Source organism: Epinephelus lanceolatus, chromosome 13 (genome assembly GCF_041903045.1).
Source record: "Epinephelus lanceolatus isolate andai-2023 chromosome 13, ASM4190304v1, whole genome shotgun sequence".
Taxonomy (NCBI): Eukaryota; Metazoa; Chordata; class Actinopteri; order Perciformes; family Serranidae; genus Epinephelus; species Epinephelus lanceolatus.
Window position 1 is genome coordinate 1019897 of NC_135746.1, and position 60948 is coordinate 1080844.

Sequence of the window (60948 nt, forward strand, 5' to 3'; positions counted from 1 at the left end):
CTCCAAGATGTACGAGGACCGGCGGAGCACGGCACTTTACTTCTGTGTCTATAACGGGAACCTCGAGGCTGCTGAGATGTTGCTGGAGGCTGGAGCTGACCCCAACCTGGACGTCTTCAACCCGCTGTTCATAGCCGTCCGGCTCTGCCGGATGGACATGGCAACGCTGCTGCTGAGCTACGGCGCCAACGTCAATGCTCAGATCGCCACCCAGCCATCCTCGTTCCCGGCGGCTATCCTGCTGAGAATGGAGTCTCTGTCCATGCTTAAACTGCTACTGGACAATGGCTGCGATGCTCAGTCCTGCTTTGACTGTCTGTATGGCCAAAAACCACATCCTGTCATGCCGTCACGCCGTCCCATTGAAGAAATGCAGGTCAGTAGAGAAGCACCGCACAGTGCTGCATGAAGCCGAATCAGAAATGTCCAGCACAAGAGTCTCTGTCTCTGTCCTGTTTCAGTTCTGCGAGGCCGTCTCCAGCCCGACTTTCTGCCATAGCGCTGGTCCCATCATCTCACTGATGCTGGACTACGTCAGCCACGTCCACCTGTGCTCTCAGCTGCAGGATGTCCTGAGGAGTTGCAGCGACTGGATGCCGATCATACTGAAAGCTCGTAAGCACAACAAAAACAATGCTGACAATTGACACGTTGGTAAGCCCCGCCCCTTTGTGATGCTCCATCAAGCTGGATTTTAGAGAGAAGAGCCTGCAGTTTGTGTTTGAAGGATAAATCAGGGAGTCAAATTGACTCATCAGCAGAAACAGGTCAGAAAGATAAAGACAGAAGCTAAAGGCTAACATTCAGATCACAGTGTGACAGTGAACCAACTCATCACTGATGATAGAGACAGAAGACGATGGATTTAAAGGGAAACGTTGGCATTTTTAACCAGCTGTGTGGCATCACAGTGTGTGCTGATGAACAATGTTTGGCTTCCCCTCATGCCGCCGCCAGCACCCTGCACGGAGCATGGAGCTCTGGGGGCATCTGCACACACTGTGATGTCACAGAGCTGGTTGAATATCTGTAAAGTTTCCCTGCTTCCCTTCACTGGTTCCTGTACAGCAGGTTGGTCTTCATTTAGCTAGCTAGCAAGCTAACTCTACACTTTAAGGGTGGTAGTGGTAGTAGGAGCAGGCTGACGGCTGAGCATGCCGAAATGCTCATCTTCTTAGAAAAGAATCTCCACATCATGTTTTTTCCAAGACGAGCAAGGTAAGGAGAAGGGACACTACAATATTAAGCTTATCAATATACCGTTGCCTCTCTGGTAGGCACAGCGTGTTAAAATAATCCTTTGCCATGTTATTATTAGCTAGCTATAGCTAATAATTATTAGCTAGCTAGCAATTCAGTCGTGGAGACTTGAAGACGCAGCTGCGGAGGCAGAATGACAGCAAACGAGCGAAGAAGCGGAGGGGAAAGTGGGCCTCGTTTCCCCTTTGGGGGCTTGGCTTTCAGATTATGATACGTTGCGCTCTTTCTCTATTAAAGATCACTGCCTCTGTCTGATTGGCTGGCTGAGCTGGGGGCGGGGTCTCTCACCTGTCCTCTGTGTTTCATGTCCAGGTCCTCCTCATCCTCTGATGCAGCTCTGCAGGTTGAAGATCAGACGTCAGGTTGGAGTCCGAAGACTCAAACTGCTCCACATGCTGCCACTTCCTGTCAGACTCATCCGCTTCCTGCACTATGACATCACCTGCTCATTCACCTGAACTCACCTGCTGTGGTGTGGTCGCACCACAAAGTGACGTGTAAATATGTTGATGATGTGGGAGCGCTCGCAGGGCTCGGTGGTGGACTGTTGTAGCTAACGAGCTAACCGCTAATGTTTTGTTAAGAGAGAAAATAAAGGTCTCCAGTTAGCTGGTCTGTTAGCATGTTAGCTTAGCTGAGTTTAACTGAATTTGAAAGACTTCTTGTGTTGGTGCTGACTTCACTGGTTGATCTGTTGTGTTGTTGCAGTTGAACTGGTCGCACTGGTTTTACACCACACTGAGCACTGCGTACACACAAAACAAGGCCTGAAAGAGGCGGACGCCGCTTCACACGCAGAAGGTGTGATCTTTAAAAACAGATTTGATGGAAGAAACTTTGGTGCATGCTAATGAAGCTTTTGGCGATGTGGACGGTGACGTCGAAGCCTGACTGTAGACACTGTTGAATATTTTTTGGCTTTTGTCCTTATGTATATTTTCAGTCTGGATCCTGTGCACTGTTTTATAAGTGAGACTGCCGGTGATTTTAGACTTGAAGGAGACAGAACTGAATGTTTGTCAGTGACCTTTGACCTCTGTTATATGATTTTTAAAACGTGTCATTAAAGGTCACACAGAAATAAAGCTGCACATCAGCAGACAGAGGTCTCACTCTGAAGCTTCTCTCGTACTTTTGTTCAGTGTGTGTGTGTGTGTGTGTGTGTTGTGAACCGGGGTGTAGACGCTCGCTGTGTGATCAGAAAGTTCACCTTCAGATTAACGACGTCGCTGTCAGCGCTCACTCTGTTTTATATGTTTTTATTTCATGCTGAGGCCTTGTGCAGCGCCGCTCCGACCCATCTGCTCAGTTTACAGCAGCTGAGTCTAAAAATAACACACACACACACAGTTAAGTTTAGGCCAAAAATAAAATGGGGTTTCAACTGGTGGGTGGCGGTCCAAAAGTGGGTCATGGGTTCATTCTGAATGGACCACAAGTGACTCATAAACACTGAGTTTGTAAAAAACACACTTTATTTTTAGACACAGTGAATTTCCTGCACAGAGCTTTTATTTTGAAGCGCTGTTTCCTGCTGTAGAGTGAGTGACTAACAGACAGCTCAACGACATGAATATATTAAAGTGTTTGGACCCTCAGCTCATGACTCAGTAGAAATGTGGACCAGTTGGGAACCAGTGCCAGGCTACAGATTTATCACAACATGAAACTTTAATATGTCTGGATGACATCATTCTCACCCTCTGGCTCCGGCTCAGGATTCCTGGAACCTTGATGCTGTCGAATGAACTGTGAACTTTGACCTTTAGTTCTGTTACAGTCAGGAAATAATTCATTTAATTAACAACCTGCTCTGTGATTGGTTCATCTGAATCATCACAAACATCACATCAGTTATTACTGTGAAAGTATTTAATGATTATTGATCAGATGTGTCGTAGTGAAGCTGCTGGATGTTGGACACAGGTGTCCCCCTGTCCTCCAGGATGTTGGACACAGGTGTCCCCCGTCCTCCAGGATGTTGGACACAGGTGTCCCCCTGTCCTCCAGGATGTTGGACACAGGTGTCCCCCTGTCCTCGACCACCCAAACTGGTCTGCAGAGAGTTAGTGAGTCGGTCACAGGTAGACTGACTCACCTGGTGGAGGCTAACTGTTAGCATTAGCATCAGAGGCTGAGCTAGCTTGGACCTCTTTGTGTTGAGGTGATATTTCAGACTGAAATTCTCCGATGGTTCGAACGGAACCTTCAGAGAATGCTGCTCCTATCAGCAGCTCCATCTGGGTAAATGTTGTGGCGGGTCAAAGGTCACCAGGGAACGCCATTAATCAGTGCTGATTTTTCAAACGTTATTTTTTCTGTGATTAATTATTTGACATTAACATTTTGTTTTGCCCTCATTATTACACTCATTTGTTTTTAGATTGACGGATGAAAAAATGAACTTCATTGTCCTCAGTGGAACTTTGTCTCTGGTTTCTCTCAAACACAGCAGAGGTTCATACGGACACACATCACTCAGAACAACATTAAAAATGTTCCAATATGCAAATACTGTTCTGTTTTTTTAAAACCCAAAAGGTTGGGGCCACTTATGTATAAGTTAGCGGGGCGGACATGACACGTCCTACTATAACCTGTCATATCTTTGTCTCACCTTTAACTGATCAAACATCACCTGATGGTTTTTATTAAAACGTGCTTGTTTTCCTCGTTATTCGTCTCCAAACAGATCACAGCTCTGTGCGTCATTACAGGAGGAGAACAGGATCGACACCAAAGAAGTAAGTCATCCACATTTGTACATGTTTTGAAAAGTCATGTGACCAACGTGCTGACGGGATTTAACAAGGAAGCAGGTCAGAGTGGTCTTGTGAGGAGGCAGGTGGTGGTGGTGGATCACAAAGACCTGGACTTTCACCAGGAGATCGCCGTTCAAAACCACGTGAACTTTAAGTCATTTTAAGGTTCTTCTTCACCACGTTAAGGACGTAACGTCATTCGAGGGGCAGTAACTCAGATGATATCGTACAAACTGCTCTCTGAGGAAATGTTGTGATGTCGTGTCCTTTCCTTCTTTTATAGTTTCCTTGGGCCGAAGCAGGAAGTGAGGTCAGCGTGTCAGTGAGGTGTGTTGAGTCTTCCTGTTAACCTGGCTACATCACCATGGTAACTGATGCTGCAGACCTCACCTGGTCCAAACCAGTTTATGTTCAGAGAGTGAATATTAATGATCATATTCTGTCTTCTCAGCTGAGTGAATATTCATGTAAACATCGGTGATGACACCTGATGGAGTGGTGCAGGTGCAGCAGAGCAAACTCAGCTGGTGATGCAGGAAACTGTCGGCTGTCCAGCTGATAGATCACTGATTGGAACATTGATTATTGATCACAGATAACATTCAGTCAGACTGAAGTGATTTCTGTGTCTGTGTGCGACAGTTTAAACCTGCTGAACTCAGCTCACAGTGTCAGAGCTGCAGAATGTGCAGCTGTCGCCTCCGTGATAAACACAGAGCTGAAATAAACAGATTCACGTATCCACCGTGTTTCTGTCTCACCTTGTTTACAGAGCTGATAGTCTCTGTGATGTGTTTTATATCCTTCACGCTCTGTGTTTTCACCACCTGTTCCTCCTGACCGACACGTGATCGCTGCATGTCGTGTGTTAGAAGAGTCAAATGTCGCCAAACAGTTCCTTTAATCTGAGCGCTCGCTGAGCCTGAAGATGAAAACCTGGTAAACAAAAACAGCCGTCCTGTGACCTCTGAATCTGTCACACTGACCTCAGGGTCCACCTGGGATTATTACAACAGATTGAACAGGGTCTCAACTCTCAACAGATTACAGATTAAATTGACCAAAATCTGGGATTACTCCTGATCAGATTTAGGATTAATTTGGGCCTGATCAAATTTGGAAAGATCTGATACTAACCCGAGACAAATCTGAGATTATTTTGAGACATCTGAGATTAATTTATAACAAATCTGGAATTAATTTGAGACTAATGTGAGATTATTTTGACACATCTGGGATAAATGTGTGATGAATCTGAGATTAATTTATGACAAATCTGGTCTTAATTTGAGACTAATTTGGGATTAATTTGGGGTCAGATTGCAAATTTTTCATGTAAAGACCTCAGATTAACTCTGAAGAAAATTAATAATAAACCAGAGTAACAGATTACACATGATTTTTTGACAGATTAAGGATGAAATTAGATGAATTTGAAACTGATCTGTGATTAATCCTGAAAGATTGCATATGAACATGTTTGATAACCATGTTTCTTCTGTTGCACTGACCCTGCAGGTTTAGAAAGTCTACCTGTAATATTAGAGGTCAGCTGGTCAAATGGCTCAGACTTCAAGTCCTTAAAATAAACCTCAAGTACCCCCCCCCCCCACCCCCCCACCCCCCACACACATGCATACACACACACACACACACACACACAGACGGACACACAGACACAGTGTGAAATGCAGTCTTTATTCCAGACAGATTACAGACAGACAAACAAAACACAGGCGTGTTTTAACTCTGAGGAGACGCTGGATTGATAAAGGAGCACTTTGAACAAGAGGTGAGTTCTTTTCTTGTTCAGTCAGATTCTGGTTTCACTGCTGACTGAACAAAGTTTGACTGTGAGTGTTGCTGGTTGTGTGAAGTCTGGCTGTCATGTTTTGGTATTTCATCTGCTGTCTGTTGCGTTGATGAACGTCTGTAGCTGTATTCTTTATTCTGAACAGTTTGTTTCTCTTAAACTCTTTCATCCTCTGATGTCACAGTTCCATCATGGCGGCACCCCGCATCTCTCGCTCTGGAGCCTTGGAGGATTACTCTCTGTATGGTAGCCTAAGTGACGACGAGCTGCTGCAGATCGCCATCGAGCGCAGTCTGGACGAAACATCCTGCAACACTGCCCACGCCATCACTGCTGCTCCTGCTACCGCACCTCTGCACCAACCTGACAGCAGCAGACAATACCCTGCAGCCAGGAACACCAACCGAGCCAGCCACAGCTCCCGCAATCTACCTGCAAACTACAGCTCCCACAATCCACCTCCAGCCCAGACCGCTGTACACTACAGTTCTCCAAATCCTCCCCGTGAACAGCCTCCTGATCCGTATGTAACACAGTTTTTATTTTCCTCCTCCATATTGTTAGAACTCAGCAATGTTTACATACGCAAAATATTCTGGTGTTTTTTACCTTATTCCCAAATCCCAAAAAAAAAAAAAAAAAAATTCCTACCAAGGCCTGATTCAGAATATTTAAAGGGAACATGCTGTTTACGGGTACAGTTGTACAGTGGTTAGCATTGTCACCTCACAGTAAAAGCATTCCTTGTTCGCACCCCGGGATGGGGGAGCCCTTCTGCGGGAGTTTGCATGTTCTCCCTGTGTCAGCGTGGGTTTCCTCCAGGTGCTCTGACATGTTCTCCCTGTGTCAGCGTGGGTTTCCTCCAGGTGCTCTGACATGTTCTCCCTGTGTCAGCGTGGGTTTCCTCCAGGTGCTCTGACATGTTCTCCCTGTGTCAGCGTGGGTTTCCTCCAGGTGCTCTGACCTGTTCTCCCCGTGTCAGCGTGGGTTTCCTCCAGGTGCTCTGACATGTTCTCCCCGTGTCAACATGGCTTTCCTCTGGATGCTCTGACATGTTCTCCCCGTGTCAGTGTGGGTTTCCTCCGGGTGCTCCGACATGTTCTTCCTATGTCAGCGTGGGTTTCCTCCAGGTGCTCTGACCTGTTCTCCCCATGTCAGCGTGGGTTTCCTCCAGGTGCTCTGACATGTTCTCCCTGTGTCAGCGTGGGTTTCCTCCAGGTGCTCTGACATGTTCTCCCTGTGTCAGTGTGGGTTTCCTCCAGGTGCTCTGACATGTTCTCCCTGTGTCAGCGTGGGTTTCCTCCAGGTGCTCTGACCTGTTCTCCCCGTGTCAGCGTGGGTTTCCTCCAGGTGCTCTGACATGTTCTCCCCGTGTCAACATGGCTTTCCTCTGGATGCTCTGACATGTTCTCCCCGTGTCAGTGTGGGTTTCCTCCGGGTGCTCCGACATGTTCTTCCCATGTCAGCGTGGGTTTCCTCCAGGTGCTCTGACCTGTTCTCCCCGTGTCAGTGTGGGTTTCCTCCAGGTGCTCTGACATGTTCTCCCCGTGTCAACATGGCTTTCCTCTGGATGCTCTGACATGTTCTCCCTGTGTCAGCGTGGGTTTCCTCCAGGTGCTCTGACATGTTCTCCCCATGTCAGCGTGGGTTTCCTCCAGGTGCTCTGACATGTTCTCCCCGTGTCAGTGTGGGTTTCCTCCAGGTGCTCTGACATGTTCTCCCCGTGTCAGTGTGGGTTTCCTCCAGGTGCTCTGACATGTTCTCCCTGTGTCAGTGTGGGTTTCCTCCAGGTGCTCTGACATGTTCTCCCCGTGTCAGCGTGGGTTTCCTCCAGGTGCTCTGACATGTTCTCCCTGTGTCAGCGTGGGTTTCCTCCAGGTGCTCTGACATGTTCTCCCCGTGTCAGTGTGGGTTTCCTCCAGGTGCTCTGACATGTTCTTTCAGTGTCAGCGTGGGTTTTCGCCAGGTGCTCTGACATGTTCTCCCTGTGTCAGCGTGGGTTTCCTCCAGGTGCTCCGACATGTTCTCCCTGTGTCAGCGTGGGTTTCCTCCAGGTGCTCCGACATGTTCTCCCTGTGTCAGCGTGGGTTTCCTCCAGGTGCTCCGACATGTTCTCCCTGTGTCAGCGTGGGTTTCCTCCAGGTGCTCTGACATGTTCTCCCCGTGTCAGCGTGGGTTTCCTCCAGGTGCTCTGACATGTTCTCCCCGTGTCAGTGTGGGTTTCCTCCAGGTGTTCTGACATGTTCTCCCTGTGTCAGCGTGGGTTTCCTCCAGGTGCTCTGACATGTTCTCCCCGTGTCAGCGTGGGTTTCCTCCAGGTGCTCTGACATGTTCTCCCTGTGTCAGCGTGGGTTTCCTCCAGGTGCTCTGACATGTTCTCCCCGTGTCAGCGTGGGTTTCCTCCAGGTGCTCTGACATGTTCTCCCTGTGTCAGCGTGGGTTTCCTCCAGGTGCTCCGACATGTTCTCCCTGTGTCAGCGTGGGTTTCCTCCAGGTGCTCTGACATGTTCTCCCTGTGTCAGCGTGGGTTTCCTCCAGGTGCTCTGACATGTTCTCCCTGTGTCAGCGTGGGTTTCCTCCAGGAGCTCTGTCTTGTTCTCCCCGTGTCAGCGTGGGTTTCCTCCAGGTGCTCTGACATGTTCTCCCCGTGTCAGCGTGGGTTTCCTCCAGGTGCTCCGACATGTTCTCCCTGTGTCAGCGTGGGTTTCCTCCAGGTGCTCTGACATGTTCTCCCTGTGTCAGCGTGGGTTTCCTCCAGGTGCTCCGACATGTTCTCCCTGTGTCAGCGTGGGTTTCCTCCAGGTGCTCTGACATGTTCTCCCTGTGTCAGCGTGGGTTTCCTCCAGGTGCTCTGACATGTTCTCCCTGTGTCAGCATGGGTTTCCTCCAGGTGCTCCAGCTTCCTCCAAGGACAGATTGAAATGGGGTGAGAGAGAGTGGGGGTTGACATGCAGCAAAGGGTTGCAAGCCGAGGCATCCCTGACTTTGAAAAGCACCTCCAGTCCACCAGCGGGATGACGACACAACAGATAGTCTCCTCCTGATCTCAGACCAGATTTACAGACAGTTATTGATCACAGTCTGAACAGTTGACTGTCAGGAGATCAGATCAGTAATTAGCTTCAGGACACCAGTCCCAAATATTTTGAGAGGAACTCATGTTTGATACGAGTGTCAGCGCTAAAACCTTCTTTTGTTTTACCTGCAGAGAAGATGAAGGTCAGAGTCACGTTCAGTGATCACCATGAGCTTGTTAAAAGATGTTGTAAGTTTTGAGATGGATGATGAGTGTCTCTGCTCTGATTGGCTGTTTTCTTGGCATTGATGTGGCAGGAAGACGTTTAATGGGACAATCAGTCGCTTTGTGACGGGTTCTGGGAAGCGAATGGTGGCGTATCGCAGGCCTGACGACACTGTGGTCTACGTGGGTCCGGAACCTGAAGAGTGAGTCAAGTCCTGTTCATGAATCATCTCTGTACATGTGTTACAAACCCTTAAAGGCCTCGGGGAGGGGGAGGTAACAATTAACACAAATAACCAATAACCAATAATGAAGAACACAGGAGTAAACTAAAGCGACTGCAAGGCAGTGATTTATTTACGATGCAAAACACCAAAGAAGCTCCCAAATAAGGGGAGCCGATTAGCCAACAACAATGATATAACAGATAATCAATAACAAAGGCAGAAGAATAAACTCTGGGACTGTGTCACTAAACACCCGAGCGCACACCACCACACACACAGCTATGGTCTGCACTGCACGCTGCCAGAAAGGCCCACTAGCCACCGGCTCCAGTTTTCCAGGGTGGTTTTGATCACACAGCTGTGATAGGCCACAGCTGCAGTAATTAGCGGGGGGGGTGGGGGGGGGGTGGGGGCGGTACCTGGTGTGAGAGAAAACACAAAACAACACCAAACACAACACGGTACGTAACACCCCCACCCATAAGAATGAAACTCTCAGTCCCGAAAACCACAATTCCACAGGTTTGTTGGCAAAAAATAAATAAATAAATTCACTCACAGAGGCTGGATTCACAGCCTTAACACACCTCAACACTTAAGATTCTTACCCCCAGGACAGCATGTCAGCCACTAGGTTTTCAGCCCCTCTCTTGTGCCTGATTTCAATGTTGTAATGCTGGGATTGGAGTGCCCAGCGCATCAACCGCTGGTTGCTGTTATACATCGAGAAGTAGCACACGGGATGACACACGTTGTCGTCACCATCTTGCAGCAGCACTGCTCCAGCTCCAATGGCGCTAGCATCCACCTCGAGTTTGAACAGCATAGAGAAGTTGGGTGCAGCCAGCACTGGAGCACTGCAGAGGAGAGACTTAGCAGCAGCAAAGGCACATTCACAGTCAGCATTCCAAACAAAAGGAACGGCAGGGCTACACCAACAGCAGGGACAGGTTGTAGGGGAGCAGGCGGCAGAGGTTGATTAGGTTTTCCCCCAATTTGGCAGGTGCTGCAAGTTCTGCGCCCTTATCGAAGAAAAAGGGCTGTTTACCATCACACTTATCGGGTTTCTCCAAAGCAGCTGCCCTACACTTAGATAGAGAGGGATCTGTCGCCTGAGCACCAATGAGCGCCTCACGGCGTAGGGGCAAGGGGGTTGCAGGAGCTGTGACAGGATCAGTAACAGGTTCAGTCACCTTTCCTGGCTCCTTCTGACCGCAATCCATCAAACCACCACCAGAGGGCAACACATCTTGGGACAGAGCAGACACAAACAGAGGGTCGGATAAATCAACTTTCTGGGCCTGCTTACAGGCCTGGGCTCTAGTTAACATGCTAACTGCAAAAACATCAGGGTGCCGTTTAACTAGATCATCATCTTTATCAGACTGGGAAATAGGCTCGGTAACCACCTCAGACACAGGATACACTTTACGGCCAGCAATGTCGTTTCCCATGATGAAATCGATTCCTTCAATGGGAAAACAGGAGCAGACACCAACAAGGAAAAAACCAGTGGCTAAACCAGATTTCACATGTACCTGACGCAGGGGTGCAGGAACAAAACCCATTTCAATCCCTCTAACCACAGCACTCACATCAGACGTGACACCTGTCGGCAGTACACTGGAAAGAATGAGAGACTCGGAGCAGGCGGTGTCAAGTAAGACTCTCACCAGGCGCTGGTCCTCCAGCTTGAGAGACACATGACAGGAGAAAATGAAAGGTTTAAAACAGTCACCTGGCACTCCTGACATGATGGATGTGTCACTGAGAGATGTTTTTATCAACCCCACCCCCTTTGGTTTCAAAGGGGACCCCTGCCTCCAGGCGACAGTAATTAAGTGGCCTGTCTTACGGCAAAAAAAACACTGCCTCTCAGTTTTGGGAGTGGTGGAAACAGCAGCACTAGGCATCGGTGAGCCTTTTGAGATGACTCAGGATGAGCAGGTTCACGTCTAACAAACACATTTATTTATGTGTCAACGTGTACTCATCGGCCAGAATGGCAGCCTGTTCCAGAGTGGTCACTTTCTGCTCGTTTAAATATACCACAGCACGTTCTGAGACACAGTTCTTAAATTCCTCCAGCAACATTAACTCCCGTACTGAAGCAAAGTCACTAGCCTTACACGCCGCACACCACCTGTCAAAGAGAATGCCTTTCTCTCTGGCAAAATTGATGTGGGTCTCATCAGGCGTCTTCCTGAGACTGCGACAACGCTGTCTGTAAGCTTCAGGCACAAGCTCATAGGCACGCAGAATAGTACTCTTAACCTTGTCATAATTAAATCCTTCTTCTACTGACAAGGAAGAACAAGCCTCCTGAGCCCTGCCTGTCAACTTACACTGCAACAAGATAGCCCACACATCTTCTGGCCAGCGCAAAGCAGCGGCAATACGCTCAAATGCGCCGAAGTAGGACTCAACCTCTGATTCGCGAAACACAGGGACCAAAGAAATGTGTTTACTCACATCAAACGAGACGGCTGGACCTGATGTAGATTGGACATCAGAGGACCAAGCTGAACGGGTTTGCATCTCTGCCTGGCGCAGCCTGACAGCGGTGTCTGCTGATACTCATGCTCACGAAGCTCCCAAATAAGGGGAGCCGACTAGCAACAAGAATGATATAACAGATAATCAATAATCAATAACAAAGGCAGAAGAATAAACTCTGGGACTGTGTCACTAAACACCCGAGCGCACACCACCACACACACAGCCACGGTCTGCACTTCACGCTGCCGGAAAGGCCCACTAGCCACCAGCTCCAGTTTTCCAGGGTGGTTTTAATCACACAGCTGTGATAGGCCACAGCTGCAGTAATTAGCGGAGGGGGGGGGGGGGGGGGGGGGGTACCTGGCGTGAGAGAAAACACAAAACAACACCAAACACAACACGGCACGTAACAACATGGAAACACCTGTCTTACCTGTTTCACCCCCACCTGTCTCACCTCCACCTGTCTCATGTGTCTCAACTTCATCTGTTTCATCTGTCTCACCTGCTTTACGTGTTTCATCTGCCTCACCTATCTCACCTGCTTCACCTGTATCACCCCTACCTGTCTCATCTGTCTCACTTTTTTCACCCGTCTCACCTGTCTCGACTGTTGCACCTGCATCACCTGTATCACCCTTACCTGTCTCATGTTTCTCACGTCTAACTGGTTTCACCTGTTTCACCCTCACAGGTGAGACAGGTGGGACAGGTGGTTGATGGGTATTTTCCCTGCAGGGAGGAGGAGCCTCTATTCCAAGCAATCCGTGTTGGTGATTCAAGCAGAGTGAAAGCGCTGACAATGCATGGAACAAACCTGATGCTGCCGAGTAAACCGGGCTGGCTCGCCACCCACCAGGCGGCACTTTATGGTCAGGACACCTGTCTGAGGGTACTGCTGTCAGGTAAATATGTACACACACACACGCACACACACACACACACACACAATGACATCACAACAACACCCAGAGAAGAGACGTCCTGTTCTGTGTTTCGTGCTCAGCTCAGCTGGGGATGCTCAACAAACAAACCATGCGTGGTGAGACGGCGCTGATGGTCGCCATCGGCAAAGAGCGGCTGAAGTGTGTTCAGATACTGCTGGAAAAGGGAGCGGACCCCAACATCCCGAACAACGAAAAAGAGACGCCACTCTACAAAGGTAAAACTGACAGAAAGTGATGAAGTGACAAAAAGATTCACCTGTTTTTTCTCAGGACACAAAATGATATGACTTTGGTTCTCTGATTTATCTGAAAGGTTCTGGATGTAACTGTCAGAAATCCTTGTTATTAGTGACGTCTCCCTCTGAGGACGTTAAACATATGCGTGGAAACAAAAGGGGCGGTTGAGAGGGCAGTCTTGGATCAGACCTCTGGCACTCAGGCGCTCAGTCATGCTCTGAGTGAATTGGAGTTGGACAGGACACTAATTAAAGGTCCACCTCTGACGGGCCGTCGCTGCAAAACTCAGCTCTGTGTTGTGACGGGACCATTTGTTGATGTTAGTGGACTCCATTTCTTAGCTACCGTTTTCGGGACTCAGGAACATAGGTAATGTCACATTCTTTGGCTTCTCTAGGAAAATTTATCCCAAGTCCTGAACATGAAAGTCAGTCCACAGGCTGTTAGAGGCAACCGATAAAGAGCTGTTCACACAAAGAAATCAGTACATGTAAAGTTACATCCAGAACCTAAGGTAAAACTTTAAGGTAAAACTTTAATGTCCCCGTGGGGCAATTTCATCACGATGACAGTCAGTACAGGGTAGGGGTGATACAGGTGAAGCAGGCGAGAACATTTAAACGTTTTCAGAAGGACAGAACAGAGAACCAACCAAGCCACAGACCAGCTCCTAAACTCAGAGTATCTCCTGAAAGTGGTTCATTAATGACCTGAGTTATGTTTGAGGAGTCAGATCAGCCAGTCAGAGAGCTTGATTCTCCGAGGTCAGGGTTTACCTCTTAAGGTTGTTGTGATCTAGACTGAGCTGGAGGAGGCATTGAGAAGCTCTTTGTTCCTTCCTCTGCAGCCTGTGAGAGGAACAGCGCTGCGATGGTGGCGATGTTGTTGAACCACGGTGCGGTGGTGAACACTCGCTGTATTCTGGGCTGGACGGCCCTGCAGGAGGCAGCGAATCGAAACAACGTGGAGATCTGTGAGATGCTGCTGAAGGCTGGAGCCAAACACGAACTCACCAACGTGTACGGCATCTCGCCAATGTTTACCGCCGCTCAGACCGGGCAGATCGCCACTCTGCGCTGCCTCCTCAAACACGGTAGGTCCAGGGTTTATTTTAATGTTCTATCGCCAACTGCTACTGTGTTCTGTGGAGTTCAGAGTGTTTGGGGTCAAAGTTCAGTTTATTCAGTTTGGTTCAAGTTCACTAAACTTTGGCTGCACGACCTGACAGATGTGACTGAGACACTCGCTCTGAGCAAATGAGACAAAGGAGCAGCAGCTATAAAAGGTTGGAGGGCTGGGTGATCAAGAGAAAGTCAAATACAGACCCTTTCCAAAAAATTAGAATATCATGGAAAAGTTGTTTCATTTCCATAATTCCATTCAAAAAGTTAAACTTTCATAGAATATAGATTCAGGGCCCACAATTTAAACGATTTCAAGTATTTATTTGTTTATTTTTACATAATTTGGGCTTCCAGCTCATAAAACCCACAAAAACAGGAATTCAAAAAATTAGAATACTGTGAAGAAATCAGCCCAAATTTTGCAGGGCATGAATGTTTTAAACTGAGTGTCACACACTAATCATCTACTAAACTCAAAGCACCTGCACAGGTTTCCCCAGGTGTCATTAAATTGCTTCAGTTTGGTTCAATTGTCTCAGTTCGGTTCAATATGGGGAAGACTGCAGACTTGACAACTGGCCAGAAGACCATCATTGATACCCTCCATAGGATGGGTAAGCCACAAAAGTTCATAGCTAAGGAGGCTGGCTGTTCACAGAGTGCTGTGTCCAAGCATATCAACGGAAAGTCTAGTGGAAGGGCAAAATGTGGCAGGAGAAGATGCACCAGCAAAAGAGATGACCGTGGGCTTCAGCGGATTATCAAACAGAGAAGATTCAAGAATCTGGCAGAGATCCAGAAAGAGTGGAATGAGGCAGGAGTCACAGCTTCAAAAACCACCACATTCAGACGCATCCAGGAGATGGGCTACAACTGTCGGGTTCCTCGGGTCAAGCCACTTCTGAGCCTGGGCCAACATAGGAAGCGTCTCAACTGGGCCACGGAGAAGAAGGACTGGACTGTTGGCCAGTGGTCCAAGGTCCTCTTTTCCGATGAAAGTAAAGTGTGCCTTTCATTCAGGAATCAAGGTCCAAGGGTTTGGAGGAAGACGGGTGAGGAACAGAACCCAAGCTGCTTGAGGTCCAGTGTGAAATATCCACAGTCAGTCATGATTTGGGGTGCAATGTCCGGTGCAGGTGTTGGTAAACTCTGCTTTTTTAAATCCAAGGTCACCGCAACAGTCTACCAGAATGTTTTAGAGGACTTCATGATTCCTTCTGCTGAGGATCTGTATGGAGATGCAGATTTCATCTTCCAGCAGGACCTGGCCCCTGCCCATACCGCCAGAAGCACCAAAACCTGGTTTGATGCCCATGCCATCACAGTGCTTAACTGGCCAGCCAACTCGCCGGACCTAAATCCCATTGAGAATCTATGGGGTATTATCAAGAGGAAAATGAGGGACACCCGACCCAAAAACAAAGAAAGGGCTGACAGCAAGCATCAAGGAAATCTGGGCTTCCATAACTCCCAGGCAATGCCACAGGCTGATTGCCTCAATGCCACGGCGCATCGAGGCAGTGATTAAGGCAAAGGGATTCCCAACCAAGTACTGAAGATTGACATATCGTTTTGAAAGTACCATATTTTGATTCATTTGATGTGATCCTAATTTCTTTCTTTTTTTTCTGCAAAAACTGAGAAGTAAATGGTGATTTCTTCACAGTATTCTAATTTTTTGAATTCCTGTTTTCGTGGGTTTTATGAGCTGGAAGCCCAAATTATGTAAAAATAAACAAATAAATACTTGAAATCGTTTAAATTGTGGGCCCTGAATCTATAATCTATGAAAGTTTAACTTTTTGAATGGAATTATGGAAATGAAACAACTTTTCCATGATATTCTAATTTTTTGGAAAGGGTCTGTATGTCCACGTTTTTTTTTTTAATCAAACACCTCGATATCGATGTTGTGATGATATAGACCCTTTTAGGGCTGATGTCACGATGACATCACGATGACAGTCAGTACAGGGTGGAGAACAGGCAGAGTTAAAAAGGAACTTTTTTAGCTTTGACTTGAAAGTGTCGAGTCAGGGCTGTCTGACATCATCAGGGAGGTTATTTCAGGTTTGTGCTACTTCACCATGTTTCTTTCTGACTCTTGGAACAGTCAGTAGGCCGGCTCCTGATCTCCTTAGGGTCCGAGAAGGTTCATATGTCACAAGCATGTCAGAGATATATTTGGACTCTGAGACACGGCGTGATTTATACACAAGCAGCAACATATTGAAAGCAGTTTCTGAGTGACAGGAAGCCAGTGTAAGGATTTTAGAACTGGAGTAATGTGGTCATATTTCCTAGTTTTTGTTAGGACTAAGGTTATACTGGTTGTAAGGTAAACCCTGATATAGAAGTTGATGGTTAACGTGTATATTTGCTTATTTATGATACTGAAAAAAATCCAACTGGATGAAGAATCTGAAATCTGAAGGCACACCAGTATTTATATCTGTGTACAATAGTTTCTATAATGTGTGTTATCACTCTTACCATGACACTTTGTTTTTATTTACTAATATCAAATGGCAATTGACCTATGGCTAAGCCACGCCCCCTCCACTTACTCGGACAAACTGTCAACATTCAGTGAGCGGCGCTATGGCAGGTGTCACAGTACACGGCATTTCACAGGAGGCAACTGATGATTTTTGGAGACATAACGATCAGATGTCATTGAGAAGTAACCAAAAGGGCCTAAACTACGCATTGGAGGGATATATTCATCATTTTATTGTTGAGAAGGTCGATGAAAAGCTTAAATTACAAGCCAAAATTTACAGGTCACAGTGTACGCTTGTGAACCGCATCTGGTTGCCGTCACCATCAAAAACAACAAGTTAAAGTGCCACTGAAGTTAAGGTTTTTGGCTCAGAATATGAGAAAAGGATAACGGCCTTTTTACCATCTTTACCAAGAGTGTCTCTCCGTTAGTTTGGTGCTACAGTATTTACACTGAATCATTCAGCATAACGTTTGCCAACCTTTGTTATCTCTGCCATTACAGATAAGTTAATGAAGCTAAGCTCCAGAAGTTAACGTTAGCTTAACTAGAGCCCTTTGGACAACAGCTAACAATGATGTACGATCACCAAAGTACAAAACTAGAACAAAATAGGCTAATGAACTCCCAGCAAACAAGGTGACATGATGAACAACGCAGCTAGGAGCTAACGTTAGGCTAACTTTAGCTAACGTTAGCTAGAGATGTTAAAGATAACTTTATATTTCTTTCCAGCAAAGTGACAATATGTTGCCTCAAACACAATGTTGACTTACCTTAGAACAGATGTAGACATCATTGTTAATCTTATTCACGTTGAGTTGATGTTGTGGTCTAACGTTACCACACAACTTTATCCAAAGGAGACACTTTTCTCGCTTGAGATGTGGTTTAAAGTGTAAAAATACACCTGGTCGCCCAGCCTCTCAGGATACCTTGTGTCAGAGTTGCATGTACCCCATGCACACCGTTTGACCATTTTTAAACTTCAAATCTCAGAAAAAACGAAAAAAACGAAAATGGCTATACGCACTGTGATTGGCTCATCGTGTCTGAGGGCGGGACTTAGCCATAGGTCAATTGACAGCCAACTATTACTCGTGAAATATTTATTAAGAAAATGATTCAAGAATTAATTTCAGCACACCTGGACTGGCATCACGGCACACCTTTTGAGAACCACTAATAAATAAGCAGTAATATAAAACGTTTGGTCAAACAAAACTAGCTCTTGTGTTTTTATTCTTTTCAGGATAATAAGTCTTTAATACTTATCTTAATACTTTATACATTAATCTGATCAACTGGTGATAAAGGTGAAACACATGTAACGTTAATGCTTCATAATAAAATGAGCCGCTGTGACTGTTCACATTTGTGACATCGTTTGCGGTCGACGACCAGATTCACACAGGATTCACCCAGTAAAGAAACTGGTGGTTTCGATCCAACATCAGTGTGACGACAGTGAAACTACACGTTTAACTGGACAGAGCTTCAGTGTTGACCGTGGGCGTCTCCTCCTCGGCCCCGTCCTGCACGGATCTGATTGTGAACACCTGTTGAGCTCTGATTCAAGGATTTCCTCCCCCTGACCTCTGACCTCTGATCCCTGCAGGTGCAGACATTAACAGTCAGGCTGCTGACGGAGCCACCGCTCTGTATGAAGCTGCTAAAAATGGACACGGACAAATCGTGGAGCTTCTCCTCTCTCAGAACGCTGATGCCAACAAACCTGGAAAGACGGGGTTGTTACCGATTCACATCGCCGCCCAGAGAGGAAGTGAGAGGTATGCACGCTGACTGCATTACTTAAGTAACAACAGAGCAGGTCTCAGAGCTGTGTCTCGGTAGTCGTCACGGTGACATCACAACAGAACATGACGAGTTTCTTCGTCCAATAACATCAATGAAACATTTAAAAGTTCAGTAACTCAGAGTCTGAGCTCGGTCTGGTCTAATTCCTGTGATGTTTACTGTTCCAGTATTGTCTCCATGTTGATACCAGCCACCAGTAAGGCCAGAGTCCGGCGGTCTGGCATCAGCCCGCTCCACCAGGCCGCTGAACGTAACCGTGACGATGTCCTGGAGCTTTTGATCAAGGCAGGCTTCGATGTTAATGCTCAGCTGTCTGAGGATCGATGTAAGCTGTACCAGGACCGCCGCAGCACGGCGCTCTTCTTCTCCGTCATCAACAATAACATCGACGCTGTGCACATGCTGCTGAAGGCCGGCGCCAACCCAAACCTGGACATGTTTAGGCCGCTGATGGTGGCGGCGAGGCAGGGCTGCATCCAGACCGTCACCATGCTAGTGGAGCATGGCGCCGACATCAACGCCTCCATCCCCACACACCCCACCACGTTCCCCGCTGTCTACATGTTCTCCATGAAGTACCTGTCCATGTTCAAGTACCTGCTGGACCACGGAGGCCACGCCCTCCCCTGCTTCAACTGTCTCTACGGCAACGGACCTCATCCACCAATCAAAACCACTCGATCAGACAGAGACTTCAATGAAGCCGACAGAGTCCCCCAGCAGAGCAGAGGAGTTCAGGTGACCTCAGTTTGTTTACATGTTTACATGTTTACATGTGGAAAGTAAACAACAGAGTAAACATCAGAGTAAGCAACAGAGTAAACAACAGAGTGAAAGAAAAGTCAACTTTTAATAAGAAGTACCAAAAAATTTAAATGATTTAAAATGAACGCAATTTTGTTTCATGACATTACATTCAACATGTAAAAAAAAAAAGTTCTGTGGTTGATTGACAGTTCTGTGGTTGATTGATAGTTCTGGGATTGATTGACAGTTCTGTGGTTGATTGACAGTTATGGGATTGATTGACAGTTCTGGGATTGATTGACAGTTCTGTGGTTGATTGATAGTTCTGGGATTGATTGACAGTTCTGTGGTTGATTGACAGTTCTGTGACTGATTGACAGTTATGGGATTGATTGACAGTTCTGTGGTTGATTGATAGTTCTGGGATTGATTGACAGTTCTGTGGTTGATTGACAGTTATGGGATTGATTGACAGTTCTGGGATTGATTGACAGTTCTGTGGTTGATTGACAGTTATGGGATTGATTGACAGTTCTGGGATTGATTGACAGTTCTGTGACTGATTGACAGTTCTGTGATTGATTGACAGTTCTGTGGTTGATTGACAGTCCTGTGACTGATTGACAGTTCTGTGATTGATTGACAGTTCTGTGATTGATTGACAGTCTTGTGACTGATTGACAGTTCTGTGGTTGATTGACAGTCCTGTGACTGATTGACAGTTCTGTGATTGATTGACAGTCCTGTGACTGATTGACAGTCCTGTGATTGATTGACAGTTCTGTGATTGATTGACAGTCCTGTGATTGACTGACAGTCCTGTGACTGATTGACAGTCCTGTGATTGATTGACAGTTCTGTGATTGATTGACAGTCCTGTGATTGATTGACAGTTCTGTGATTGATTGACAGTCCTGTGATTGACTGACAGTCCTGTGACTGATTGACAGTCCTGTGGTTGATTGACAGTTCTGTGATTGATTGACAGTCCTGTGGTTGATTGACAGTCCTGTGATTGATTGACAGTTCTGTGGTTGATTGACAGTTCTGTGACTGATTGACAGTCCTGTGATTGATTGACAGTCCTGTGACTGATTGACAGTCCTGTGGTTGATTGACAGTTCTGTGATTGATTGACAGTCCTGTGGTTGATTGACAGTCCTGTGGTTGATTGACAGTTCTGTGATTGATTGACAGTCCTGTGACTGATTGACAGTCCTGTGATTGATTGACAGTTCTGTGGTTGATTGACAGTTCTGTGATTGATTGACAGTCCTGTGATTGATTGACAGTTCTGTGGTTGATTGACAGTCCTGTGATTGATTGACAGTCCTGTGATTGATTGACAGTTCTGTGGTTGATTGACAGTCCTGTGATTGATTGACAGTCCTGTGATTGATTGACAGTTCTGTGGTTGATTGACAGTTCTGTGGTTGATTGACAGTTCTGTGACTGATTGACAGTTCTGTGACTGATTGACAGTTCTGTGAGATGATCTCGGCCCCTAGTATCTGTCGGTGGGCGGGGCCAATCATCGACGTCCTGTTGGACTACGTTGGTAACGTGACTCTTTGCTCCAGACTGATGGAACACCTGGACAGTTACTCTGGCTGGAGCGTCATCAAGGACAAAGCAGGTGAGTCTGTTATAACCCCGCCCCCTCCCCACGTAAGCATGTTACTGGTTTGTCTCGCAGTGTCTCAGTGGTGTTACTGGTTTGTCTCGCAGTGTCTCAGTGGTGTTACTGGTTTGTCTTTCAGAACCTCCGCGGTCACTGTTGCAGCTCTGCCGGCTGCAGATTCTGCAGCTGGTTGGACCTCACCGTCTGAAGAGGTTGCCGCTGCCTGGAAGTCTGATCCGCTTCCTGCAGCACCAGGAGAGACCTGACGAGGAGGACTGAAGGAAATCCTGATGTTTACTCTTCACTCAGATGACTGATGGAGGGTATTGATTAGTATTAATTAGTACTGATTACTTGGGACATTTAACATGATGAAAACATGAAGAGACTGAGCGACTCCACACTGTTTCTTTTAAGATGTTTCAGGAAGTAGTCTGTGACGCTTTTCTTGTCATGAGTAGATCCAGGAATTCTACAACACATCCACGTGTTTCCACGTGTTTCCAGGAGGCTTCAGTTCCCTCTTTAATGGTGTAACTTTGAACATATAAGTTTTTGTCATTACGCATCATCACGTTGTTTATCTGCAGTTTAATTGTTTATTTTAGGTGTAAAGATGTGATAAAGCTGTAAAATAGATTCTTTGCTACAAACTAATAAAATCTTAGTTCATAATTTGTCCTCTTTGAGATTATTAATTAATTCATGTCTGATGTTGAATTGAGACTCAGCAGACAAACTGTTATTATATTTACCTGAGTCTGTCGTGGTGTTATATCGTCAGTAATGACTGTGATCTTTGCGCTCTGTCACACTGGTGATCGATCAGTTTAATGATCGCCTGGGTCAGTTTCCACACGGTGATGTCACAGCTCTCAGTGTGTTTATGAGATGATTTCATGTCTGTGTTTCACTTTAATGAAACACTTTGACAGTTTTACTTTAAGCCGCAGACACACTGTTAAGTGATCGTTAATTTAAGACTATTAATAACCAATGAGATAATAATGACCTCATAGCTCTCACACTCCGGTCTGCCATAATATCAATGAACACATTTACACTGAAATCTCTCCTGAGGCAGATTTAACTTTAGTTTATGAACATATAACAGTTTAAAAGCCTGTGTCATAACTCAGATACATTTGATTAATGTTTGTGTTTCAGTGACAAATAACTGTTTCTACATGAACCTGTCTCTGCTTCACTGTCTAACGTCTGAGAAATTCTGTAGGGCTGAAAATACAGAGCTGGTCCTGAACGCACCATGAGACACTGCTGTCTGCTCTCACCCCTCCTCCCCCCTCCTTATCCCCATCACCCACTGCCTCCCCTCCCAGGTTTTTTTACTGACACTTCAGACCCTGATCAGGAGACAGCAGCGTCTGTTTTAGGATCAGAAAGCTGCTGACTGATCCGGACTCTGGACTGATTCGGACTCCCTGTGGATCCAGACTCTGGACTGATCTGGATTCAGGTCTGATGTGGTGTGGAGTGTTTCCAGGATGATGCAGAGTTTGTTCCTCACAGTTTTCTTCTGTTTCCTCCAGGTGAGATCTGACAGATACTTTATACTAATTAAAGTAACATCAGATTCATTCTCACAGCTGTTATACTGTTAGATTACTATTCTTATATTAATATACACTCAGCAGCCACTTTATTAGGTACACCTTGCTTGTACCTGGTTGGTTACCTTGGTTATAACCAGTAGTTATTTGACTTCCTGTTGCCTTTCTATCATCTTGAACCAGTCTGGCCATTCTCCTCTGACCTCTGGCACCAACAACCATGCCACGTTCAAAGTCACTTAAATCACCTTTCTTCATCATTCTGATGCTCCATTTGAACTTCAGCAGCTCGTCTTCACCATGTCTACATGACTAAATGTTAATGAGCTGCTGACACCTGATTGGCTATTTCCATTAATAAGCAATTGAACAGGTGTACCTAATAAAGTGGCCAGTGACTGTATAATATTACAAAAACTCTGTATTATAATATAAACTCCAGCTGTTTACAGTGGTTAGCATTGTCACCTCACTGCAGGAGGGTTCCTGGTTTGAACCCAAGGTTGGGGGAGCCCCTCCATGCAGAGTCTGCATGTTCTCCCCATGTCAGCGTGGGTTTCTTCGGGGTGCTCCGGCTTCCTCTAAATTGTCGCCAGACTATCACAGGACTGACACATAGAGACAGACAACCATTCACACTCACATTCACACCTACGGACAATTTAGAGTCACCAATTAACCTGCATGTCTTTGGACTGTGGGAGGAAGCTGGAGCATCTGGAGGAAACCCACGCTGACACGGGGAGAACATGTCAGAGCACCTGGAGGAAACCCACGCTGACACAGGGAGAACATGTCAGAGCACCTGGAGGAAACCCACGCTGACACAGGGAGAACATGTCAGAGCACCTGGAGGAAACCCACGCTGACACAGGGAGAACATGTCGGAGCACCTGGAGGAAACCCACACAGACACGGGGAGAACATGTCAGAGCACCCGGAGGAAACCCACACTGACACAGGGAGAACATGTGGGAGCACCTGGAGGAAACCCATGCTGACACGGGGAGAACATGTCACAGCACCTGGAAGAAACCCACGCTGACACAGAGAGAACATGTCAGAGCACCTGGAGGAAACCCACGCTGACACAGGGAGAACATGTCGGAGCACCTGGAGGAAACCCACACTGACACAGGGAGAACATGTCAGAGCACCCGGAGGAAACCCACACTGACACGGGGAGAACATGTGGGAGCACCTGGAGGAAACCCACACTGACACGGGGAGAACATGTCAGAGCACCTGGAGGAAACCCACGCTGACACAGAGAGAACATGTCAGAGCACCTGGAGGAAACCCACACTGACACAGGGCGAACATGTCAGAGCACCTGGAGGAAACCCACGCTGACACGGGGAGAACATGTCAGAGCACCTGGAGTAAACCCACGCTGACACAGGGAGAACATGTCAGAGCACCTGGAGGAAACCCACGCTGACACGGGGAGAACATGTCAGAGCACCTGGAGGAAACCCACGCTGACACGGGGAGAACATGTCAGAGCACCTGGAGGAAACCCACGCTGACACAGAGAGAACATGTCAGAGCACCTGGAGGAAACCCACGCTGACACAGAGAGAACATGTCAGAGCACCTGGAGGAAACCCACGCTGACACAGGGAGAACATGTCAGAGCACCTGGAGGAAACCCACGCTGACACGGGGAGAACATGTCGGAGCACCTGGAGGAAACCCACACTGACACGGGGAGAACATGTCAGAGCACCCGGAGGAAACCCACACTGACACAGGGAGAACATGTCGGAGCACCTGGAGGAAACCCATACTGACACGGGGAGAACATGTCAGAGCACCTGGAGGAAACCCACGCTGACACAGAGAGAACATGTCAGAGCACCTGGAGGAAACCCACGCTGACACAGGGAGAACATGTCAGAGCACCTGGAGGAAACCCACACTGACACAGGGCGAACATGTCAGAGCACCTGGAGGAAACCCACGCTGACACAGGGAGAACATGTCAGAGCACCTGGAGGAAACCCACGCTGACACAGGGAGAACATGTCAGAGCACCTGGAGGAAACCCACGCTGACACAGGGAGAACATGTCGGAGCACCTGGAGGAAACCCACGCTGACACAGGGAGAACATGTCAGAGCACCTGGAGGAAACCCACACTGACACGGGGAGAACATGTCAGAGCACCCGGAGGAAACCCACGCTGACACAGAGAGAACATGTCAGAGCACCTGGAGGAAACCCACGCTGACACAGAGAGAACATGTCAGAGCACCTGGAGGAAACCCACGCTGACACAGAGAGAACATGTCAGAGCACCTGGAGGAAACCCACGCTGACACAGAGAGAACATGTCAGAGCACCTGGAGGAAACCCACACTGACACAGGGAGAACATGTCAGAGCACCTGGAGGAAACCCACGCTGACACAGGGAAAACATGTCAGAGCACCTGGAGGAAACCCACGCTGACACAGGGAGAACATGTGGGAGCACCTGGAGGAAACCCACACTGACACGGGGAGAACATGTCAGAGCACCTGGAGGAAACCCACGCTGACACGGGGAGAACATGTCAGAGCACCTGGAGGAAACCCACACTGACACGGGGAGAACATGTCACAGCACCTGGAGGAAACCCACGCTGACACGGGGAGAACATGTCGGAGCACCTGGAGGAAACCCACGCTGACACGGGGAGAACATGTCAGAGCACCTGGAGGAAACCCACGCTGACACAGGGAGAACATGTCAGAGCACCTGGAGGAAACCCACGCTGACACGGGGAGAACATGTGGGAGCACCTGGAGGAAACCCACGCTGACACGGGGAGAACATGTGGGAGCACCTGGAGGAAACCCACACTGACACGGGGAGAACATGTCAGAGCACCTGGAGGAAACCCACGCTGACACGGGGAGAACATGTCAGAGCACCTGGAGGAAACCCACACTGACACGGGGAGAACATGTCACAGCACCTGGAGGAAACCCACGCTGACACGGGGAGAACATGTCGGAGCACCTGGAGGAAACCCACGCTGACACGGGGAGAACATGTCACAGCACCTGGAGGAAACCTGGAGATGCTAATTTTCCATCTCCGTCCCAACCCTCACCTATGGTCATGAGCTCTGGGTAGTGACTGAAAGAATGAGGTCACAGATACAAGCGTCTGAAATGAGTTTCCTCTGTAGGGTGTCTGGGCTCAGCCTTAGAGATAGGGGGAGGAGTCAGACATCTGGAGGGAGCTCGGAGTAGAGCCGCTGCTCCTTCATGTTGAGGTGGTTCAACATCTGATCAGGATCCTCCTGGTCCAGCTGGTAGGAGGCCCCGGGGCAGACCCAGAACACACTGGAGGAATTATAGATCTCATCTGGTCTGGGAACACCTCGGGGTCCTCCAGGAGGAGCTGGAGAGTGTTGAGAGAGGGACGTCTGGAGGACTTTGCTCAGCCTGCTGCCTCCACGACTCTTCCCCGGGTAAGAGAATGAAAATGGTTGAATGTATCTTTACACACAGGCTGTGAGAGAAAAGGTGAAGCAGACAGATCACAGAAACATGTGGAGCCTTTGTCCTCATTCAGACCAGGACAGTTTCAATCATCCAGTCACTTTAATCAGATTTAAAATTTGTTTTTGTTACTTGTCTGTCTGCAGGTGAGTTTGGGGGTGTGTCCAGGTGTCTCCATGGAGATGAGCTGCAGGTGTTGTCCTTACATCCAGTTTCCTCCTCCACCACCTCCTCCTCCTCCTACTCCCCCTCCTCGTCGTCGTCATCCTCCTTCTCTTCCTCCTCCTCTTACAGAGCTCACCTTTGCAGGTAAACACACACAGGAATTGGAAGTTGTAAAATGTTCATATTGAAAACACCTTTTATTCCTCTGGGGATCAGTGAAGGATAAAAGACCTTTTTACTGTTAGTGAACAGTGTGATGTTTGTAGGTGGGCGGGGCTTAGCTGGAGGCAAAACAGTTCTCCACAGACATTAGCTAGCGCTAGCTAACAAGTTGTGTTGTCTTGTTCTAGACGATGGAGGAAGATGATGTGAGTGGTGCGTTCAGAAACACTCATTGTGAGTGTGGGAGCGCACTCTGACACAAACTGGAGCGTTGATAAATTGGGAGCGCTGTCTGAATGTAGCGTTGGGTTATCCAGAGCAGCGCACTCTCAGAGTGGCAGAGCGCACTCTGGACACTCTGTCTGTGGAGACGGAGCAGCAGAGCGCCGAGCGGAGTGAATGTGTGATTAACTTAACCGTTGGTTCATTCATGTAGAAATATAACGCTGCGTTTCTTCCACCAACAGGGCTCTCATTTTAGTGTAGAGCGTCAGACTGAATTTACCAACGCACCATGTCAGGTCACTCACTCTCCGGGACCGCCAGTGTTACTTGAATAAGTAAACACTGACCAACGGGACCAGACTGGCCGACCCGTATGCTCTCACTCAGTGGATGGATGATGTCACAGGAAGCCAATCTTACAAAGGAGGACCACACTTGTTTGTTTTGCTATGGAAGCTAACGTTAGCTAATGTGCTAAAAAGTTAGCGTTGCAGAGAAATCCAATCTTCCTCTTAATCCCTCCCCAGTTTCTGATGAGGTGGACATGATAACCCTTAATACACATAACCTTATTCATCCCTACAACAGGAAATACTTTTTCCCTAACCTGATATGAAGTGTGCGCTGCACATGTGAGCATTTTTGATGATGGCCTCCGTCCAGTCCTTTGGTCTTATCACATTTAACCATAGTTGTCTTTGTTTTTGTTGACGGGCAGTGGCGGCTGGTTTTGAGCCATGACTCCTTCTATTCTGGCTCCCAATAACACAACAAGACAAACACATTTTAACACTCCTATGGAGCCTACAGCCCTGTGGGGGAGAGGCAGCTGCACCTCCAGCTGATAACATGATGTCATCGTAAAGTCATTGTGATGTCGGCCCTGACAGGGTCTATCAGGGGTTGCGTTAACCGGATATTCTTGGTCATTGACTGGTTGCAATTACCACCCCTGCCCACTTGGCGGCAGAGTGCACAGTCAGTGGTTTAAGTGGCTGCCGTTTTCACACTGCAGAGAAAAAGTCATTCATCTACTTCATGTAGCGTTGTTGACATAACGCCCTGGACACACTGGACGCGGAACTGAAGCGCAGCGCCCAGCAGCGGAGGCAGTTTTCAGTCAGCGCCCATGTTAACGTATCTGACTGTCCACACAGGCCACTGAGCAGAGCGGAGCGCCCGTGGAGGCAGCGCTTCAGTTCGGCGTCTGGTCTATTTTTCACGGGAGCCGCGAGCGCTTCTGTCAAGCTGGATAAAGCAGATCGTACCAAACAGGAAGTCGGACACAGAAAAGACGAGAGAATCCGGCCAATTTTCAAAATAAAGTAATAACAGCACGCACTGAGGAACGTGAGGAGAAAATAGGCTACTGTGTTTATAATTTAAAATAACACAACAGCGTATAACCGAACACATTTTTCAATACCATAATCACTTCATTACAATTTTAATTTTGTGTCACCAAGCCTACAGACATAACTACATAACACCCTGGACACACCGGACGCGTTACGCCTGATGGCACGGGTGTGTGGATGTCTGTTCATCTTTTCATTCATGTCCTTATTAATGCACACTTTATAACTTGTTTGTTGGATTTATTAAGAACGAAAAATAGATTATGACCGGATTCTTATGACCCTGTCGGTCAAAATGACGAACGAAAAAGTCTAGAGCAACGTCTGGGGTCTATATCAGTTTATTGTAGACAAGCTAAATGTAATCTTCTGTGTCAGCGTGGGTTTACTTCAGGTGCTCCGGTTTTGTCAAACAGAAACAAAAACACAGAGTTTGTCTTCAGATGTATTTTTAATTTCTTCTCATATTTTTAGTTTTTTCTTTTAGTGAAACTCTGACAAACACTGAATTTACAATATGAATATTACGAATAAAACCCGTTTTGATAAAGATTAAAGTTCCTCCTCTTCCTCTTCCCTTGTTGTGTTTCAGTGTCGCCCTCTGCTGTTCCAGATGTGAGGTTTGAAGATCTGTTGCTCCTGATGTTCTTCGTCCATTTATTGTGAAGGATTTATTCACTTCCTGTTGGCCTGATGTGTCGAGTGTGGAAGGGAATAGAAACCCTTTATTGTTACATAATGTACAGCGACATTAAAACTGCTTCACCTTCAGGTGCACGATGTTCAGATGTCTTCAGCAGCTCTGTAAACAAACATTGAATTGCAAACAGCTGCATTATATTTATATATACTAATCCATAGCCATTGGTAGCTTTGTCACCTTCTACCTATGCCAATCCTCAATGCCTATGTGCAGTTTCACATAGATTGACCACGTCAGTGAGTAGAAAAACGTGGGACAGACAGAATGACTGACTGACAGAATGACACACTGACAGTTTCCGTGATTATGTACAGCATACCATACCATGACTTAGTCATACCAAACATTAGAAAAACACCAACATTGGTCCACAGGGGGAGCCACAGCGATCGGTCGCATTTTAGCCATTTTGAAGCATTTTTCTGTTGTTATAGCGCCACCCAGTTGCCAATTAGAGTTAAATTTCTCCAGTCACCTTGAGGCGTCCTGTTCTACATATCTACCAAGTTTAGTAAAAATCCATATGGCGGTTAGGCCTAGATAAGAAATGAGCTCTCTAGCGCCCCCATTTTGTTTGATGGGGTCAATAATGGAGGGGTCCCCTCAGATTATGTGTGGTCATATGCCTACAAAGTTGCGTGGTGATGGGTGAAACCCTTGAGATGTTATACACCTTTATGTGATGAGCCACGCCCTCCGCAATATTCATTGCCTTATAGAAGCTCAGTTTTAGTAAGTTTTCCAACTTTTGCCAAGAGGGAACTTTAGATATTGGTCCCTAGATTATGTTCACCCAGTTTCATGCAGATCGCTCAAACTTCCTAGGAAGAGATCCATTTGAAGTGTTTTTCAAAAAATTCAAAATGGCGGAAAATCTATATAAGCGGAAGTTATGGGTTCTTGAGGCAAATGTGTTCCTCATGAGGAGAGGCATCTCTGTGCAAAGTTTCATGTCTCTACCACATACGGGGCATGAGATATGCCCATTCAAAGTTTGACATTTCAATGGGTTGCTATAGCGCCCCCCTTTGGCCAACTGATGTAATATTGCTTCATTGGCATCCTCCCATGACCCTCTACCACTGTGCCAAATTTCACATGGATTGACCAAGTCAGTGAGGAGAAACACGTGGAACAGACACACACAGACACACACAGACACACACAGACATTATATAGTCAGATATGTTCATGAACATAGTGAACAAACCAGGAACCTGTGACTGAACCCTCTGAGTGTCGCTCAGTTTAAGTTCTGAAATTTTCATAAGTTTTACTGCCAAATGATTTGACCTCCCCGAGGACTACTGGAGGAAGAAGAGGAAGAGGAGGAGGAGGACTGAAGAGTTGTCATCAGAGCTCTCCTCCGCTGAACATGTTGGAGCTGGTCGATGTCAGCTGGGACCGTGTGTTGTGTTAAACTTACCACTGGAATATAACGAGTCTTCATCACTGACCTCTGTGATGTCTTGATGGTTGGAATTATGTTAAAATATGACTGACAGGTTTTCAGTCATCAGAGATTTGAATATTCATGTCTGCTGCCCCACTGAGCTGCTGGTTGGACTGGTGAGACTGGTGAGACTGGTCTCTGTACGCTGACTGAAGGTCAGAGGTCTTTGATGTCTTTAAATGTGCTGAATAAATCCGATTGAATCACGTCTGCATCATCGATCTTCTTATTGATCATCTTCACTGTTAATAAGCAGTGAGATCAGTTCATGTCTGAACAACAGCGTCTCTTCATTTAATACAGTTTCTCTTTATTCAAATACAAACATGCTCTCCTCACACAAACACGTCAAATGGAAACTGTTGAATCTCTCACTAATCATCATCATCATCATCATCATCATTTGTAAATGACTGAGTCAACTCTTCATTGTCTTTTAACCGTCTCAACATGTTTGAGTGGACTCTGCACTCGTCTCTGGAGCTGTGTCACCAGACGAGGAACAAAAGACTTTCAATTGACGGTAAAAACCGACTGTCTTCAAATAACGTGAGAGGAGTCAGAGATACGACTTTATTTGTCCCTTGATCTCAGTTACTGTAGTTTCAGTTACTGTGCGTCCCTCTGCTGGCCACTGCTGGAATGTAACTAAGTACTTTTACTCAAGTGCTGTACTGAAGTACAAATATGAGGTACTTTTACTTTACATGAGTATTTGAATCTAATGCAACGTCTTACTTCTCCCCACTAAACCTCAGCAGGAGATATTTCACCCTTTACTCCACTACAGTTATTTTGTTTTTGTACACAGACATTATGAAAATAAACTGCAGCTGAAACGATTAGTCGATTAATTAAAAAAAATTAATTAGCAACTACTCTGATAATCGTTAAAGTCATTTTTCATACAAAAATATTTCATGGTTACATCTTCTCAAAGATGACGACGGTGTGTTTTCCTTTTAATTCCTTAATTTATTCAGTTGATTCAGAGTTTTCTGCACGGAGTACCTTTACTTTTAATACTTAAAAACTTCTTACTGATGGTACTTACATCGTTTTGCCAAAATAACATTTTCAGTGCAGGACTGTTACCAGTGACAGAGTATTTTTACAGTGTGGTGTCAGTACTTCCTCCTCTGCTGCTGACACATTTACAGCTTCACAGATGTTTTATCGTGTCTGTTTATTCACCTGTAACAGCAGTACTGATCTCACCACCGCTGAACTTCTTCTTCTTCCAGACTTTTTGGTTTCATTTCTCTAATCCTTGGAAATGTGTATATCTGTATTTGCACACAGCACCACACCTGCCCTTATTTAGGAGACGTTTGTCAATCCAGTCTGACGCTCTACACTAGCATGAGAGGCCTGTTGTGTGAAGAAATGGAGCGTTTTATTCTACATGAATTAACAGTGAAGTTCATAACACGTTCACTCCACTTGGTGCTCTGAGAGTGTGGTGCTCTGAATAACGAATTGGTGCATTCCAACAGCGCCCTGAATTTACAGTCCAGTTTGTGCCAGAGAGCGCTCTGACACGCTGAGTGTTTCTGAACACACCCACAGTGTTTAGGGGGCGTTACCTGCTGACTGATGATCATTCAGCACAGCTGGGACAGAGCAGGTCTGGATGGTCGAGAACGTTTAGAGTTCACTTTTATTTTTTTTTCTCTTAACAGAAATTTCAGGGACCATAAATGTTGTTTAGTTTTCAGCCTGATCCTTAAACACACCTGATCACTGAACCTGCGGCTCTGACTGAGACTTCAGTTTGACCTCAGTAAACTGGACTCTGTCTCTGGTCTTTATTTTGGGTTCAGGCCTGTGGTGTTTCTGAGGCGTCACACTTGTCGTGTTTCTGTGGCGGGGGGAGGGGGAGGAGGAGCTCCCTGTGAGGCTGGAGGAGGACCAGCGGGTGTTTGTTGTGTCCGCGGTCGTGCCAACAGACGTCCAGCAGCGGGTAGACTTTCCCCTGGACCTCCAGCCTGAAGCTGTAGATGAAGCCCAGCTCGTCCAGACTGTCGCTGTTATAGAAGGTCAGAACTCTGCCCTCGTAGTCCAGGAACACGCCCACCCTGCGGGGCGGAGACGACAACGGCAGCACCACCCTGGGCGTAGCGAAGGCCTCATAAACCCCATCCTTCAGTCCAATCAGCCACACCCCGTTCTCTGGACTCTTCCCCAGCTTGGCCTTACGATTCGTCGTTCCTTTGATCAAACCCAGACGCCACTTCGGTTTGTTCCCGACCTCCACCTGGACGGAAACAGGAAGCACAACACCGTATAACTCTGCTGTAAACACACAACAACAAACAGGTGTCTTGGTGATGATGTCACAGCGGTGTTTACCTCCCAGTAGTGTTTCCCAGAGGAGAAGCCGCGGTTGGCGAGGACGCAGTAACTGTAACTGAACCTCTCTGGATTATCAGGAAGCCTCCGCAGCAGAGCGCCACAGCCCGCCACCGTGTCCCCGTGATGGAGCTCCAACATCGGGTGAGCCGTCTGAGGGTCCAGCTTCAGAGGCTCCAGGGCTGGACCAAGAAGGAGGAGAAGAACAGGTAAACAAACAGACAGACAGGTGTACAGACAGGTGTTCAGACAGGTGTTGAGACAGACAGGTGTACAGACAGACAGGTTTACAGACAGGTGGTGAGACAGACAGGTGTACAGACAGACAGGTGTACAGACAGGTGTTGAGACAGACAGGTGTACAGACAGACAGGTGTACAGGTGTACAGACAGGTGTACAGACAGACATGTGTACAGACAGACAGGTGTACCTGGCAGGATCTTCCTCTGCAGTCTCTTCCACACGGTGAGTTTAATGTCGTTGTGGTTAAATCCAGTTTTAAAGTTCAGAGAGCTGAAGATTCTCTCCTCCTTCTGCTGGAGCTCCTGAATCTGTCTGAACCTGAGGAGGAGGAGGAAGAGGAGGAGGAGGAGGAGGAGGAAGAGGAGGGGAGACAGTATGAGAGAAAGAGTTAAATATTTATCACTAACTGATCACTAATCAAGTTCATTAACAACATTTGTTTGTTTGTTACCTCGGCGCGATCGATCCGTACTTCTGTAAACAGAAACAGAGAGAGACATCTGAGAGCCGATCAATAATCGATCAGGTCTGTCAATCAGTTTTTATTCAGAATCAAACACTGATTGATTTTGTCTTTAATGACAGATGACAGTATGGTGATATCATTGATGATATTGATCAGAATCAGACATGTGATCGGTACCATGATGAAGTCCAGGTGTCCCTCGTTGCTCAGGTCCTGCAGGGTGGTCTGGGCCTCCTGCAGCCGGTTCAGGTTCAGGTTTAACTGGTCCGTCTGGGTCTGCAGGGACGAGATGAGGACGGCGGCCGACGTCTCCACCTGCTGCATAAACCCCGCCTCCTCCACCTCCAGGCAGCGCCGCAGCTCGCCAAACTCCTTCCTCACCACCCACTTCAACACGTCGGACTCGTTCTGATTGGACAGAGAGTAGCAGGTCACTGAGGTCATCGTGATGTCATCCATCAGACGTTGTGATTGGTCAGTCAGGGTACAGCTGAGCATGTCAGGGGCGCGTTCAATCTAAACTTCAGTCTTGTTGAACGTGTTTCCACAAACCGCTGTGACAGTTTGAAACAGAGCAAAATTATGTGAAGCGTGAAACACTGTGACACGTTGTGACACGTTGTGACACGTTGTGACACGGGAACTTTCTCAGACGTGAAATTTTGTGAAACAGTGAAGAGTTCGAAACAGATTCGGGGGTCTGTGTTCGATCGACTGTGTGACATCACACCCTCCTCACTCACTGATTGGTCAGCTGTGTGGTGGTGAGAAGTGGGCGGGGTTTGAACTTTTCTCTCAGCTCCCGTTTTTTTCTGTCACACGTAAACAGCCGAGGTTGAACCTGTGAACGTCTCCCAGAGTGAGGAGAACCAAACTGTGTTCAGGAAACAGAAACATGGCGAGGAACGACACATCACCAACATGCAGACGTTACTCACGGTGATCCTGGACTTGTTGTACGCCATTTTACAGATCTGATCCTCCACTTTACGTTTCTGATGCTGGAACTCTGTGATGAGACAGGAAATGTCCTCCTGACAGACACACATGGAAAATAAATTCATTAGTTGTTAAAGCAGAATCATTGATTCAACAGGTCAGACAGAGTCGTCCTGTAACTTCCTCCGAGTTCTCACAGCCGCCGTTTGCTTCAGCTGACTATATGTGCGCCCCACGATGACGACCACCCAGAGTCAAACAGGAAGTAAACACCAAACTAGAGCATGTGCTGTGAAACAATGTGACCTTGTTGTTGTTGAAAGACGGCGTGGAACATTAAAGACATTTAATCTCTGTGTGTTGATATGATGTCAGCTAATGGACGCTTATCAGCGCTGAGTCAACAAACTGTTCTCACCTGTCAGCCAATCAGCACATCTGTCTGACAGCAAACATTACAATGTTTGTATCTGAGGGTGCGTTCAGAAATACTCATTTGTCAGAGAGCAAAATGGACCGTTTATAAATTCAGAGCGCTGTCTGAATGTACTGTTGGGTTATTCAGAGCACTGAGCAAAGTGGCGGTGCTCTGAATAACAACTTAGGAACTTGAAGGAACAACTTAGCGTTTGTTAATTCATGTAGAAATATAATGTTCTGTTACTCTGAGCTCTCATTTTAGTGGAGAACATCCGATTGCCTGATGATGAACACAAACATCGCTCCATGTTTTATTGATACATGTTGTGAGAGATAACAATCACATATCAATCCTCTTTAGAAATGTAAACCATCTTTGACTCGACGGAGCTCACGGTGCTGTTTTATTTACAAACCTTCATGCGGCTGTAGACGGAGCTCACAGGTGTGATTTTGTGTCCACGGTGCGCGCCGATGCTTCCACAGAGGCCGCAGATCACCATCCGTTCGTCCTCGCAATAAAGGCTCAGCGGGTTGTGATGCTGAGGACACGACTCCGGCTGAGCGCCACCTGAAACACTCACTTCCTGTCAGAGTGAAGGAAAACTGTGTCAATAAAAACTTGAAAAAACTTTTAAATAAAGGTTTCTACTGAAAACACAAATTAAAATATTCAGTGGATGTTTGTCTCGTTAAAGCTCGGAGACAACGACCTATCATGAGATCTCGCCAGGTGAGCTGATCACAGGTGTCGTTACCTGCAGAGCCTCAATGATTCGAGCCAGGCTGACATTGGGGGGAGGACTGTCTCCGTCCACAGCACAGCGACACACGGGACACTGCAACTGTCCCAGCAGGTCCATCGTCATGGAGCGCACACAACACCTGGACAGGAAGTTCAGGACAGGAAGTTCAGGACAGGTGAGGTCAGGTGGAGCAGAGGTGGGACAGGTGTGTCCTGTCCGTCCAACGTACCTGCAGTAGGAGTGTCCACACTGTAACATCAGTGGTTCGGTGAAGACGTCCAGACAGACGGGACACCTGAGCTGATCCTCCAGACTCTGACGTCGCTCCATGTCCTCACTGAGCACCAACACCAGGACCACCAGGACCAGGACCACAGAGACCAGGACCAGCAGGACCAGGACCACAGAGACCAGGACCACTGGAACTAGCTACACAGAGACCAGGACCACCTTGACCACAAAAGCAAAAACAAACAATGAAACAAACCCAGACTCTCAGGGACCAGGTTCAGGTGACTACCCTCGGTGTTGTCGGTCTGTGTTCCTGCAGCAGAGCGACTGTTTATAGACTGAGGGTGTTTTTCTTTTTCCTCCGATGTCATTGGCTAAACAAACAGAGTGGGCGGAGCCACAAGTTGACTCCTTTATGTATAAAATGTTTTCTGAAATTATTAAAAACTAACTATTATTTAAAAACTATAAATCGTCCTCTGACTGTGGAAAAGACATGAAGATATTATTATTATTATTAACAATAGTACTGTAGTTAATGATTATTATGGGATTGTGTGAACAGCTCTGTTTGTTTGTGATAATCTGATTTTATCTGACACGCACCTGAGAGTCACCTTCAACACGTCTCCATGGAAACAGAGACAAACACAGGTGAGAGTTTCCCTCATGCTCTGTGAAACAGGACGAAACCAGTCAGGACCCGACCTGCTCCTTTCCTACAGTTTTTTGATTTGGTAATTCAATCCGTTTTATTTCCAGGTGCTTAGAAAGTGAAACGCTACCAAACAGGTCAGGTGTGGATCATTGGATCGGTGATCCACACCTGACCTCCACACTGCACCTGTCAGCAGCCGAACACCTGAGAGAGAAAAATGTACCTCACAGTTTGTGTCACACTGTCAGTGACCGTGGCAGAACGGTGTGCACTGTTGTACGATTGAACGTGTTCCTGGTGTCTCTGGAGGCAACAGGACAGCACTGTGACCTTCACCTTTATAACATCATTATTAACAGTTAATTAACGAGCTGCTGGATGAATGATTTCCTACCTGGAGGCTCAGTTAAAGATCAGACAGTGACAAACGTCTCTACCTGACCTGTGACCTGTGACCTGCTCCTCCGATGCCTCGCTGTGACTCACAGCAACATGAACCTGTAGTCATGCTGTTTGAACACCAGATGGCGCCGGAGGATCGGCCCTATTAATGACGTCATCCATGGGTGTCAGGTGACAAAACAAGGGGGAGACTGTACTTCCTGGAGCTCCGGGACCGACAGAGCAGACTGACGAGCCGACAGCAGAATTTTAATTTGAAAGAATCAGCGCGGAGGAAGGTAAGAGCTGATAAAGACACCAGATAACCGGTTAGCATGCTGCTAACAGGCTGCTAACATGATGCTAACAGGCTGTTAACAGGCTGCTAACTGTCTGTGTGTAAATACACAGAGAGCAAGATGGAGGTCGGCAGGAACATCACACAGTCTGACATTCATCTGACTCACCGTTAAACTGGCTGAAAGATGAATGGAGTCTGGTTCAGAGAGGCTGTAGAGTTCAGACTCAGGTACTGAGCTCCAGTCACTTTGAATATGGTCAACAAATAAAACTACAGATCAGCAGGTTTAAAACTGGCTGAAAAATGAATGGAGTCTGGTTCAGATGTGTCGGAAACACTACAGTGAACCTGGGTCAGTGTTCAGGTTTAAATCAGGGTCATAGATGTTGAGCTTTATTATCAGAGCTAGAATTGGCTGAAAGATGAATGGAGTCTGGTTAGAGTGGACAGAGACACTCACATGTCCCGTCCTGAGAGGTGGACGGACACAGAGGACTTAAATTGGCAGAAATGCAGCTGGAGTTTGGCACAGAGAGGTGTAACTGCTTGATTATTGATTTCTTCCTTTTCAGTATTGACGAAATGTTGATGATTTGGTCAGACATGATTATTTTCTGAAGTGTATGGTGATGTATTGATTATTGAGTTACAGTAAAAATGATGATTAATTGATCCATATTTTGATAAATATTGATACTGGTTGTTCCCTGACAGTGTAGAGGGTGATGTGTTGATCCCTGTGTCGTCATATGATGACATCACATTTTGGGTTTGCTGCTCCTTAGACTTCATTCTGCTGAACTTTGACCTGTCGTCCTCGCTCGTGGACGCTTCTTTGTGCCATCTGGTGGTAGTGAGACCACAATTCACTAATCCATGTGAAAACAAGATGGCAGCCGTCTCTGCCGAGTCAGTCTGCAGCCGAGGACAAACCCTGATCACGTTACTGTGGAAACTTGTTTATTTGTGATTAACAATGTTTTCTGTTTGATACAGCAACAAATTTGACCAATGTTAGCAACAGCCACAAACTGAGACGCTGTTCATTATAAAGTGCTCACCAGGTCCTGTTGATCCCAGTAGCTGGGACAAGTTCAAAATAAATACCAAACAAATGTTCAGGTCTCAGGAGGATATTGATTATGGATTGTTTTTCTTTCATAGTATGGAGGATGATATATTGATCTGTACTGATTATATTGATATATATTGATTATTGATTGTTTCCCCTCACAGTATGGAGGATGATGAACTTCCGTCAGCGGATGGGATGGGTGGGCGTGGCTCTCTACCTGCTGCTCAGCGTCATGGCGGTGTACTATGTATTTGAGGTTCACAGTTTCAGTCTGGAGCACGTGCAGAGAGGCGTGGTCGACCCGTCGGCTCCACCCCTCGCCGTCAGCTGGTCTCAGAGCGTCAGCGCTCGTCTGCCGCCACTTCCTATCTGGATATGGGCGTCAGTCTTCCTGCTGCCGTACCTGCAGCTCTTCCTCTTCCTGTTCTCCTGTACAAGAGCCGACCCTCGAGCAGTTGGATACTGCGTCCTTCCTGTCTGCCTCGCCTTGCTCTGCAGCCGCCACACCACCCGCAAACCGGCCAGTCAGAGGGGTCAGCCACTCATCGACACGTAGAGGAGGCGACCAATCAGAGAGGCCCGTCCCTCTGACTACAAACTGAACTGTTTGTGTTGTTTGTGATGTCACTTCCTGTGTGCCTTTAAACAGATTAACAAACTGTTCTGTGACATTTGAACCCTTCGCTCTGTCTGCCAGGAGCTAACGCGAGGACTGCCCTCAATATTGTCTTTCAGAACGAATACTATGCCCTGAGTGTCGCCTGTCAGGCAGCTGTCAGTTTATTATTGTAACTCCACAGATGCTGTGCTGTGATTGGCTGGAGGATGTTTAGTTTATATCTGTGGTCACTTTAGCCCATAGTTACCTGAATCATCAGTGCTGTTGCTATGGTTACATGCAGTTAAGAATTTAGACTGGAACTTTAACTACTGACCTGACAGCTGCCAGCCAATCACAAGATGAGTCACATGACACGCTGGTAACCGTCATAACTTTATTACAATATCAATGAAATGAAAAAAACATACTGCAGAGTTTTTATAAAGATTTGTAATTTGTTTTACTAAGAAAAAAAAAACCTGTATTTATCATCAGTGACTTCAGGAACAGACGCAGGAGGCAGAAATACAGAGTGACACACAGTGAGCGGCCGCTGGGCTCAGGGGGCGGACTGAGAATTAAACTGACAGAAAAATGAATGGAGTCTGGCACAGAGAGGCTGCAGAGCTCAGCTGCAGCGAACTGAGGTCAAATCAGTTTTGATGTTCATGTTTAAGTTATAAAAAAACTACAAACCAACAGGTGTAAAACTGACAGAGGAGGAGGAGTGTGGCACAGAGAGGATGAAGATGAAGCCAGGTCAGTGTTCAGTGTTACAGCAGGGTCACAGATACAGAGTGTTTGGTGGAGCCACAGTGACTCTCATACTGGTCTAATGTCGTGTTCATGGTGCAGAGATAAATGAACACAGAGGACTTTAATCTGGAGTCTGGCACACACGCTGACGTACTGGGTGATTATTGATTTTATTTTATTTTCAGTATTGACAAAATATCAATCATGTAATCGTCACTATTGATTGATTTTCCTTACCGTCTGGAGGATGTATAGATTATTGATCATAGTGATTACTGGTTGATTTGTTTTCTTTTGGTATAGATTATGTATGGATGATGTATTGATCCCATTAATTATTGATTGATGGAGCATAAACGATCTGTCAGCAGTGTGACATGAGAACAATCCACTCAACAGTCTGAGACACACGGGAGACTAAAATAATGAAACATCTGAACATGAACGTTAAGAATGTTTAATTAAAGGAATATCTCTGATCATCTGTGTGTGTGTGTGTGTTCACTGTCTGACCCCTCACTCGTCTCTCCTGCCAACGTCTGTCAATAAGAATTTAGTGAAACCATTGACACCTTATTGATTTCATCTGTTCAACATTCTGGATTTGAATTATAGCGTGTGTGTCTGTAACAGCACGTACATGTGAGCAAAATATGTGTTTCACAATAATATATTAACATAATATTATGATGACATCATAATGATGTTGGTGTTTGTGTTGCTGTTAAATTGATCCCCTCACCTGTCCTCACCTGCAGGGTGACCATGACTGGGCAGACATGAGCTCCGTGTTCGGACATGTTAAAATATTGGATGACCCACGATCAATAACTGATTGATGACTGATTGATTGAGTAGAGAAAAAAGGAGACTTTTCACCTGAGTGTAAACATGGAGTCAGACACACCTGGATCATGTGACTGATCAGCTCACATCATCGTCTTTGCTTCAAACAGGAAAAAAACAAAACATCATCCTGTCACACAGTCTCCACGTGTCCCCAGCTGTTTCAAGTGTCCTCAGGTGTTGCAGGTGTCCCTGTGTGTCATGTGTGTCCTCGTTTGTCCACAGGTGTTTCAGGTCTTGAATCTTTTGGCTGGAGGTTGTGGTTGAGAGTTTTGGGGCTCCTCTGGCTCCTCGTATCCTTCATCACTGTCCTCGTCCTCTTCCTCACCTGCAGCAGGTAAAGCATGCATCAGAAAAACTACTGTTGTGTCACAGAGCTGACAGGTAACAGCCTGGTTGTTTACCTCTGACAGGTAACAGCCTGGTTGTTTACCTCTGACAGGTAACAGCCTGGTTGTTTACCTCTGACAGGTAACAGCCTGGTTGTTTACCTCTGACAGGTAACAGCCTGGTTGTTTACCTCTGACAGGTAACTGCCTGGTTGTTTACCTCTGACAGGTAACTGCCTGGTTGTTTACCTCTGACAGGTAACAGCCTGGTTGTTTACCTCTGACAGGTAACTGCCTGGTTGTTTACCTCTGACAGGTAACAGCCTGGTTGTTTACCTCTGACAGGTAACTGCCTGGTTGTTTACCTCTGACAGGTAACAGCCTGGTTGTTTACCTCTGACAGGTAACTGCCTGGTTGTTTACCTCTGACAGGTAACAGCCTGGTTGTTTACCTCTGACAGGTAACAGCCTGGTTGTTTACCTCTGACAGGTAACAGCCTGGTTGTTTACCTCTGACAGGTAACAGCCTGGTTGTTTACCTCTGACAGGTAACTGCCTGGTTGTTTACCTCTGACAGGTAACAGCCTGGTTGTTTACCTCTGACAGGTAACCGCCTGGTTGTTTACCTCTGACAGGTAACAGCCTGGTTGTTTACCTCTGACAGGTAACAGCCTGGTTGTTTACCTCTGACAGGTAACAGCCTGGTTGTTTACCTCTGACAGGTAACTGCCTGGTTGTTTACCTCTGACAGGTAACCGCCTGGTTGTTTACCTGTGACAGGTAACCGCCTGGTTGTTTACCTGTGACAGGTAACCGCCTGGTTGTTTACCTCTGACAGGTAACCGCCTGGTTGTTTACCTCTGACAGGTAACAACCTGGTTGTTTACCTCTGACAGGTAACCGCCTGGTTGTTTACCTCTGACAGGTAACCGCCTGGTTGTTTACCTCTGACAGGTAACCGCCTGGTTGTTTACCTCTGACAGGTAACCGCCTGGTTGTTTACCTGTGACAGGTAACCGCCTGGTTGTTTACCTGTGACAGGTAACAGCCTGGTTGTTTACCTCTGACAGGTAACAGCCTGGTTGTTTACCTCTGACAGGTAACAGCCTGGTTGTTTACCTCTGACAGGTAACAGCCTGGTTGTTTACCTCTGACAGGTAACAGCCTGTCTGTTTACCTCTGACAGGTAACAGCCTGGTTGTTTACCTCTGACAGGTAACTGCCTGGTTGTTTACCTCTGACAGGTAACAGCCTGTCTGTTTACCTCTGACAGGTAACAGCCTGTCTGTTTACCTCTGACAGGTAACCGCCTGGTTGTTTACCTCTGACAGGTAACAGCCTGGTTGTTTACCTCTGACAGGTAACAGCCTGTCTGTTTACCTCTGACAGGTAACCGCCTGTCTGTTTACCTCTGACAGGTAACAGCCTGGTTGTTTACCTCTGACAGGTAACCGCCTGGTTGTTTACCTCTGACAGGTAACAGCCTGGTTGTTTACCTCTGACAGGTAACAGCCTGGTTGTTTACCTCTGACAGGTAACCGCCTGTCTGTTTACCTCTGACAGGTAACCGCCTGGTTGTTTACCTCTGACAGGTAACAGCCTGTCTGTTTACCTCTGACAGGTAACCGCCTGGTTGTTTACCTCTGACAGGTAACCGCCTGGTTGTTTACCTCTGACAGGTAACAGCCTGTCTGTTTACCTCTGACAGGTAACCGCCTGGTTGTTTACCTCTGACAGGTAACAGCCTGTCTGTTTACCTCTGACAGGTAACCGCCTGGTTGTTTACCTCTGACAGGTAACAGCCTGTCTGTTTACCTCTGACAGGTAACCGCCTGGTTGTTTACCTCTGACAGGTAACAGCCTGTCTGTTTACCTCTGACAGGTAACCGCCTGGTTGTTTACCTCTGACAGGTAACAGCCTGGTTGTTTACCTCTGACAGGTAACAGCCTGTCTGTTTACCTCTGACAGGTAACAGCCTGGTTGTTTACCTCTGACAGGTAACAGCCTGGTTGTTTACCTCTGACAGGTAACAGCCTGTCTGTTTACCTCTGACAGGTAACCGCCTGGTTGTTTACCTCTGACAGGTAACAGCCTGGTTGTTTACCTCTGACAGGTAACCGCCTGGTTGTTTACCTCTGACAGGTAACAGCCTGGTTGTTTACCTCTGACAGGTAACCGCCTGGTTGTTTACCTCTGACAGGTAACCGCCTGGTTGTTTACCTCTGACAGGTAACAGCCTGTCTGTTTACCTCTGACAGGTAACCGCCTGGTTGTTTACCTCTGACAGGTAACAGCCTGGTTGTTTACCTCTGACAGGTAACAGCCTGTCTGTTTACCTCTGACAGGTAACCGCCTGGTTGTTTACCTCTGACAGGTAACAGCCTGGTTGTTTACCTCTGACAGGTAACAGCCTGTCTGTTTACCTCTGACAGGTAACCGCCTGGTTGTTTACCTCTGACAGGTAACAGCCTGTCTGTTTACCTCTGACAGGTAACCGCCTGGTTGTTTACCTCTGACAGGTAACAGCCTGGTTGTTTACCTCTGACAGGTAACCGCCTGGTTGTTTACCTCTGACAGGTAACAGCCTGTCTGTTTACCTCTGACAGGTAACCGCCTGGTTGTTTACCTCTGACAGGTAACAGCCTGGTTGTTTACCTCTGACAGGTAACCGCCTGGTTGTTTACCTCTGACAGGTAACAGCCTGTCTGTTTACCTCTGACAGGTAACCGCCTGTATTCCACTGTAATGTTAGCGGTTAGCAGAGAGCTAGCTCACCTTCTGCGCAGTCTCCGCCGGATTTTTCCCGCTCCACCAGCTCGCTGAGGAGTCGCGACACGTTCGTGTTCAGCTCTTGAATCCCGTTAATCAGAGAATGGAGATTGTTTTCCACTTTGACGCTGATTTTCTCTCTCTGTCCGTCTCTGAACCTCAGCTCTGCTAACACAGCCACGTCCGCCATCTTTACTACAAGCCCCTCCTGCTGTCGTCATCAAGAATCGTCTGATGCGTTCAGTGCCCTTCGTAAATTGAACACTCCAAGGGATTAATTTATTCGGAAACCCCAGTGGTCCAGTAGCAGAGGACCCTCCATCTTTAATACATTTCTCTCTCTGTGGGAACACAGAGTGTGTTTTTAACAAACATGAAATAAAACAGAAATCTAATCTGTGATCAATGACGCTAATCATTTCACGGTGGGAAGGGTTTTACCCGTGATTTCCGTGGGACACCTGAACGTACCACAGAACCAGTGCAGTATGCGTCACATTAAAGTTTATTTCCAACATTAAAGTTAATTTCTCAGCCCACAGAGACACAGCTGGTTCTTCGATTGACTGATTTTTATAATTTAATTAAGTATTTATTTCTGTTTTTAAACTCGGTGACCTCTGACCCCAGATTAATGCCGCCAAATACGATCTGCGGAAATGAAGCGGAAGTTGTCATCAGAACAAGCAGCAGCGAGCGGTTTGATAACAAAGATCCGATAAGCTGAACATCAGGCGCAGCTGATTATTGGCTGTTATTGATCGGGTTATTGGCTCGTGCACAGCCGGGTCAGACGGTGTAAACAGGTCCTGTTCGGTAAGTTTGTGTTTTATTACGCAGCTAACAAAGTTAGCATCACTGCGGAGGAGATGCACGTTCACAAATGACGCTAGCTGATGCTAACTAATGCTAACTGAAGCTTGATTTAAAACCTGTTTATCGATTGTTTTCCGATCAGTTGGCAGCTGATCAGACTGATCGATGATCCGAGTAAAACTGTTTGATAATCATGTCATGTCAATCAACTCATCACGTCTCTTCAGAGACAAGCAGAGAGAGACAGGCAGAGACAGGCAGACAGGCAGTAGCATCAGGCTCATATCACAGTAACAGACTGTTTTTGTTGTGTTTATTGATCAGAACATCGATCAGTAAACAGTTGTCAGATGTGACAGCAGCTGGTTTCTGTTGGTCTCTATGGTAACAGACGTAGTGTTGCAGAGCGGCTGATGATGTCAGAGGAACAGACGGTGTCTCTGGTCGATGTTCTGGAGGAGGATGAGGAGCTGGAGGAAGAAGCTTCAGCCGTGTTGGCAGGAAGTGACTCTGATCACTGCTCATATCCTCAGGTGAGTGATCACGTGTGCCTGCCTAACGTCACACTCTCAGGTACAGTCAGGGCTGCTGAACACTTCTTCTTCTGAATACTACTGAATAATACATGTCGTAGTCATCATGTGACATCGGCTCAGATTGTGAGTGATAATGAGTGTCATATGCAGTAATCCATCCATTTATCTTGTGTAGCATGTCATAGTAAACGACAACCGACGCCACGTCTGGCTCGCCTCAACGTCCCGACAGAAAGTCTGTGTTTGATTTTTCTTTTTGTCTTCCACGACTTCTCTCCTTCACCTCTTACAGTGTCAGCTGAGAGAATCCTTCATCTTCTACAGAGGCTTTTATTGCAAAACATTTGCAGGAACTTCCTGTGGAGAGTTCTGTGACTCATAATTTGCATGCAGGACTTCAAATGTAGCTCCACCCATCTGGTGACACTTATTACATTACTACAACATGAGTTCAGCTGGAATATGAACAGACACAGTGACTGAAATAATAATAAAGTTTGGACAAAATAACCTGATGACATCACACGCGTCGTGAAAGACGACCAGTGATGATGGTCGTGGACCAACTCGTAGTGCGTCATGTCTGTCAGCCAAGTCACGGCACGATTTTATGACTCCACAGTCGTCTAATGTGACATAGTGAACATCGGACCGGACAAAACTGTGATGTAGTCTGAACCTGGCGTTTGATCAGCTGAGAGCCAGCTGTTTCCCATCATGCCTTGGGTCTTGCAGTTGATGGAGAGCAGCTGCAGCTCCTGGTTTTAAAAAGTGCAGCTGCCATGATGTCATGAAGTCATCATTGTCCACTTGATGTGTGATGTCAGAGTGAGTCAGGACACAGATCTCACCAGCATGCATTGTGCAATGATCAGTGGTGGTCAGTGTGTCATCTAGAACACGCCTGTAAACACAGTGCGGCCTCCACTTGATGTGTCATGAGCAGGTGTTGTGTAGCGCCACATAGTGGACACAGGAAGTGATATTTGATTCTTTTGTATGATGTCCAACATTCATGAAAATGCATAAACTCCATGGAATGTATTGCTACATTGATGACTCATGTGTAGCGCCACCTACAGGTAACAGGATGTGAGGTCAACATGAAATTGAAATAAGGTCCAACTTGTGTGCACATTGTGCGGTGGTCATATGTGTGTTGTGTGTATTTCAGGGTTATGTGAAGCGTCAGGCTCTGTACGCCTGCAGCACCTGCACACCAAAGGGAGGAGAGGCAGCCGGAGTCTGTTTGGCCTGTTCGTACAAGTGTCATGAAGGTCACGACCTGTTTGAACTCTACACCAAGAGGTCGGTGCTCTTTTAAATGAATCACATTTATGTATCGTCGGTTCTAATCTGACGACTTCCTGCTGTGAGTCAACATGTGTTTTCATGTAAACAATGATGTGAAGACTTTGTGTGGATAGACTTATAGTTTTATTTGACACAGACGCTGATGGATTCATGCAGTCACTGACTCTTCTTCTCTGGTTTCTGTAGGAACTTCCGCTGTGACTGTGGAAACAGGAAGTTCAACGAGCTGCAGTGTAAACTCCACCCTGTGAGTTCACAATAGATGAGACACAATAATGTCAATGATGTCTGTACCAAACACTTCATATACTAAGAGCCCTAGTGCGTTCACACTACATAGTGCAGGAAAATACAGTGTACTGCTGACGCACTCAAAGTTGAGTGTGGACGTGGCGGCTGTCGTCACTTGTGGTACATGCAGAACAGCAGTGCGCGATCTGAGATACGTGGACACACCTGATGAAATGTGCGTGTATCAACACCATCTGAGGATGAATCTACAACTTTATATTACAAAGCAGCAACACTGGTGAAAAACCATGGCGGCAATCAGCAAATACAAATTCATAAAGGGCGGAGCTTAGACAAGATTGGCAATAACGATTTGTGCAACCATCACAGATCTTGTTGGATGAGGAGTACACCTAATGGCAGACGGCACCCCAGACTAACGTCCAAGAACACAAAATTGAAACCACAAAATATCTCCATACTGCTCATCTGTAGTGATCCAAGTGTGCTGCAGCCCCGACATAAAAAGTTGTTTGGAAAAACGTCATATGAACTCTGTTTTTAGCCTCACTGTAGCCTGTAGCTCTGACTGCTTCTCTGTGCTCCGCGCTCACGTGTTCGCGCCTGCGCGAGACCAGCGAAAGCATGAGCTTTGCTCACCCGTGTTTACATCACGTGACACGTGCACCGCAGGGGGAGACAGCAGTAACCACAGAGCTAAAAGATAATTTGCACTACGGTCTTTTAGCAAAGGACAGCCCAACATGTCTGAAGACTTTGAAACTGAGGAGGAACAGCATTTCCGTATTTGTTTGAGCCCGAGTACACGGACGGAACTCAGGCTACTGGACGAAGCAGCCGCCGCAGCTCATGAGCCTAACCCTCAGCCAGCCGCAGAATACCGGAGTCGAGCACTGGAAACCTGGTGGTGTAGTTGTTTCAAATGCAAAGCAATGCCAACGGATGAGGAAAGTCTTTGCTGCTCAGACTGGGAATTGGCGATGCCTCTACTTGAGAATCTGGACATCAGTACTGACGAGACTGCTGCTCTTCAGAGACCGTGCATCACCGATCACCCTGAGCGCGCATACGTGAGTGCGGAGCACAGAGAAGCAGTCAGAGCTACAGGCTACAGTGAGGCTAAAAACAGAGTTCATATGATGTTTTTCCAAACAACTTTTTATGTCGGGGCTTCAGCACACTTGGATCACTACGGATGAGCAGTATGGAGATATTTTGTGGATTCAATTTTGTGTTCTTGGACGTTAGTCGCCATTAGGTGTGCTAGCCGCTCCCCCCGCCGATCTCTGCAAGGGATGTGAGGACTCTAAAACTTCACCTGAGCCTCCCTCGGCATGAGGGTGAGTAGATAATGGCTGAATTTTCATTTTTGGGTGCACTATCCCTTTAAGCTACACTGGGGGACTCCACAGTGTCTGACTGGTGATGGAGGATGTGGGCGGGGCCTGAAAAAAACATCTGGGCCTGTCTGATAATGGTTTGCTCAAAGATAGACCCGAGTGTGGCGTGCTGCATGACTCCTGTGATGTTCACAGCTCTCTGGGCCTTCAGTCGTACACTGAGGTCACCAAACCAGGCTGAGATGCCCGACCGCAGGATGCTGTCAACTGCGGCGCAGTGGAAGAGGAGCAGCACTTCCTGACTGACTCCAAAGACTCTCAGCCTGTGGAGGGAGTGACGACATTGTTGGGGGGCAAATGTGGGGACTTTGAGTGTGCGGTTACTGCAGTGCTGCAGACATGATGATGGTGGGACACGTCTGTGATTGGTCGAACTCCTCCTTCAGACAGAAATAAACAAGCTGAAGTGACGTCAGCGGTGTGAAGCCAAAAAATCCTGCTGGCTGCGGCCAACAGGAGCTGCTTCCTGCTGCTGGCTGAAGGCGCCTGAACCCTCAGACTGATTGTTGTTATAGTCACATGTCATTAATGCCTCTGTGCCGCTGATGGCCGCAGGCGTTATGTTGTTGGGTTGTCCATCTGTCTCATTGGCCCAATTCCAATCTGATCCCTTACAGACTCACTGACTTAGAGGCGCGTTCATGTGAAGTGCGTGAGTGTGTGAGGGCTGTCCCATTGTCAAATCGTCGAGTCAGTGAGTCAGTGAGTGAGCCCTTTATGCCCCCTTACCGTAGGTCAGCATCGATGCGGACTTACGGTAAGGAAATTACCCACAGTTCATAGCGTTGTGACGTCAAATACAGGGGTTGCCCTCGGGACACCGGAAGTGTTGTAAAAAAAAACGAAAACACGGTCGGCAGATATGCAAACGGTAACGTTATGGAAGGAGAGCGAAAAAACAGATAGATAAACAATGAAACATTACATTAACAAGGATTTAAGATGGTTCATAAACACATATGAAGTCATATCTATCTATCTATCTATTGATATAAATAGATATATATTCTTTATGTGTGGAATATATGCTGACAATAACAGATAAATGATCACGCCCAGAGCCGCCAGTGTCAACAACATTTTGTAGAGAGGGATAAGTGCTGTCCCATTCCTATTTGTAGCATCCGGAGCCCTTTCACACTCTCACACTCAATCACTTCCAGCTGACGTCAGTTAAGTCAGTGAGGGTTCAGGGCCTGAGTCTTTAGGGGCCGGATTGGAATTGGGCCATTCTCGTGAACACAAAAACGCTTTATATCTCAAGATGGCCGTCAGGGAGCTTCCTCAAATTTGGCACAAACACCGACTTGGACTTAACCATAAACTGATTAGAATTTTGTGGTCAAAGGTCAAAGGTCAGTGTGACCTCACAAAATGTTTTGTCCATAACTGAAGTAGCGCTGCACGGTATATGCGGTAGACGGTAGAAATGATATAAATTTGGCCCACGGTAGAGATTTGCGCTCTACCGTCCTATCGTCGATGACGTCATCGCACCTGCCTCAGTGTGAAAATGGCTGCGAGCACAGAGACAGCGGAGCAAGAGGAGCTGGTTCACGTCCGTGATTTAGCGTAGCATGTGCAACATGTGTTGCTGGAGAACTTGTGAGTGAGTGAGTTAATGTCTTATGAACAGCCCCGGACTTCTCAGACTCTTTTAGCGACTTACTGCTCAGAGGGAACTCATTCAGCGTCTCCTCTGGCAGCAGCACAGCGTCTCTCCCTCTCCTCTCTCGCCGTGCGCACACGGGAGTTGGTTTTCGGCAAGAGAGTTTGTCATAAACCTTGGGTAATGTAAACCTATGTGACGCTAGGGGCTCCACAAAAAACTCCATATGTGAATGTGTGATAGTTGTGGTATCATAGCAGCCTGTCACAGGTTACAGCGTGATGATTAGAGGAGAAATGGCAGAGCATAAAGGTCCAGGTGGAAAAAACACAACTCAGTCATTTAGGATTTTGCTAAAAGAAGGAAATTACCTTTTGATATAGATCCCAGGGGACATTTTGCACCATAGAGTACTGGGTTTTAATTTTGAGTTTTGAGATCTGCATTCTGCACAATAAATGCTCTAAAAAATACATTATATCTTTGCTTTTGTTGTTGTTGTTTTTTTTTTATCAATTTAGCTTTGCTAAGGGACTACAAAACCCATTCAGAAACACTTCTATTATAACTTTTACACTTAAATTTATACCGCGATATATACCGTTACCGTGAAGGGATTCGATTTATACCGTGATATGAATTTTAGGTCATACCGCCCAGCCCTAAACTGAAGAATTCATACACTAACTCTGACCAAACTTGTCCAACAGGATAAAATAATGAAGGTCAAAGGTCAGCTTGACTGTGACATCATCATGTTTTAACGTCATATCTCAGGAACAGAAGGGGAGACATTTGGTCAGATACTGAATTGGTGACTCTAATCTACATGAGTACTGATGATGATGATGATGATGATGATGGTCACATTAAAAGTCAAACAGGTGGTTCCCACAGTGCATGTTCAGGTCACTGTGAGGACACCATAGACTTACACTGTGTGTGTGTGTGTGTGTGTGTGGCAGGAGAAGGAGGAGGTCAACAGTCTGAACAAATACAGTCATAACTTCTTTGGAGTTTACTGTACCTGCAACCGGCCGTACCCAGACCCAGACGACCAGGTGAGACACATACCTGCCCCTCACCTGTTCACCAGGTGAGCTTTGGTTCCTTTCTTAAACCTGTGTCTCTCTGTGATTGGCTGGTTTTGTCTCCAGGTGGAGGACGAGATGATTCAGTGTGTGGTGTGTGAGGACTGGCTTCATGGCAGGGTGAGTACCTGACACACCTGTCAGCTGTGATGTCACAGTCCTTAGTCTGAGGGTCACTTACGGTCACTGAGCTCACCTGGTTGTGTGTGTGCAGCACCTGGGCTGTGTGGTTCCAGACTGTGTGGAGCTGCAGGAGATGATCTGTGAATCCTGTATGAACAAAAACCCTCTGCTCTGGACCTACGCTGCTCACCTGTCAGGTAAACACGCTGCTCACCTGTCAGGTAAACACACTGCTCACCTGTCAGGTAAACACACTGGGTCTCATTCATGAAACGTGAGCAGAAGGAATTTGTGTGTAAACTGTTCGCAGACGGAAATTTACGTGCATGTCCTCATTCATCAATATTTTAGTAGCTCCGATCTTTTCGTAGCCACTAACAAAATCTACTCCTGCTCCTGACCACTCGTAGTGCTTGTGTAAATTTAGTAAAGCACATAAATATTGCTTGTCACTATTGGAAATTACAATTTTAACTTGTATTGCGCTCTGTTATGTACACAATACACAGATGCCTTTGAAACACGTAATCTAAACATGACAAAATATTAAAAATATAACACATTTAGTTAAATTAGTTGGCAATTAGCAGGTTTAAGATCCAGATTAAGTTCATGATTGTGAATTATCTATGTAAATCGACTCAATAGATTACACGTTCTTTCTACATGTTGAATGATGATAATAAAAATATCCGTAAGGACAGCCGGATCACAGCCTCTTCGGCCTCAGTGCCTGGGTTCAGCAGGAGCAGCAGGTGGTGGAGCCACGAAGGAGCACGCGCCAGCTGAAAGAATTATTTGAGACAACACTCTTTTTTTTTTGTTTTTGTGGCTTTTTCATCATTTGAATGAATAAATCTGATTTGAAAACTGTTTAATTTACGTTGTATAAAACAGAGCTTTAGTCTATTAAGATTCAAATAATTTGAAGACGATGCATACAAACTGCTGTAGGCTATATGTTATCCGTATCATTTGTTAAAATAAATGTTAAATAGCTCTACATTCCGACAGCCATCACTGATTTAGAGTTTATCCATTACGCACAAAACATCTCTGGTTTCCCGTTCCCACTTCATTCAAAACCCCACAAATGAATCTTCTGTTTGTTTGGTGACCGCTGTATTTTTTGTGTGTGTGCTTATGTGTTTCTTTGCCTCCAGTTTCATATGAAACCATTTACGCTTCACCTCTGACACCTCTGGTTCTTTGTACCACGGAGACAACATTAACAGCATCTGTTACCTCCCTCCAGGCCTTCACTTTGCCTGTCCCTGTCACACCACTACTAACTGAAGAAAATAAAATGTTTTTTCTTAAGTCCACTTCACCCAAAATTATTTCAATCTCCGCTTCAGAAAAATTCTTTTTTCTTTCTCTCTCTCTCTTTGTTTGCACCATGACTGACAGGTCGACTGGATTCACCTACACCTCCTTATATGGTGGTCATTGGCTATTCATGGGTGGGGATTTATGCTAATTGATGATTACCGGGAGTGCACTGTCACTTTACGATGGATTGGCATTCATGATCATACACACGTGTTTACGATCAAATCTGAGTTTCCCGCAGCGTTCCTGAATCCGGAGTAGGGAGTAGGCTTTTATGTGCAAATCTACACACAGATTTACTCAGTTTTCATGAATGAGACACAATGTTGTTACACTTTCTGTATCTGTGAAGTACTTCCTGTTTGTGTGATGTACTTCCTGTTCAGTTCCAGGTGCAGCACAAGTGAAGGAGGAGTCAGGAGCTGATGAGTCAAACACAGACCTTCCTAAAAAAGAAGAGAAGGTGAGAGGATCACACTCGTTAACTCATTAAGTCTGTTACCATGGTAACGGCAGGTTATGACATAATCAATGAACATATAACTGGAGTGAGGTGATGATGTCATCCCTTACAGCTGTAGTTGTTTATTGTGATTAAGGTGATTGATTAATAATTGATAATCTGTCAGGGTGATGATGTCATCGAACCCAGCTGTAAGAGGAGCCGTGAGGAGGCGGAGCCAAGCTGCAGACTGAAGCAGCTGCAGGCGACTGGTCAGAAAAGAGTCCAATCAGGAGCCGTGTTCTGGCCGTCAGCGTGGCGCTCCAAACTCTGCTCCTGCAGCACCTGCAAGGTAAAACTCACCAAGGGACTGATGATGTAACTGTCAGGTCATGGTCGGCCCGCAGGCCGCCAGTTGATGATCGCTGCTTTAAACAGCTCATGACTCTGTGTGTCTCAGGAGTGTCTGTCTGAAGCCGGCCTGTCCTTCCTGTTGGACGAGTCGGACACCGTCCTCGCCTACGAGAATGAAGGAAAGAACAACGAACAGAGACAGCAAGGACACGACCCTCTGATGTCGGCTCTCGACAACCTGAACCGAGTGCAGCAGCTGGAGATCATCCACGGTACTACACACAAAACTACAAATAACTCATGTAAAACTACAAGTCCCACAGCTCCACCAGTGTCTGTCGGCCATGTTTGTCTGATGTCCATTTGCGTCTTTCAGGGTACAACGACATGAAGAGTGAACTGAAGGACTTCCTGCAGAGGTTCGCAGCAGAAGGAAAGGTGAGTTAAGACTGAAGGTTGTAGCGACCACCCAGAATGGCATCACTACTCCATTCAGAAAGTTCATTCATTCATGTTTCACACAGACCACACCCTCAATCAATCAATCATCCAATCAGGAATAACCCGCCAACACTGACACCACAGACACGGAAGTTTAGATAAACCAGTGAATGAGAGAGAGACGGCCAGTGTGTATGCAAGAGAAGCGTCATCGTACCCTCGGTCCCGATCGCGTGTTAGTCCGCGTCATTGTACCTGCGAGTGGGGAGCGGTGGCCTGGAGTCTGTGTCAGATGGAGCTGGTGGATTACTTTTCCAAGCCGGATTTTGACCTTCATCTGACCTTTGACCTGCTGAAGCTTAAAGTCAGTCTGCAGTGGTGCTCTAGTTCTTCGGTTTAGAGGGTGTGTGTGATGTGCTGCTGTAGACTGTGTGTTACCCAGTTAGCTGCTAACCAGAGTCCATAGCTGCGTGGGGACTTGTTCTTTAGCTCGGGCGACTGTGCTACGGTGTTAGCTGCTAACTAGAGTCTCACTTTGCAGCAGCTTGTTCTTAGGGCCCGTCCCAATACCCCCCCTTGGCCCTACCCCTACATTTGCGCGTTCCCGCGAGGGGTAGTGGTGTCCCAATTCCTTTTTGCTTGTAGGGGTAGGGCATAGGCATAACGAGGGGTAGTGGGTATGAAACTAGCCCTTCGGAGCGAGGGATTTCAGATACTGACTTGCCAGCGAGGGGTAGACAACACCATGGCTACCACCGAGCAAGAGACGGGAAAAAAAGTACATACATCTGTTGTTCATCAAACGAAGCATGATGAATACGGCAAACGCGATCGGTAGGATGAATGAGACTTCATTGCAGATGTCTGTTGGAAATGTAGATGGCTCGCAGCTTCCTGTTTAAAATAGTTATGTATGCGTGAACCGAACCTATGCGGTGACGTAGTGAGTGGTGTCATTTTGAGGGCCAAGGGGTAGTGGACAAGGGCCAAGGGGTAGTGGACAAGGGCTAAGGGCCAAGGGGTAGTGGACAGGGGCCAAGGGGTAGTGGACAAGGGCTAAGGGGTAGTGGACAAGGGCTAAGGGCCAAGGGGTAGTGGACAGGGGCCAAGGGGTAGTGGACAAGGGCTAAGGGCCAAGGGCTAGTGGACAAGGGCCAAGGGGTAATGGACAAGGGCTATGGGGTAGTGGACAAGGGCCAAGGGGTAGTGGACAAGGGCCAAGGGCTAAGGGGTAGTGGACAAGGGCCAAGGGCCAAGGGATAGTGGACAAGGGCCAAGGGGTAGTGGACAAGGGCTAAGGGGTAGTGGACAAGGGCCAAGGGGTAGTGGACAAGGGCTAAGGGGTAGGGCCAAGGGGTAGTGGACAAGGGCCAAGGGCCAAGGGATAGTGGACAAGGGCCAAGGGATAGTGGACAAGGGCCAAGAGGTAGTGGACAAGGGCCAAGGGGTAGTGGCCAAGGGCTAAGGGGTAGGGACAAGGGCCAAGGGGTAGTAGACAAGGGCCAAGGGGTAGTGGACAAGGGCTAAGGGGTAGGGACAAGGGCCAAGGGGTAGTGGACAAGGGCTAAGGGGTAGTGGCCAAGGGGTAGTAGACAAGGGCCAAGGGGTAGTGGACAAGGGCTAAGGGGTAGGGACAAGGGCCAAGGGGTAGTGGCCAAGGGCTAAGGGGTAGGGCCAAGGGCCAAGGGGTAGTAGACAAGGGCCAAGGGGTAGTGGACAAGGGCTAAGGGGTAGTAGACAAGGGCTAAGGGGTAGTGGACAAGGGCTAAGGGGTAGTAGACAAGGGCCAAGGGGTAGTGGACAAGGGCCAAGGGGTAGTAGACAAGGGCCAAGGGGTAGTGGACAAGGGCCAAGGGGTAGTGGACAAGGGCTAAGGGGTAGTGGACAAGGGGGGATATTGGGATTGGGCCTTAGTCTCAGCTCTTCCAGAGGACACGCCCCCAGCGTATCAGATCCGAGAATACTTTGTCATAATTTTGAATTTTAAATATTTTTTTTTTTATATGTATTTGGAGATGTTTTTAATGATTTAAATGAGTCTGTGTGGTTAATGACACATTTCTCTGTGGTGACAAACTGATCACACATTTTTATTTTCAAACCACCCCGTCTGTCCTCTGCTGATGTCATATGACTGTCCTCTGCTGATGTCATGTGACTGGTCTTCTGACAGGTGGTGACTCCTGACGACATCCGGCAGTTCTTCGAGCAGCAGCAGAGTCGTAAGAGACGGCGAGACGATGCCGGGCGCTTCTACTGCACCTGATGACCTTTGACCTTCAACAATCCTGAAATGACCTTTGACCTTTCTTGACCTCCTGACTGCGATTGTCCTCCATCTTTTATCTTTCTCCTCTTCGGGATTTAAGTTTTTATCTGCAGTTTATTTTGAAGCTTTTGGACTTCCTGTTTTAATGTCGTCTGTTTCAGAGGTCAGAGGTCACTGACATCAGTGTCCGTCTGTGTCGTCTTTGTGTTTCCTTTTTAATGAAAACTAATAAAACTCAATCGGCTGAACAACAACATGGAGTCGCTCATGTTTCAAATCAACAGCTTAAAAACTTTCTGCAGTGTTTCCCTTCTAATATAAAACATCCTGTCTGCAGTTAGATATCAGAGTCTGACCTGAAGTGCGTCACTGTGGAAAAAAAAGATGTCTTTAACATAAAGTTTATGAACTATAGTTAAAGTTTATAATGAAGTGTAAAACTCACCTAAAACTCCTCTCCAATAATGTTTTCCATTGTCAGTCTTGGCCACATCCAGTAGAGCCATGTCACATCCATCTGTGTTTCCATTTTCAGTTTAGATGCGTTGGAGACGGACCGTCCAAAAGCCAGGCCGCCCACCCTCATGCGGGTAGGGACTGCAGCCAAACCAAACCAAACCTCACCAGCCCATGACTGTGGGAAATGGGTGTAAGACAGACCCAGAGTAAACTGGAAGCTATTGTTGGTCCGTCTTTAGTACACATACATGTGTGGTCTCATCTGACAGGTGACTCCCTGAAGTTTTTCCTCCCACAGTCAGTCACTGTCAGAGCTGTGTCACTGATGTTTACAACTTTCAACACACTGAAATAATTTTTTTTATCTTGGCCTGAAAAATTTCTTGAAAAAAGCAGATGACTGGAACTGGGAGAACTGGGAGAACTGGGAGTCAAAAGTCACAGTAGAAAACAACATCACAGAGATTTTACACTTTTTTTTTGAGACGCTTTTCATAAAAAGGATAAAACATGAACTGAACTTATTACGAGTTAAAAAAAAAATCAAAGATAGAAATGTGTTTAGGAGCTCACTGAGTATTAAAAACACACTGGAAAACCTACATTTTTTCCCTTTAAGACAACAGAGGAGCCGTTTGTTAATCATCTCTGAACATGTATCAGTCTGTGGGGACAGGAAGGAGTTAAAAACTCTGGAGCTCCGCAGTGTCAGTAACATGCACAGTGAAGTGGAGCTACAGTCCCAGCTGGACGAGGACATCTAACTGGCCTACTGTCCTTGTCCCAGTATACAAGCACGGCAGGGGAATCCATTTATTGAGCCAAGTATGTGCGACTCCTCTACGATAGGTGGAGATATGCCCCCTTTCAGCTTGTTAGTATTGGACCTTTTTCCTGTTGACCTATTACGTCACAGACCAAACAATGGACAAACAAGTTAGCTACGGTTAGCTAGCAGCTAACTGCTACCATGGTGGACAACTTTACAGCTCTGTACATTTGGTCCGTGCTGTTGAGTCTGGTTTTATGTAACCTCTGTTCATACATCAGTAAACTACAACTATAAAATGAAAGAGAAAAAAATAACTTCATTCACTGGGCCGACTGCCGTCAACTTTTAAGGTGGAACGTTAACTTGTAATGTTACTCAATGCATGAGTTGATGACGTGAATCCATCAGCACACCTTAAATTTCACTGTGACAACTTTGACCATCACTTTAGTTTTTATATGACACACACTTTTAGTAATGACTTTAAAAATATAGATTAATTTGGAGCGGATTATGTGAAGGTCATATATTCTAATCCTCACTTCCTGTGGGCTACAGCAACACTAAACCCCTGAGCTTGCCTGAGAAGGACTAAATGCACAAAGCTGCTATTTTTAAATATCCCATGGAGAGAGACTCTCACTGCAGCCTGTTCTATTTTGTTGTGAAAATGTGGGCGTGCAGCCTCGTTCTGTGGACGATAAACCAGGTGCAGACTTCCATCTGTGTCACCGCTGATGAGGAAATACAGCGAGTGCTGGACGGAGCAGTGAGTGACAACAACCCCGCCCACATTTAAGAGGACTGTCTGAACACACCGAGGGTCTAGGTACCATGTCTGAAGGCTTACTGCTGGTTCCAAAGGGACTGGACTGAAAGGGTTTGGAGGAGATGGTTTAGTGAGAACATGGAAGTTCCTATTCGCTAAAGTAAGGTGTCAATCAGAAGGTCAGGAGTTCGCCTCCATTTTGACAGCAAGTTATCAGCGATATTTACATGTGAACTGAAGAAAGGAAGGATCATTTGTGGAGAAATTTGTACGTTTAAGGACACAGCAGCAGTGTGTGGGTATCTGTGGATGTAATAATGTGTTGGGACTAAATGTTTATCTGGGTTTCGATCATCTGGACCTTTGGGAGTGTGTGAGGAACGATTCTGTCGGGATGATGTTGATCTGTGGATTAAAGTTTCATAGAGTTATAACTGTTTGTGTGTGTGACAGAAGTGTTTACTGAACCTGCTGTGGCGGTCATTTGTTGGCATTGTCAGAATTAACAGCACCGTGAGGAGCTCAGCTTTGTAATGATGAGTTGTCTGAGAAAACAACTGCAACTGATTTCATGTTATCATCAAATCAACCTAACAAGGACGTGAAGACGGGCCATCAGGTTACACATGAGCTCACAAGATGTTTAACAATGTGCTTTATTAATAAGATTATGTTGTATTCATGTCAGATCTTTACTCCAGCTGGGCAGCACATGAACTTAAAAGGTGATGTAGTAACAATATGGCGTCACTTTGTGCTGCGTGTCTTTATGTTTAATGTCATGTGTCGTGTTCACAGGTCGTCTCTTCGTGAAGCTGCAGCTCTGTTTCTGCACATCAAACACTCGTCACATTAACCCCTCGTCCTCCGTCACATCACTCGTCTGTCCTGCATCAGTCCTGTTTGTTCTGCACAGGACATCTAATCAGCTGATTGTTGAGCTGCAGACCAGCTGCTGTTTGCTCCTCACCTCATTTAACAAAGATCAACAAACTGCGTTCTCTAAACTCTGAAGTCTGACCGTCCAATCATCAGCCTGCTGCTGGGACCACTGCACCACCTCCTCCTCCTCCTCCTCCTCCTCCTCCCCCTCCCCCTCCTCTTCTCCTCCCCCGTCTGCTCCTTCACATTCAGCCTCAGCAGCTCTCAGTGGACACATCATCATCATCATCATCATCATCAGCGACAGTCAGACAGACAAACCTGAACTCAGAAGCAGCCAATCAGAGTCCAGCATTTGTTGCCGTGACGATGGCGAGCGGCCTCCTGAGGATGATGGGAAATGTTTCTGTGTCCACTCTGACTCGTCCCAAAGACATCCTGAGGGAGACGAAGAAGACGATCTACAGCAAACCTCCCAGGAACAAGATCGGAGCCACGGTGAGTCTCTGTCTGTCTGCCTGTCTGTCTGTCTGCCTGTCTGTCTGTCTGTCTGTCTGTGTGCCTGTCTGTCTGTCTGTCTGTCTGTCTGTCTGTCTGTCTGTCGGTCTGTCTGTCTGTGTGTCTGTCTGTGTGTCTGTGTGTCTGTCTGTGTGTCTGTGTGTCTGTCTGTGTGTCTGTGTGTCTGTGTGTCTCTCTGTCTGTGTGTCTGTCTGTGTGTCTGTGTGTCTGTGTGTCTGTCTGTGTGTCTGTGTGTCTGTGTCTGTCTCTCTGTCTGTGTGTCTGTCTGTGTGTCTGTCTGTCTGTGTGTCTGTCTGTCTGTGTGTCTCTCTGTCTGTGTGTCTGTGTGTCTGTCTGTGTGTCTGTCTGTCTGTGTGTCTGTCTGTGTGTCTGTCTGTGTGTCTGTCTGTGTGTCTGTGTGTCTGTCTGTGTGTCTGTCTGTCTGTGTGTCTGTCTGTGTGTCTGTCTGTGTGTCTGTGTGTCTGTGTGTCTGTCTGTGTGTCTGTGTGTCTGTGTGTCTCTCTGTCTGTGTGTCTGTCTGTCTGTCTGTGTGTCTGTGTGTCTGTGTGTCTGTCTGTGTGTCTGTGTGTCTGTGTGTCTCTCTGTCTGTCTGTGTGTCTGTCTGTGTGTCTGTCTGTGTGTCTGTGTGTCTGTGTGTCTGTGTCTGTCTCTCTGTCTGTGTGTCTGTCTGTCTGTGTGTGTGTCTGTGTGTCTGTGTGTCTGTCTGTCTGTGTGTCTGTCTGTCTGTGTGTCTCTCTGTCTGTGTGTCTGTGTGTCTGTCTGTGTGTCTGTGTGTCTGTGTGTCTGTCTGTGTGTCTGTGTGTCTGTCTGTGTGTCTGTGTGTCTGTGTGTCTGTCTGTCTGTGTGTCTCTCTGTCTGTGTGTCTCTCTGTCTGTGTGTCTGTCTGTCTGTGTGTCTGTCTGTGTGTCTGTCTGTCTGTCTGTCTGTGTGTCTGTCTGTCTGTGTGTCTCTCTGTCTGTGTGTCTGTGTGTCTGTCTGTGTGTCTGTCTGTCTGTGTGTCTGTCTGTGTGTCTGTGTGTCTGTCTGTCTGTGTGTCTGTCTGTGTGTCTGTCTGTCTGTGTGTCTGTCTGTCTGTGTGTCTCTCTGTCTGTGTGTCTGTCTGTCTGTGTGTCTCTCTGTCTGTGTGTCTGTCTGTCTGTGTGTCTGTCTGTGTGTCTGTCTGTCTGTCTGTGTGTCTGTGTGTCTGTGTGTCTGTCTGTGTGTCTGTGTGTCTGTGTGTCTGTCTGTGTGTCTGTGTGTCTGTGTGTCTGTCTGTCTGTGTGTCTCTCTGTCTGTGTGTCTCTCTGTCTGTGTGTCTGTCTGTCTGTGTGTCTGTCTGTGTGTCTGTCTGTCTGTCTGTCTGTGTGTCTGTCTGTCTGTGTGTCTCTCTGTCTGTGTGTCTGTGTGTCTGTCTGTGTGTCTGTCTGTCTGTGTGTCTGTCTGTGTGTCTGTGTGTCTGTGTGTCTGTCTGTCTGTGTGTCTGTCTGTGTGTCTGTCTGTCTGTGTGTCTGTCTGTCTGTGTGTCTCTCTGTCTGTGTGTCTGTGTGTCTGTCTGTGTGTCTGTGTGTCTGTCTGTGTGTCTCTGTCTGTGTCTGTCTGTCTGTGTCTTTCTGTCTGTCTGTCTGTTTGCCTGTCTGTCTGCCTTTCGTCAGACTGAAGAATCTTTATTGATCTCATATCACTCGTGTTTGTCAGAATCAATAATCAATAATCAGTTTGACCTGAACAGGAAGTTGATTTATCAATAAAGGTTGATTGAAGCTGTTTAACTTCCACATGTGGTTCTAATCAATACGACACTGATCAGTTATTTTCCTTTCAGTCATCGATCAATGAAATCAGAAAACTTAAACAGTTTATAGATGATCGATTATTTCCTGATGATGTCATGTGATGTGTCAGATCTCTTCTCTGATTGGTTGTTTTTGTCTCGGGCAGCAAAGTTTCTTCGTCATATCGGTGTTTGCGGTGGCCATGTTGACTCCGGCCGCCTGGATCCTTCATCACCTGCCTGAGTACCGCCAGAGGTCCCACCAGACGCCCAGACACTGACCTTCATCCTCCTCATCATCATCATTGTCACCACTGACAGCTTCACCCATCAACGCGTTATAAACTATAATCAATAAACGTATCAGATCAATGTTTCACATTTCATCATTAATATTAATAAACCCAGTGACTTCATGTTCCTCTGTGTTCTGAGTCATCTTTTCAAAATAAGAGTGGCCTGCTTTATTTTGTTAAACCTTTTTGTCCTGGTTGTTCTGGATGTTGATTCGTTGTCTGTTCGTCTCTGGTTGAACATTGAAAATGAGGACATTGTACAAACAGGAAGTGTGTGTGTGTGTGTGTGTGTGTGTGTGTGTGTGTGTTTGAAGATAAAATAAAGCTTCAGTTTGTGTTTGTTTAGTTTGTTCTGCTGGATTTACAGAGTTAATCACTTCCTGTTTGAGAACATCAGTTCCCACAGAGACGACGTGATTAAACCTGGAAACCTCTGAGCAGAGAGGAGACAGGAAGACTTCATCTTCATCACCACCAT

The 60948-nt window shown here is 46.7% G+C and overlaps 7 protein-coding genes and 1 long non-coding RNA gene across 16 annotated transcripts in view; 6 read left to right on the plus strand and 2 right to left on the minus strand.

Moving 5' to 3' along the window:
- The window catches only part of LOC117270536 (ankyrin repeat and SOCS box protein 2-like), a 17928-nt gene extending 15555 nt beyond the window's left edge, over nucleotides 1-2373 (plus strand). For all 4 annotated transcript variants that reach the window (XM_033648191.2, XM_033648189.2, XM_033648194.2 and 1 more), the window contains 3 exons: nucleotides 1-376; nucleotides 462-615; nucleotides 1573-2373. The exon at nucleotides 1-376 is cut by the window's left edge and continues 156 nt beyond it. In XM_033648191.2, the coding sequence (XP_033504082.2) occupies nucleotides 1-376; nucleotides 462-615; nucleotides 1573-1718 (676 nt within the window). In that variant the 3' untranslated portion in view covers nucleotides 1719-2373. The remainder of the gene's footprint in view (nucleotides 377-461; nucleotides 616-1572) is intronic.
- A 3278-nt stretch (nucleotides 2374-5651) lies between these two features.
- Nucleotides 5652-21474, plus strand: asb2a.1 (ankyrin repeat and SOCS box containing 2a, tandem duplicate 1). 2 transcript variants are annotated; one of them, XM_078173621.1, is made up of 10 exons: nucleotides 5652-5814; nucleotides 6020-6358; nucleotides 9169-9279; nucleotides 12541-12707; nucleotides 12809-12964; nucleotides 13834-14079; nucleotides 18232-18403; nucleotides 18599-19169; nucleotides 20661-20814; nucleotides 20939-21474. In XM_078173621.1, exons 2-10 carry the CDS (start codon nucleotides 6027-6029, stop codon nucleotides 21076-21078), a joined length of 2049 nt encoding a protein of 682 aa, XP_078029747.1. In that variant the 5' UTR covers nucleotides 5652-5814; nucleotides 6020-6026; the 3' UTR covers nucleotides 21079-21474. The 2 variants fall into 2 exon arrangements, with proteins under 2 accessions (XP_078029747.1, XP_078029748.1); XM_078173622.1 differs by lacking the exon at nucleotides 9169-9279.
- A 130-nt stretch (nucleotides 21475-21604) lies between these two features.
- Nucleotides 21605-30128, plus strand: LOC117270530 (uncharacterized). 2 transcript variants are annotated; one of them, XR_013493111.1, is made up of 3 exons: nucleotides 21605-22349; nucleotides 26010-26172; nucleotides 28366-30128. It is a non-coding gene; the product is annotated as an uncharacterized LOC117270530 (long non-coding RNA). The 2 variants fall into 2 exon arrangements; XR_013493112.1 differs by lacking the exon at nucleotides 21605-22349 and adding an exon at nucleotides 25268-25832.
- Nucleotides 30129-30275: 147 nt separating this feature from the next.
- Nucleotides 30276-36484, minus strand: LOC117271063 (E3 ubiquitin-protein ligase TRIM50-like). The gene is made up of 10 exons (XM_033649151.2): nucleotides 36380-36484; nucleotides 35326-35546; nucleotides 35109-35235; nucleotides 34767-34937; nucleotides 33930-34025; nucleotides 33169-33399; nucleotides 32977-32999; nucleotides 32713-32843; nucleotides 32282-32463; nucleotides 30276-32186 (listed from the first exon to the last, which is right to left on the minus strand). The coding sequence occupies exons 2-10, from the start codon at nucleotides 35424-35426 to the stop codon at nucleotides 31749-31751; spliced, it is 1500 nt and encodes a 499-aa protein (XP_033505042.1). The 5' UTR covers nucleotides 35427-35546; nucleotides 36380-36484; the 3' UTR covers nucleotides 30276-31748.
- Nucleotides 36485-36525: 41 nt separating this feature from the next.
- Nucleotides 36526-39581, plus strand: tmem251 (transmembrane protein 251). Its single transcript, XM_033649343.2, has 2 exons — nucleotides 36526-36665; nucleotides 37904-39581. The coding sequence occupies exon 2, from the start codon at nucleotides 37912-37914 to the stop codon at nucleotides 38296-38298; it is 387 nt and encodes a 128-aa protein (XP_033505234.2). The 5' UTR covers nucleotides 36526-36665; nucleotides 37904-37911; the 3' UTR covers nucleotides 38299-39581.
- Nucleotides 39543-43261, minus strand: LOC144466513 (uncharacterized). The gene is made up of 2 exons (XM_078173623.1): nucleotides 43051-43261; nucleotides 39543-40273 (listed from the first exon to the last, which is right to left on the minus strand). Exons 1-2 carry the CDS (start codon nucleotides 43232-43234, stop codon nucleotides 40176-40178), a joined length of 282 nt encoding a protein of 93 aa, XP_078029749.1. The 5' UTR covers nucleotides 43235-43261; the 3' UTR covers nucleotides 39543-40175.
- Nucleotides 43262-43693: 432 nt separating this feature from the next.
- Nucleotides 43694-55277, plus strand: ubr7 (ubiquitin protein ligase E3 component n-recognin 7). Of its 4 annotated transcripts, none has more exons than XM_078173625.1 (12): nucleotides 43694-43860; nucleotides 44266-44393; nucleotides 45571-45704; nucleotides 45897-45957; nucleotides 49937-50032; nucleotides 50129-50182; nucleotides 50277-50382; nucleotides 51904-51980; nucleotides 52147-52311; nucleotides 52420-52585; nucleotides 52690-52751; nucleotides 54928-55277. In XM_078173625.1, exons 2-12 carry the CDS (start codon nucleotides 44274-44276, stop codon nucleotides 55018-55020), a joined length of 1134 nt encoding a protein of 377 aa, XP_078029751.1. In that variant the 5' UTR covers nucleotides 43694-43860; nucleotides 44266-44273; the 3' UTR covers nucleotides 55021-55277. The 4 variants fall into 4 exon arrangements, with proteins under 4 accessions (XP_078029751.1, XP_033504032.1, XP_033504030.1 ...); XM_033648141.2 differs by having other exon boundaries at nucleotides 43711-43860; nucleotides 44252-44393; XM_033648139.2 differs by having other exon boundaries at nucleotides 43718-43860; nucleotides 44252-44393; nucleotides 50277-50406.
- A 2828-nt stretch (nucleotides 55278-58105) lies between these two features.
- Nucleotides 58106-60578, plus strand: LOC117270290 (cytochrome c oxidase subunit 8A, mitochondrial). Its single transcript, XM_033647808.2, has 2 exons — nucleotides 58106-58403; nucleotides 60342-60578. Exons 1-2 carry the CDS (start codon nucleotides 58275-58277, stop codon nucleotides 60453-60455), a joined length of 243 nt encoding a protein of 80 aa, XP_033503699.1. The 5' UTR covers nucleotides 58106-58274; the 3' UTR covers nucleotides 60456-60578.
- Nucleotides 60579-60948: the final 370 nt, after the last annotated feature.

Bases quoted from the DNA above. Each gene is read 5' to 3' on its own strand.
- LOC144466513 (XM_078173623.1), bottom strand. From the start codon at position 43,234: ATGGCGGACGTGGCTGTGTTAGCAGAGCTGAGGTTCAGAGACGGACAG. The intron at 40,274-43,050 runs GTGAGCTAGCTC...TACCTGCTGCAG, and splicing joins CGGCGGAGACTGCGCAGAAG to GTGAGGAAGAGGACGAGGAC.
- ubr7 (XM_033648139.2), top strand. From the start codon at position 44,274: ATGATGTCAGAGGAACAGACGGTGTCTCTGGTCGATGTTCTGGAGGAG. The intron at 45,958-49,936 runs GTGAGTTCACAA...TGTGTGTGGCAG, and splicing joins TGCAGTGTAAACTCCACCCT to GAGAAGGAGGAGGTCAACAG. The intron at 50,183-50,276 runs GTGAGTACCTGA...GTGTGTGTGCAG, and splicing joins AGGACTGGCTTCATGGCAGG to CACCTGGGCTGTGTGGTTCC.
- LOC117270290 (XM_033647808.2), top strand. From the start codon at position 58,275: ATGGCGAGCGGCCTCCTGAGGATGATGGGAAATGTTTCTGTGTCCACT. The intron at 58,404-60,341 runs GTGAGTCTCTGT...TGTCTCGGGCAG, and splicing joins GGAACAAGATCGGAGCCACG to CAAAGTTTCTTCGTCATATC.
- asb2a.1 (XM_078173621.1), top strand. From the start codon at position 6,027: ATGGCGGCACCCCGCATCTCTCGCTCTGGAGCCTTGGAGGATTACTCT. The intron at 18,404-18,598 runs GTATGCACGCTG...TTACTGTTCCAG, and splicing joins GCCCAGAGAGGAAGTGAGAG to TATTGTCTCCATGTTGATAC. The intron at 19,170-20,660 runs GTGACCTCAGTT...ACTGATTGACAG, and splicing joins AGCAGAGCAGAGGAGTTCAG to TTCTGTGAGATGATCTCGGC.
- tmem251 (XM_033649343.2), top strand. From the start codon at position 37,912: ATGATGAACTTCCGTCAGCGGATGGGATGGGTGGGCGTGGCTCTCTAC.
- LOC117271063 (XM_033649151.2), bottom strand. From the start codon at position 35,426: ATGGAGCGACGTCAGAGTCTGGAGGATCAGCTCAGGTGTCCCGTCTGT. The intron at 32,844-32,976 runs GTAACAAACAAA...CCTCCTCCTCAG, and splicing joins TACGGATCGATCGCGCCGAG to GTTCAGACAGATTCAGGAGC. The intron at 32,464-32,712 runs GTACACCTGTCT...TTCTTGGTCCAG, and splicing joins GCAGAGGAAGATCCTGCCAG to CCCTGGAGCCTCTGAAGCTG.